Consider the following 72,089-nt stretch of genomic DNA (forward strand, 5'->3'; position numbering starts at 1 on the left):
TCTCATCATTCCATTGAGCTAACCTAATGCAAGAAATCGTGTGAGCAATGCATAAGTCCAAAGCTAGGTGATTAGGGTTTGGAGGGTTTCTTATGCATTTCCTTGATGAGAAGAAGGTTTGGATATTATGCTAATTCATGTTTTCTTGTTCCTAATGATGTTGAAGGAAAAGATTCATGTTGAAAAGTAATCCCTCATGAAAATGTTCCTACAAATCTCTAAGAAACTCTAATTCTGTGATCAAGTGTTCCATTAAAGACATAGCGCAGGTAAAATGGAGAAATCATGAACATATACAACACAAATATAGTAAAGGAACATTGAAGAACAAGTTGAAGACAATATATGGATCATGAGAATGAACTACAAGAAGATCAATTGAATTTGATGTATAATGAATACTTAAAAATGTAGAAATGGTGAAGAACACAGTCAAAGGTGGTAAAGACCTGAGTTGAAATTGAATCGACGAATCAGAACATGTTTAATCATCCACATCACCAAGCTAAAAAGCCAATTGAATGAGAGAACGTATGCTATTGGCCAGTTGAAAAGTTAGATGTCATATTGAGACCCGTTCAAATGAAAGTTAAATGCATCTCGTTGGTTGTCAAATCAGAGAAGATCTATGGAAGTCATAATGTCGCTATATAAAGATGCCCGTTTGTTAATTCATGCAACATAGCAACGTGAAGGCACATATCCAATGGGCCATCACATTTCATGAAATAAAGTCAAAGTCTAGTCACAAGGTGCCAACGAGGAAAAACAAGTCCATGTCAGATCCTTCACGCAATGAAATGACATCACCTATTTGCCACAGTGTGCCTAGTTGGAAAGCACTACAAAGTAAGGAAACATAACCTCATTTTGTTATCATTATTAGATTAGGAAGAGATCCACAGATGTCGCTATCTCACTATACAAAGTTGCTTGTTTGTTAATTCATGCAATATAGCGATGATTTGACATGTGTCCGATGAGGCCAAATTTAGTTTGTCAGCCACAAAACATAAATGGTTCCTAGATTGGCACACTGCAATTGGATATATTCTCTAACAATGATAGAGGTGTGTTAGTTTTGCAAGCATTGTCAAATCTTAAAAAATCAACGCTTCTTGTTGTGTTGCTATGGAAAGATGCGTAGAAGTTAGTCTTGGCGACAAAGAAACAAGAGGGACCCATGGTAGAAAATATAAAGGAATCCATAATGATTAAATCATGATCGTTAATTTGAGATTGACGGCCAAGATTTGAAAACATAATAACTGTTGTAATATGAAATATATGTATTTGGCGCGAAACAATAGAAGATGAAGAAAACAATGTTATCACAGGGTTTTCTAAAGATTGAAAGAAGTTGAACAGTCATGGAGTGTTTTCAAGAATATCTCTAATTCAAAATCGTCAATAGAAGAGATATCACATGCTTGTATCATGATATAAATTAGATATTTTCATATTTTATTCTTTATTATATGATTGTTGCTTTGCCAAAATTTAGAAATGATAACAACTGACTATAAATGTAACCTCATTTAATAGTACAAAGGTCAACAAACTTGATGGTGAATGAGTTTGTAATTCCATTTACTTTCTGTTTATTGATCATGTTTTGTTGCCCATTCTTAGATTAGTTCTACATACAGAGTTGAAGGAAAATTGTATGTGAACCTGTCATAATCAAGTGAATTCCACTTCATTTTGATATTTAGAGTGAAAGTGATTTTATTTACTTTCCTCATATATGATTTTGCTTCCTCTCTTGTTCATTTCATATCATGTTAGATAGTTTCATTGAGAAATGAAAGATAAATGTATATAAATCTATTAGTTATTGGTTGGATTCCAATTCATTCAAGGCTAATAGTGAAAGCAATTCCATTTGCTCTCATGTGCTTATCTCTTCATTCCTCTTTTACATTTAGATGGTAAATCTGCACTTAGAAATAGGAATAGATATTAGAAGAACTTCAAGGTAGCTTGTGATATCCATTCCACTGGGTGTTATAAGTTGCCCAAATCATTTTCTGTCTGGGTTGTTTGTAGTTATGAACATCCTGGTTTATCCTTTTCTACTCTCAGGTTAGGAGCATACTCCACATCCCAATGATCTATTAAAAACACAACTCATTGCACCTATTGCATATAAGGGAGTTGTACCTTACAATTTAGAGGGTAGTGATATAACACATAAACTGACCCATTTGTTGGTGAACATCCTTTTGTTCCTCACATTTTGGGCATCTAAAGTCAAGGTAAAGCCAAGTTAAAAGGAGGGACAAACTATTAATTAATACACATTAGGTGCTGAGCAAAATTAGTGTAAGCCGAGTAGAAAATCAATTGGAGACAAGTAAAGCCAATTTCAATGTAAGTCGAGTAAAGTTTAGTTGATGTTGAGCACTAGTAAACTTTAATTTGTGCTGAGTGTTTTGATAGTGGATGCCGAGCAACACAGTATGTGTGGAGCATTAGAAGCAAGTTAATGTTGAGTGTCAACATTATGAGAAAGATCAAGAATTTGGTGAATTTAAGTTGACAACTTTGATTTCTTGGATTGTGTGAACTACGTGGAAGATAAGCTTGATGAGCAGGTGGTACAAAATTCATGGTGAACCATTTTGAGGTGAATTCAAAGTGGATTGAAGGAGAAGTTTCTAGAAAGTAATGAAATGAAATGATGGGTAGATTTATTGAATCCTACCTAATTTAACCTAACCCTAAAATGGACGAAGGAGGATGAACGACAAAAGATCTTAATTTTCTATTTATAGAGATGGCTAGTTAGAAGAAAAAGTTGTCATGTGTGAGAACCTAACGAAGACAAGGAGTCTAGGGTATTGCTTCATTCAGTGACCCAAGAGAAGAGACTGCATTTGCAAGCAAAGAAAGAAGGCTTAAGGGTATGGATGCTTGAAGGGTGAACAAGCTATCAGAGTTGAAGTATGTGAAAGCCAAGCAGAATGGAGGACTGAAACAAAGATTTGTAATATGCAAGTGTGTTGTAAGTTGTTATCAGATCAAGCCTTATTTTTACTTTCTAATCATTGTACCAGTCTAGGGTAAATCCTTTGGATTAAGGTTGACTTAACAGTCATTTGTAAATCTTTTAACTAGGTGACATTCCAAGTGAATGATCTAAAGTCCTCTAACAAGGCTCACTCCTAACAAGGTGATTGAAATCCTTTAACAAAGTCACATTTAACAATGTGCATTGTAACCTTTAATAGGGTTGACCTTTCACAAGGCATCACGTCAGAAGAGTGAGAATGAGTAGCATGTTACTAGTGGTTTTTCCCAAATTGGGTTTTCACATTAAATCATTGTGTCAAATGTGTTATTGAATATATTATGTTTCATGTTTACATTTCTGCAAAGTTGATTTGACAGTAACTTACAAGTTTAAGTGATTGTATGACTTAATGGATGTATGCATTATGAAAATGTTTTATGGATATGAGTTCACTAAGTTGTGGAAAGTTTTAATTGTACCTTGGATAACTGATTCACCCCCACCCTCTCAATTATTCTAAAGAATTCCAACAAGTGTCATCCCTAATCATTTCTCATTCATTAACCATTACAATCTAGGGATTTCATTTGGGAGTTAGCATTTCTTTTCAATAATGCATAAATAGAGAGTCAATATTTTTTTGTTTGTAAATTGTGCTTACCCCTTCATAGCTATGGTATTTGTCACCTGATTTTGGTAGTTTTTATTTATTTTTAAATAATTGGTTCTCTTCCAGTCGTTGTGTTTTTAATTTCCACCTGAAATTATCTTTTACATTCTTGAATTCAAATCACATGATTAGGTAGGATGTTATTTACATATTTGTGGATTTTTATGGCCATTCTATTACTTCCTATCTAAATTGGAATTCCAAGCTCGAATTTAACTTAAATCTATAAATTTCAAATGGGCACACTTTTGGTCACCATACTTATTTGTTTCCTATTTAGCTTTATGCTAATTGAATTGGCCAATGTATTGGCTAGAGAATATCGAAAGGTCAAATGAGAGAGTGTGCTTTGAAGTTTAAATATCCTCATCTCTTATGATTTCTCTATTTTCTTAACTATTAGATTATCATTTAAAATAATGCATACGTGTATATATTTATAGTAGCAAGGGAATTATAAATTCTATCTAATTCTAAGAATACAAGACAATGTTGATGATGACATGAACCTCTAACCAATCTTTTCTTAACCATGTTGACTAGGCATATGAGGGTGCAATATTCTAAGAATGTGAGTATGGTTTTCACATTGTCAATACTCATTTAAATACCCTATAAAAGTATAATTTAAATGAACATTACTAATAGAAGTTAAAAACTTTAAAATTAGACCTAGACTAACCTTGCACTAATAGTTATAATCAAGTACCAAAAGATATGGACACTAGCTCCACCATTAGTCACCATTTAACAATACCTTCTATCCATCTATTTCTAGTTCTACTTGACATGAAATGAAAGCCACTCTATGTGAGGAATTGAAGAATCCATGCAATGCTCCAAAGGAAAAGAAAAAAAACTAATCTATCATGAAGACCAATAGTGAATCAACAAGTACTTTGAAATAATTATGGAAACAATCTCAACAAGTCTCTTCTCCTATTCTACTCTCTAATCTTATTCTTCTTCTAATATCAATGTGTTACAAACAAGAAGGCTTGGCCTTTTCTTTCTTAATTACAATGAAGGTCCAAGATCAATTTAAGATCAAGGGCCAAGATTTACCCATTACAAATCCTAATTAGGATTGTCACCATTATTTTCCAATTACAAGAAGGCATTGCCTTATGGGCCAATAAGAAAACTACATAGCTTTTGATAACAAATGAGAAAATAAGCCGCCACTTGTAGCTGAGTTGGTCTGTGCCTTGAGGTTTACTTCCTTAAGGTCATAGAATTGACTATCCTTCATAGTGGAGAAAGGTTGTAGGCCAGTTTCCCTTACAATTTTTTCATGCCAAGTACCTGCTCCTCTAGCCTGGGGTATAGGACTGGAATTTTCCCCCAAAGTTTTAAAAATCTTTTGATAATTCAGTTGTTAAAAATCAATATTCTTGGAAATTGCTCCTGCTCACAGCTCCCTCCATTACCTAGTTTGTGAATGGTTGTTGGGGCCGTGTCTTCTCGGCCTATCTTCGACGATCGATTGGCAATTAGGTTTCTTGCCTTGGCTACTAGCGGCAATGCTACTTCCTTTGCAGTTGTGGCCACTTTCAATGTTGAGGTCCATGGATTGGGGGTTCTGACTGTGAATCATTTTGTTTTCTCCTCAATTGTGACTCTTGTCATGGTCTGCAATCCAATTTGGTTAGAGTTAGAGGATGATGTTGTAGAATAAATTGCTCATAAAAGCGAGGACTTATTTGAGAGGGTAGCTATTTTTAGATTTCGAGGCTTTTGGCTTTCCCTTCAAGCTCTTCATGCTTGGATTTCTAAGCACTAGGACCTGTTGATTTTTTAATCTATCTAGATTTACCCTATGGCTAGGGATTTTTTCATAGTAGAATTTGATGCTGCTAAAGATAGGAGGGCTATTTTGTGTAGTCACTTCAGCTAGGAGGATCGTTACCCTTTGTTGGCCAAACCCTGGCATGAGGGTTTTGACCATACATTTGAATCTTTTTCTCATATGCCTCTTTGGGTTAGGCTCTTGAATCTTCACCTTCACCTATGGTTGGATTCAGTTCTTGAAGCTATGGGAGATGCCATTGGAGACTTCCAAATGGTGGATTCTAAATCTTTGGATATTCTTCATACTACTTATGCTCACATTCTCATGGTGGTTCATATTTTGAATGGCTTCCCTAAGAAGATCAAACTAGAGTTCCCTAATGGTTCTTGGATTCAGACTCTAGACTATGAAGGAATTCCTTTTTGTTGTAGGGTCTACTCTAGAACTAGACATGTTGCAGCGTATTGTCTTGCTAAGTTGAGGAAATCAAAGAAAAGACATTCTTGGTGGGTTGGGGCTTTGGTTCAACATTACTCTGTCCTTAAAGACTCTACTCCTTTGGTTTCCCCTGTGTCTATGGTTGCTTCGGGTCCTTATAGCTCTTCCCCGTCTGACTAGGCTTTTGGTCCATTGTTGAATGTGGATGTCGTGGTCACCCCTCCCTTTGAGGGTTGGGATCTTGTGGGCAATTTTTCTGGTATGGTTTTGCCTGTTTCTCCGATTAGGTCTGATGTTGATGGTTTGGTATGGGAGAATGAGGCTTCTTTGGTGGAGGAAGGTTGAACAAAGGTTAAAATTAAAAAAGCAAATGTTCCCAATAGTCCTCTTATTGACTTCTTAGATCTCTATTTTAGGACTAAAGGGTCCTAAATGGTTTTATTGAGTTGTAATTTGGTGGCAGAAGTGTACTATGTTATCTATGAGGCCACCTTGGTCACATTATTTTGGTTGGTGACCTGTTTCACCTCTAGTCTTTTCTATCTTTTGTTTGGGCTCCATTGAAAATATTTTGATATGTAAAGGGTTTCATGCACCCTTCAAAATATGTTTTCCTTAATAAAAAAGAAAAAGAAAAAATAGATTAGGTAGAGGCACTAGATGTCTTCCACATGTGCACTCACCATAATATGATTGAATGTGTTTGAACATGTGTAACTAGAGGTTTTTGATTGGTTGAAGAAAAGAGGGCACCACCTAAAATCTTTATCTCATAGATTTGATTAATTCTTTGTGTGAAAAGAAAATTTCTCTTGATATCCAATATTATTAACCCTTCAAGTGTGATATAATATTTCCAAATTTCTTTTTCTTCTCTATTTTTTTCATCTTTTCTAGTTTGGAAATCTTCTCAATGCACTTGTTGATTTCTACAGGAAATTCAAGTTTTGACTATTTTCTTTGATTTTTCTTGTAGGCTTACAAATTTGTTCTTTTGTTTTGAACTTTCAAATTTGAGCATCATTTGTCTTGTCCTTGAGCATCTTTGCATTATTCATAATCTCAAACAACCTCCTTTTTTTATTTTTTGAGTTTGACCTTGTTGCCATCTTTCACTCTCCAAGTGTCTCCTTCTTCATACGTACATTGCAAAAACAAAAGAGAAGTTTTATTATGCTCACAAAATGATAAGTAAAAGGAAATCTGAAATCTTACATTATATGACATTTCCTTTCGAAATTTCAATGAAAATTTTCCACTACTTGATCAAGAATTCTCAATTTTATTAGGCCTAACTTTAACTTGTCTCTACCTAGATTTATTCTCCTAACACATTTCAATTCTAACATGGTTTGGGTGGAGGTTTTGAGAAGATGGCATTAAAATCCCAACTTTGAGTAAATTCTACCCTCCAAATGTACTTAGAATTTTAAAACCTCAATGAAATTTTATGGTGAGCTAGTAAAGGCTCATTCCAACTTGATTTCACTCCATTTTGCTCACAAACACCTTATTTTTTCTATGTTTCATCAAAATTACCCCTTGGACATTGATCTTCATCTTTTGAATTGATAACTTTAACTGAAATACCATTATAATTGAGCAAAGTTTTTGGATTTTTGGTTTTTTTTGCACAGGCGAAAATCCCAAGATTTGGAAATTTATGACCCTCTACTTTGCATGTTTCATTCATCAATCCAAGTTCAAATTCATGTTTTTAAAATGTCATTCAAGGTTTATTCTCCATAATCTTCAATCTGATCTACAATTTTGGGTGGTTGAAACTGCATTGTAATGAGGATTCAATTCATTTTCATCTTTACACATCTTTTTTCTCCAAGGATTTAGTTGATTTCATCAATTTTGTACTTCCTTATCATCTTTGCCTTTGAATTTTACCTTGGGATGTCTTCAATCTTGGGCAGAGATTTTGAGAACTTGGGGTTGGAAATCTCATACATGAGAAAAGTTTGTGCAAGGAACCTCATGGCATAGATTTTGGAAAGTTGGGATTGGAATTCCCATATTTTGAAAAATTCACCCTTATATTGTTTTGAATGAGATCAAATTCCATTTCATTGTTCTTGATCTCGTGCGTAGAGATTCCTAATTGTTGGGAATGGAAATCCAAGTTTGGAAAGTTTTTTTCCCAAAGACCTTCGAGGTAGAGATTTTGAACAGTTGGGATTGGAAACCCCCATGTTTAAGTAAATTTTGCCTTGAATCTCACTTTAATTTCCATGGTACATTGGCTTCATTTGAATGGACATCTTGTATCCAAACTTGTAACCTGGCCTATTAGACCATGGAAAAAAATTGAAACCTTGAAAATTTTCTTTGGTGAAAATCCCATTATTTTGGGATTTCCAACCTAGTTGTGTATGCTTGAACTCCCAACTTGCTCACTTCAATCTCTTCATTTTGGAGCAAAAATGATTTATATAAGATACAAGATTTGAGAATAAGATTCTTATACTTTAAGTTACATTTTATATAAATATTGTCAAGATGTTTGAGAGTGGTTTTAGGCTCATAGGAGTTACAATAAAGATTTTAGATTTTGAAAGTTTCTAAAAAGTTCAATTAGCCAAATTTCAACACGCCTCCATCATTGTTATCTCCCATAACTATTCTTGACTTCCTAAAACATGTTTTCTATTAGAACTAAGAGTTTCTAGGGATTTTAACTCATATCATCACAAATCCATTGATTTCAACTCCACGTCCTTAACTAGCTTGGCCCAACTCTCACTCATATCCTTGGTTGACTTGACTACCCAACAAGAAAACTTGCTCAAATTCATCCATTAGAGAGTAGAAAATTTTCACCAAGACCTCTACTCCTTCTGCCAAAGAAAAAAGAAGGGGCCCCTGTTTGCAATGGGGCGATGGTGTGAAAAACTCACAACAAGACCTTTACTGAGTGTACTTGGTCTTTATGTTATTATAAAAGCAATATACCTAATACTCTTGTAAGCTTTTGGTGATTGATATCTAATAGAAAAAAGTGGGTACCCCTTTTCTTTAAAAATGAATAATTATTTCTTAGAACAATTTATATCTTAAAAAACATGTACTAATTGTAGAAACAAGTACTTGTTATGTAAATTTGGAATTTGAGCCATGCTTTTCTTTACATTTTAGATAGGTAAAGGTATGCAAAACCAAACCTTAGCATTGGGCTTGTAATGACAAGGTTATATGTCAGTGACAATAGAAAAGAATGTATTTGGTTTGTATGTTTGAATAACCTCTTCTTGTAGAACCTACAATTGACAATATTTGGATTTTACCATGTAATTTTGTTGGATTGTAGATTTTTTTTTCTTTTCCTTTAGCTTTCAATGAAACTAGAACATAAAATTCAAATAACAAGTTTCATTTTCTTTTTTGATAACTTTTACTTTTTTGTGTCTTCTAAAAACAATTATGACATCATTCTACACAAAAGGGGGGAAAAAAGAAAAAAAGAAAAAAAATGATAAGTTTAGGTCTACTTGTAGTAGTTATACATAAAGGGTTTTTAAAACAACAATCAAGACCAATAAAAAATAAACTAAAATATTCATAGAAAAGTTATTAAAAAATAACATTTTCAAACTTCAACATTTTAACATCTTTTTGCAAGAGGATTTACAAAATTCTTAGTATTTGTCCTCAATGTATCAATTAGTTAAACTATCTCTTAACTCTATCCATATATTTCTTTTGAACCTAGAAGCACAATATGAGGGCAATTCCTTCCCTCCCTTGTGCCTCACTCCTAAGTGTCCATACCAAATTTATAATTTAGACCAAGACTAATGAGGTTGGTCATCACCCTACTCCTTTTGAAGTTGTCAGTTCTCTCTTTGAGGGTCCAAGCGTGTCTACATATTGTTCTCGATAATGTTGTGGACTCCTCCCTTAGTGGTAGGTACCCCTCTAATTGTATTTCACAGACTTAACATACGAAGAAACACTATACAATCTCTTCTTCTCCATCTAATGATGTAGGTGTGTTGCCCACCCACACCCAATGTGATTAGTAGTTGTGTACCTAGTCCATTGTCAATGGTCCTTTCATAACCTTGCATCTTGTTTCTACCAATGCCTCTACTTTTGTGTTGTGGATTTTTTAAGGTTTAACACCCTTGTTCGACTGCTTTAATAATCAAGAGTAATGTAAAAATTCATGATACATAAATTCTCTAAAATAATAGGGTAACTATTGGTTCCTCATTATGATTTTCAAATTTCAAAATTTCTTTTAAAATAGTTAAAAATCATAGGTCTCCAAATCCACCATTAATGAATTTGGACGAATTGATCAATTTCTAACCTCCACGATACATTAAATCTTAAAAGTTGAGCAAATTGCCTAAAATGCATAACTAAAACATTCTAACATTCAATTATTCTAAGAATTTGTTTCTTATAATCTTAACTCTTTTCTTTCATTTTCTAGAATTAAAATAATACAAATATGAACATGAAAATTCATTCATATCAATCCTATATGAAACTAGCTATAGAGCAACACCTTGATTATCGCAAACATCAATAGAAAAGAGAAATACAAGTTTAAAATTTGATAATGTTGAAGATAGATCCAAGTTCTTGTGTGATTATTTATTTAGCTAGGAGGATAAATTTATGCTGATGATTAAACCATGGCACCCTAATTTTAATCCCTCTTCAAATTTGTTAAGCAAGATTCTCATTTGAGTTAGACTCCCCAAACTTCTCCTTCATCTTTGGAATAATTCTCTATTGGAGGAAGTAGGTGAGGCTCTATGGGATTTTTCAATGTTGGATGATGATTCTTTTGATATCTTGCATTCTACTTATGCTCATACTTTGGTTGATCTAGATCTTTCTAAGGGTCTCCCTACTGAGATCAAGATTGAACCTTCCATTGAGTCATGTATTCAATTGCTTTAGTATGAGGGCATCCCCTTTAGATGTTGAAGATGCTTCAAGACTAGTCATGTATGTACCTAATGCAAACTAAAGAAGAAGAAAAATTATTATTGGTGGAAAAGTGTTTCTTCAAAGCATTATATTGTTCGAAAGAAGAGCATTTCGCAAGTGCTCATGCAAGATTCCCCAACTACTGATTCTAGTCCTCAAAACTTTGATGTGGTTCAATGTTTTATTGTTATAGCTAGCTTTGCTGGTTGTTAGGCTAGTAGTAGTTGTGTTGGTGTCACTACTACTTGTCCTCTTGAGTATGTTGTCTCTGATCATGTTACAGTTGTCTCTAGTATCAAACCTCATGCTTATACTAGATCTACATTGTTATCTCAAATTTCTACTACCCCTACTTCTTTTGTCAAACTTAATAGATCTGTGGATCCTATCTCACCTTCTCCTAATTATTTTAACCCTACTACTTTTGTTAGCCCTTTCTTGGGATCTTCTCCATCCTCCTCCCATAGCGGGGGTACTTCAGTGTTAGATTTGATTTCATGACAGAAAGCTACTGCTAAGGTGGAAGAAGGTTATCAAAAGAAAGAAATCTAAACGTCCTCAACGCTCATTTGATATGACCCTTCATTTCAATAAAGGTAAAAGATGAAAGGAAAATCTTAGTTCTATATGGTAGGTTTGAGCTGCATGCTGGTACTTTTGAGTATTATTCCTTCTCATGCAATATCTTGTTTTGATGGGGAAACTTATTGGTTTGCCCATTTTTTGTAGTTGTGTCTCTTCTCATCTTATGAGTAGTCTTGAATATCTCTAGTTGTGGGGTTTCAAGTCCCTCTCTGACCTATTTCATACAAGGTTTTGGGGCCCCTTCAAAACATGTTTTCCCCTTGATAAAAAACAATCATGCATCTCCCACTTAAAAGCATTTTCACTAGTAATATTCTTTGAAAATTTAACAAATTATCTTTGCACCAAATATAAGCTAAGGAAATACATTGCAATTAATTTGTAATAATCATAATAATTCAACATAATCCATTTAAATTTTACTAATGATGCATGGGATTCAAACATATTAAATTATATTATATTTCCAATTATAACAATTATCTTTCCTATAAATAAATATTTTATTTGTAAAGAATGTCTAAATACATTGAAGTTTCTTATTCTCCAAAAAAAAATTATAACAAGAATATTTCCGCTAGAGTACAACTAATCATATTTCTTCTCAAAGAACGTACATAAATTTGACAAAAATATATTTGATATAACTTAAGTAGGATAAGAAAAAAACACCACATAAAGGACTCACTCATTTTACAACTTTAAACAAAACATATAGATTATGGAATCACTATCGATTCAAATATGATTTATTGAATTCGACCACCTCTAAGTCAACCATTATTGTGGAAATATGGTGTACATGCATACTCAAGTGAAATATCAAATTATACACCATTAATGAGTAGCTAATCAAGTGCAACCATCATCCAATAAGGCATATATCCAAATGAGATCATAAATCATGACTTGGACATAAAGATTAGATATCAAAAGTAATCTAGATTGTTGCATCAATAAATAGTTAACACAACAAGAGCTCTTTGCGAGCTAAAGTCCTTATCTTTTAGCTACAAGTTTGGAGTGTTTCATATTTTTAGGTGGAGAACAGGTCTAACTTTCAACTATATCTATGTATCATTGTGAGTTGATGGAGTTGGGTTATATCCCTAGACAATTTTAATTAATAATTGTCTTGTAATTTAAGATTTAGAGTTTTACCTAATGAAATATATGTCACAGTCATCTAAGGTCGAGTATTTATCTATAAATGGGTGGCTTTCACTAAATCCTCCAAATACTTATGTTAAAAAAGAAAATTTGAAAAAGTGAGTTTTCTTTAAAAATTTATCTAAGATAGAAAGAAATAATTATAAAATAACTAAGAAAAGACTTTGTGAAGATGGAAAGAAATATTAAAACAAGTAAAAAGTAAAAAGGAATTGGGTGTATATAGAAAACTTTACTCTATTTTTATTGAAATTTTAATTAAAACTCTCTTAAAAAATAAGACTAACCATTTAAGGAACACGAATAATTTCATTATAAACTTCTTAATATTTTTTTAAAGTTCTCATTGTTCAAGTCATTTTTACTAACTTGTAAACATGAATTTAATTATTATTGGATAAAAATTCTATATATGTAATAGTTAGCTAACATTAAATTTTCTAAAAACTGATTAAAATTGAAAAAGCATATATTGTTGATTTTTTTTCTCTATATATACACATGTAGAAGTTAAATATTATCATTATAAATTTAAAAATAATTATTGCATATTATAACATCATAATTATTAAAAAAATAAAATGATAAAATTGAAAAACAATTACATATAAATAATTATTAGAAAATTAGATACCATAAATATATTATTACTTATTACATATCTAATATGTGTATGGAATGATGAAAATAAAATAAATTCTTTTAAAATTTAATCAAAAGATTCTTAAATTATTATTCCTTTAATGAAATCTAACCATACAAAATTTTAAATTTTAAATTATTTATAATAAAAAAAATTCTTATAAATTATTTTTAAATACTCTTATCTATTTTGTTTGCCACATATCTTAAATCATAGTATGCTTGCACTTCTCACAAAGCCTAACATCACTTCTTAAGAATCCTAATAAAAACAGGTTAAAAATCAGCTACCTATCTTTTAACTCACTGTGACTAAAATAACAAGTGCCATATACTTGCCATAATGGTAAATTGTAAAATAAATAGTAAGATAAGATTGATAATAGAAGCATATTATGTAATACAAATAGAAAAATAAGACTAATAATAGAAGCAAATTATTTACTATTAATAGCACATTAACGAAGACATAACTAAGGTTAAATTAATTGTATAAATAGAATTATATTGTAACCTAATTTTTTGGATTTGAAGAATTTTAATTTTTTTTTAAATAAATAAATTTATGCTCCACTTTGACCTGTAATAATAATATTGAGATTGAATATACTTCTAATTTTGATAACATTAGCTTACAACACTATCTAAATAAATATATTTTAAAGTCTTAATGTTGAAAGTTATAATTAATTATGTATATTTATATTTATATTATAAATTCTAATACTTTTAATATTAACGAATGTTAAAAATTAAAGATATAATTATGTTAGTATTTAAATACATTATAATATCTGTCATTAAAAAGGACTATCATAACACAAAATATTCTACAATAATTTTCTATTGAAATAGTACATACTAAGCTTTTACTAAGTACACATTGATTATAAATGGTTCATAAACTCAAAAATTATTAAGTAAACCCTATTTCCACACAAAAAAATGAATAACATTGGTATGTGTAAATGTTTTGAAAAATTAAGTTGTCCATTTTAGCCGAAAATGGTGCAATGTGGAGAGAGTAACTAGTGTTTCGAAAAAAATCACCCCTATAACACCAATTTATTTGAGCCAATCATGTTTTAAATAAGTTTAAAAATGTATATACATATAAATTCAAACTTTATAAGAACTATAATAAATTTAATAATAAAAATAATAAAGTGTTTTGATTGATCCAAACTAATATTCTAATTGCATAGTATTGCCTATGGCAAGTACAATAATAGTTTAAAACCTATCAAATTTTTTAAACCCCCCATTTAAAAGCAGCCACAATAAGTGATGGATCCATTATGCATATACAATGATATATGCTAATTAAAAACCTCATCAAGAAGCACAACACTAGTAATACAAAATGCCATCCCTAAAAAATAGTTGAGTAAATTCGAAATTCAACCCAGTACAAGCAAAAACACCCGAGACGTTACAAAATTTGTTTCTCAAGGAATAATGATGCATTACACATTAGAGAATACTTACATCATAGCTTGAATTAAGAAGCATCGATTAAATAGTGGCCTTGCCATAGCATCGGGAGCCATTTTAGAGCTCAAGGCAGCCATGAATGAACTTTGAGTGCTCAAGAGCTTGAAAAATGGTTACAAGACTTGTAAGCATCAGCATCAAGGTCGATAATTTTTATCGTCCTGCTTAATGACAAACATCAATGAAAATAAGTGAAGGATATTCCTAGTATTGCTTTTGCATAGAATTTTGCTTTAGATGCTTTTCCCCATGTCTTTTATCTCATACAATTTTTCATTCTTAATTCAATAGGAATTTCCCCAGAATCAGCTTTCTCATAAAAGCAGAATAAAAAGTTCATACCTTTATCATATCATCAGTAAGTATGGGTAATGCTGATGCATATACTCTCTCTCTTGCATTTTTTGCCTACCCACAAGACAACCAATGTTTATGTCAATAAACAGTATACTAAATGTATTACTACATCCACGGGTAATACTCAGCTAGATTCAAATGAAGCATTCATTTTCATGACCAATTCAATGCACTGTAGAGAGGAACATTGTAGATATATCTGAGAGCAGACAAATTTGTGTGGAAAGAAACCTTCCATTAATGTACGTTATGTGCATTGTACATCAAATATAAGTGGTTAAATACTATAGATAAACTCCAGCCTCAAATGAAATTTCAATGTCTCATATAAATAAGATTCATTATAAGCTGCTATGTGTCATCAATATTCCTTTGTTCTGCCTCGTATATAATTTACAATAAGGTAATACCATATCAACCCTACACACCAGCACCGCAGGAAAAATGAATGGATACAATTCACGTCTTCTTTTCTCATGTGAACCAATAATTGCAGCAATTTTAAGTAAACTCTTTAGAATAGTAAACTAGGAGCTACTTACTTGTTGTTCCCAGCCTGTACATGTTGTTACTATGAATAGTAGAATTGATTGTACAACCAGCCCACAGATAATTCCGAGCCAGAGTCCCTGAATCCTCCATGAAATTTTGGAAATTTGGCATAAGATACAAATTTAAAATGTTAAAAAGCAATATTCTATTCCTTCAAGTTTATTTGTGAACACTAGCATTTTCCCTGCAGCCTAAATAGAACCATGTGCTTTCTATACTATTGCTAATAGGAAAGGAACAGTCTCATTCCCGTTAATTACTTTGGCAACTGCTTTATGGTTTTATATGTTAAATAGAAGTCAAGCTTGTCAAGGAAAATAGTTGCATACAAGTAGCTGTTAGATTCAGATAAAGAATAGTCTACAACTCTGTAGAAAAGAGATCTGGACAATGAGATATAATATGAAGTTAGCTTTATGTATCATTCCCTAACTCATTCCCTAGAAATGTATCATTAAAAATTTATAGTTTCTGGCGTCATATCCAAATCAACAACTTTGAAATAATCAGATTACTTGTCTTGCCTTTACATATGGATGCTTCACAGCATGCCTTATGACAGTGAATAATACTTATATTATCCGACTGCTGCTGGGAATCGTCTAGCCAGTAGTAAATAAGAAATATAATTTCAATAAAAATTCTATTTTCAGTTTTATAATTTATCTGTCAAAACTCTAACAGGTAAGATATACATTTTTTAGCCAATGTTCTCACCAGTTTCTTAAGCATTGAAAACATAACTTTCAGAGCTTTGAAAATCAAATCAGTGGGGAAAGGTTAACTGACCCTGCCACCCATATGCAGTACAAAGGCCAAAAAGTATGCTATAGGAATGCCAACAATGTAATATGCCCCAAGATTAACATAAGCACCAACTTTTTGCCACCCACATCCTCTAGCAATTCCTGAAATGTTAGTTGATCAACCATTACAAAAATGTAGTTATGATATCATGACTTCAAGATAATTATGTTTGTAGTTCAAAATATGACTATACAGGATGATCTAAACCTGAAAGAATGCACTGAAGTCCATCCAAAAATGATGAGGCTGCTAGCAATGGGATCATGCTTGCAGTATAATCAATGACTTCTTTTTCATTGCTGTAAGCATAGCCCCAAACATTTTGTATAGAGAATAAAAGACATACTACCATGAATGCCTCCATGATTGCTATAAATAACACTACATACACTGCTAAGCGGGCAGCATGTGAGTGTCCAGCTCCCAGTTCATTTGAAGCTCGTGTACTGCGATGTGAACATTGTGAATATTTTTGATTGAAAACCATTTTGATTAAATCTTGATACGCTAAATAGTTCATAGTGGACTAAGCTAAATAGCAAACAGAAATAATAGACATTTGCTAGTTAGCTGTAAAATCTACTTACCTCACAGCACAACTAAAACCAAAGGGAATCATATATAATAATGAAGAAGTGTTAAGGCTGCAAAATATTAAAACTAGGTCAGATAAAAATGAAGCAGATGCAATAAAATACCCTAATTAAGATTCATTTTTAATTAAAATTCTTATGGAACACTTAATAATTATAATTCTCAAATTATACATACATACCAAATTGAAAGAACTGATGTCTCAAGTTTTGGGTTGGGCAACAGACCTGACAAGAGAATGAGTATTTCAAAGGACCACCACTGCAAGCTGTTGATACCAATGGAACAATGAAGGAATAAAATAAGTTAAAAAAAAAAAAACTTCTAAGATACTCTACCATACATCATTAATAACTTGTGGTAGGGTATTATGAATATAAATGTATCTGGTTTTTTTGACAAAATGTTGATCGTGAGCTATGGAATTTAAATATTGAGGGGAGATAAAAGGAAGTATACTAAACACATAAATGCTATGAAATAGTACGTAGATAACTTGGACCAAATTTTACAGCTAAGAGATTAAAGTAGTATACCAGATCATGAATGCAGATGGAATGGCAAGTTTGAGAAAATGTTTAATATCATGCAAGGCCTCCCACGAAAAGGATGTCCATGTTCTCTTGCATGCAGGTGAAATTTTAATATATAGTAAAAGAAGTATCGCGTTGAACCAGTAGGAAATGCTGTTTGCCAAGGCAGCTCCTTTATTTCCTAATCCACTTTTAAATACCAGAACCCAGCACATGGGAACATGGAAACACAAAGTAATTGCAGAACATAGCATCATGGGAAAGACAATGCTTTGTGACTGGAGAAATCTCACAAGGGGTTGAAGAGCTGCATAACCAAACAGACTGGGAATCATCCATCTGGCATATTGTCCTGCTTCAGAGGATATCAAAGGGTCCTGCCCAAATGCAATTAGAATTTTGTCCATGTATGCCCACACCACAGCAAGCGGTAGGCTCACACAAGAAAGAGCAACAAATGCTCTCTGCACATGAATCCCAAGCTGATGGTATTGTTTTGCCCCATAGGCCTGTCCACATAATGTTTCCAATGTACTTCCCATTCCCATCTGTACAGAGAGGAGAAAATAGTTGGTATTCCATGCAACATTTCACTCATGGATTTTAAACAAACAAAAATCTTCACATCTGTGAATATACTTACTATCTTTGGGGTCAATTCAGTGCGGCACATATACATAATACAGACCGAATCTAGTTACATTTTCATTAGGTTTCCACAAAAATCTTTTACAAAATCATTAAATAAGGAAAAGATTGACTATTGTTCACTTCGCAGGATAATAAATAAAATACTGGTTTGGATGTATTCATTATGCTTTATAGCATTATTGCATTCATGAAAGCAGACAACCAACCCCAAATTTTTTTTTGTTCTGATGCCAGGTGAGAATTTAAGAGATCAAGTTTGAATCTTGTTTTGTAAAATTTAGAGTTCAGGTTCAAAAATCCAATACAGAGTCAAAATTAGAAATGATACTTGTATCTGCTGATCGACAACTCTGGTTGAAATGAAGGTTAATTTACTAGAAAATTTAATAGATACAATTAATTTCTCATAACATTCAGCAGAAACTATTAAAAACAGAAATAGGAAGTATATTTAACACCTGGGTGCAACCTATCCACAACAACATCAAAAGATTACCATATGATTCCACTCTGTACTTAGAATATTTTTTTAAATTAAGCACATAGTGTTTCAACAGTGCATCATTATTAAAGTATTTGAAATGCCAAATGCAAGTATTATTATCTCATTAGCAGTAATTAACTGGAATTTAAATGAACTACTTGCAATCATTAACTCTATTACAACCATCAGTTAATGTTGGGCTCATTACCCGGCAGTCTTTCCTTTTCCTTTCTGTCTCATTCCTTTTTTCTTTGTCTGTAATTTTCCATTTTGGACAAATTCGATTTGTTTTTGGTAGAAGATCTCTGATATAAAGTTTAGGTTTTGTAAACAATTTCTTGCTCGAATATGAATCAACAGCATGAACCAGTTTTCTGATGTTCTCTTGTTTCCAATTTATGGCATATTCTAATTCTGCAAATCTAAGTAATATTCTTAGTTAGATTTTACTTGTCTTGTGAGAGACAAAGTACTTTTGACTGTTTTAAGAGATATTGTTACTCTCTATATCAGTTTTGATAGCAGATCAGTCAACAATGGCCCAGAGAAGAGTGCATCTGAATTGGGAAAGGAGGAGCAGGAGGAAATCTGGTCTTTGTAGGAATACTACTAATACCTTAGATCTAACGGAGAGGCTTATTTTAGTCTCAAAAAGTTAAGAGTTCTAAGATAAAAGTTGATATTTCTGAATTTAAAGGTGAGCTCAACTGATGCAGGAGCAGCTTTGGTTCTTGGCAATCTTGCATCAACCAAAAATATGTTTGTTCTTTGGTTTCTTGTTTGTTCCTGTTTAGTGATTCTGGAGTCGATTCTTCGTGCTTTGGATTGTGCAGCAAGGATTTTGTTTTGGACCAAGTCTTGGATCTTTTTCCACATTTGCACATCCTTTGGTTGCGATTTGCTTGAGTTATTTCGGATTCTTTTCAGGTTGTTGTTATTCTTGACAGTTTCACAACTTGTGCATGATTTATGGTCTTGCAATCCTATTTCGTGATCAGTGATGCCGGTTGGCCCAAACCTCAATGTTCTTGACTCATATGTGGACTTATATCTTGGACCACAATGGTTTCCACAGCTAATGGGAAGATTTCTATGTAATTTGGGTCCTGTCCTATATTTTGTAATATGGTTTCCCCTATTCTTGGAGAATGTAATCCTTTTTTGGCCAACCTACGGGTCATGAAATCTTTTTAAGGCATTGTGATTGATCTCTCTAGGTAGTTAGAAGTGAGTTAGTTGATCTCAGAACTTGTATAGCCTGTAGTAGGTCTTCAACCAAAGGTTTCTTAATGTAATCAGGCCTGTTTGTCTGGCACATATGACTGCAAGTTTGCAAACTGATTGTAATTGATTTCCAGATAACTGAAGGATGATCTTGCTTGGTTCTGTCATTTCCCTTGTTGCTTTTGTTGTGTGACTCTTGCTACATGCTTGAACAGATCACTTCGAGGTATCTCTAACCATAACTGCTTCATCAACCCAAATGTATTTATAGATTGGGTACAAGAATTGGAAAAGTAGTTTGAAATGGAGAATATTGATGAAGATGATCTAAAAAGAGTGAAACTTTCTCATCCAAGTTATAGTTGCATGCAACCTTGAGGTGGGAGAACATGCAGATTTTGAGAAGGTGAGGAAAAGATAAAATTAGGGTTTGGCTTAAAATGCTAAATGATTTGAGAGGTTGAATTTTGTGCACTGATTGTCAACAAAAATTGTTTAATTTTTTTTTTTAAAAATAGGATCAATTGGTACAAGCTTATAGTGAGCAGTTCACAAGGCTTCAAATTCAAACAAATATATGAGCGATGGACACATTGCTTGGTACGTGAATGGGCTGAAAAATCAACTTCAGGATGAGCTTGCATTGTTGAAAATATCTATGATGGATGAATTAAGCTTATGAAATGCATCAAGAACAGTGGAGAAGCTTAAACCAAATTTATGAGTAAGAAGGGTGAAAACTACCAAAACAGAGAAAGAGGAAGTTCCTTCAAGCCTTTTAAAAAGGAAGACCAGACAAAAAAGTGAAGCCAGATTTCTGAAGAAGGGGAAGCTTTAGAGGTAGAGGATGTCAACAACTGCCTTTGAGGGAGCGAAATCCATTGAAATGTTTTCTGTGTGACAAAGTGCACAAAGCTATAGATTGACTCAAAACACAAAAGGTGATGGCAGCCCAAGAAGAAGAACTTTGGTCAGAAGAAGATGAAGCTGAGTCTGGAGAGAACCTTAATATCTGGAAGCAAGGAAACTCTCGAAGCTGATTGGAATAGGAAAAGTGTCTTTTGAATGTAATCCAAACGTAAGGATGAGGTATGTGAGGTGATCATTGATGGTGGATCTACTGATAATTTTGTGAGTAAAATGGTTACAAATTAAAACTTGCTTGGGTTCCAAAATCTAACCCCTACAAGATTTATTGGATGAAAAATCAAAATGTGCTTGTAAATGAGTCTTGTCTTGAGCATTCAAAATTGGTCCTTATGTGGATGACAAGCTCCACAATGTAATGTCAGTGGATGCATGTCATTTGTTCTCAGGCTGAATTTGGCAGTGTGGCTGAAATGTTATCCATTGACGTCAGGAGAATAGTTATGAAGTTCAGTACAAAACAAAGAAGAAGATGCATTTGAGATGTCAGCCTCATCTCTTATTTCAACCATCTATAAGAAAATTTGCAATGAGATCAAGGGCTCAACTTGTTATTTCTTATGCCCAATGGAAGCAAGTGAGTCTTGTAAGATCCAACTTCCTCTAGAGATGCAAAAGTTGTTGGAAGAATATTCTAATATAACTCTAGCAGAGGTACCAACTAGTTTACCTCCTTCACAAGGTCTTACACACCATACTGATCTAGCACCAAGGTCCAAGCATCCTAATTAAGCTACTTATGATTATCTTTGAAAGAAGATCAAGAAATGAGAAGGAAAATTTGTGATATTTAGAAAAGGGATTCATGAGGGAGAGTAAGATCCCTTGTGTCACCCTGCATTGCTGTCGCCTAATGGGTGGTGACACGTTTGAAAAATCCAATGCCCCTGCCACTTTTATGTACAGCATGAACCAAGTATCTAGATCCTAAATGGGACAGTTGTTGTAATCTATTTTTATGATATTCAGATTTTCAGCAAGAGCATGGAATAACGTCCAAAACACCTTCAAAATGTTTTGAATACTCTTAGAAGGGGGAGGTTATTTATAAATCTTGAAAGTGATTTTTGTTTTTCCTTCTAAGTGTAATTTTAGCAGGATTAAGCATGGATCCTGAAAATGGTTGAGGTTGTAATGTCCCCAAATTACAGCTATCCAACTTTCGCCCTAAATCACAATTTTTCTCAAACAATTAGGGTTTAAGAGATACTTTTTCACTTTGATTGAAGTACTGCAACACAATTAAGGTTTATTATTTATAATCATAATTCACGGAGATAATTCTTCAACAACAAATATGATCAAATCATTAGTTTGCTAAAATTAATGTTAAAGGTGACCCAAACATGCAAGTGTTAAGTTAGGGTGATTTGATGAGGTTCCCTAGAAACCTCCTACCCTAGGCCCAAGAACAGATATATCATTCACCTTGGCCTCATGTGACATGTGCCATATATATGAGGCTGACTACCTACTGTGCGATCCTATGGCCATTCTCCTTCAATTCACCACTCCTTGCTTGATTTTAGATTATCAAACACCCATTTACCATGGTAAGGTTTGTGGGGGTCATTCACAGCAGGATGCCCCAAAAGTCTACCTTTTCTAATTCCAAAGGCACTCCACTTGTCCCCATTTGGCCCCATGGAAACACTCCGGTCAAAACCATGAGGTCAGGTACTTAGAAGGCGACCTCAATGGCATTCCCAACTCTCCTTACCATAATTGGTCTCATAAGTTAGGAACAATAACATCTTTTACAAAAGCATATTCAAAAAAAAAATTTATGTATCAAATGATACTCGTACTAAGAACTTGATATATCTGAAATTATTTTGCGTCTTTACTACTTGTTTTTGTCGTTGATTGACTAAATGAATATGGGCAAGATAGAGTGACATTTGAATGATTGATGTATGAATGAAAAATTCATTGACTTGATAGAGATTTGTTGATTGATTCCTGACTCCAAGATGTGTATTGATTGATGATCATTTGATTACTCATTTATTCACTTTGTTGAATTGATCTTTGCTAATTGATAGATTGTTTGATTCAACTTGTGTCGATTCATAGATTGCTTAATTTCATGATGGGTTGATGAGTGAAGATGTATTTATGTTTGCGTGGAATGATCTCTACTTTATAATTTCCAAGTAAAAAGGTCACTAACTTTCATAAGATTTGAGTCACCACTTTTCATTGTTGCTTTTGAGAATAATATATTATTTTCTTGGTTCATCTCCCTTTTTAATTTCATGCCCTTCTTCAATCAAGTTCTTCTCTTTTATATTTCCTTTCAGTCTAGGGTGTCGCATCCTTTCATTTGTTAATGTCCTTATGAAAGGGGCACACCCTTTGGTTATGAAAAGATACATCTATTTGACAGCAACGGCTACCCCTTTCACTTTCTATTTCTCACTTCTCTAATCTGTCTTTACTACTTTTCAAATCTGCAAATATTCCATTCAAAATCTGCATATCTTCTCCTAGATCAATATATCTTATTTTCTTCTTTCCTTCTAATTTCTTATTTCAGATCTCTTCTTATACTTATGCTTTGAATCTTCTCTAGATCTCCTCCACTTCATTTTTTCTACATTCCATTTGATCCTTCTGTTGGTTCCCAAAAACCGCAAATTGAAAATCCAAGAGCCTGTCACTTCTCCGATTGGACTTCTCAAACAGTCCTGGCCAACGAATGAGAATACTTCTCGGTTCCCCTGCACTTTAGGCTCTACTACACCTAGGCGGGTAGACCTTCTCCTCGAACTTGATCACTTGGTTCAGAGCTTTTCTAAAGAAAATTTACGCTTTGGAGTTCTTCAGTTGGCAAGGTTTAGAACTCAATTAAAATGAAACTAAATACTTAATAATGGATAATGTTTGTTAATAATGAATTTGATGCTTGTAGGAAGGAATATATAGATTTTCTGACTTCACTAATAGGAAGACCAGTGCCTCTGCTCGTCCCGACAATAGAGTTAATGAATTTTCACGTGCAACTTTATAAAGTTCTTATCACTTATATTGCCAACAACTAAATAATCAAGATGCGACAGATCAAATATTTATGCAATCTTAAATTAATCCAGATTGAACAACTCCTCTGGTATATAGAGACAAACTCGACACAAATATGGAAATAATTTCGATATTCCACAATATCCATGATGATCGAATTTAAAATGCCAAATGACCATGTCCATTTATCCCACATTTAAATAGACATTTTATTTTGTTATAAAAATAAAGTATTTAGATTTATATTACAAAGCCATATTGAGCCCTTATTCATCCATACAAATAATAAATATAAAATACTTTCTCTTGAGAATGATTGTTTTCGAATGTCTGAATATGTCTTGTTCTTGCTATTCTCCTCCCCTTTCATATCCCTTTACATCAAGACATGACCTTTAAAATGAAGTCATAAATTAATTACACTCTTTCATCTCTAATAATTATAATTTAATTTATGGTTATTAGCTTTATGTCTATGGTTATTAGCTTTATATTTAGGCTCCTGCGATGAGAATTCCTAGTGCACAAACTTGCCTTCGAATCATTCAACTGTTAATGGATTTCTCTGACTTTTCTGTGATTTTTGAATTGGCCATGACGTGAGACGGTATATGAGTTGGAAATCTCGAGTCACTGTTTGCAGAGGGGATTATAATATAATCGTCCTGTCGTAAAACCTTGTCTTTTTGTCCTCCGCGCATATTAAATTTTCGATGGCTGCTGGTTTCATTTCCCAACGCACAAAGACTTTAAGCTTTGGCGCATGTACATCTCCAGCACTATGTTTGGCATATTGCGTGTGTTAATATCGATAGTGGGTAGTGGAGATGTAGCAGATCACAGAACTATGCTCAAGATCAAACTATGGGTTCGCAAGCTTAATAGTCCCGTCCAACACTCTTATCTATCTGCAATTCCTCCAGACCGTATTAGATGACTCGATGCTGCTACAAAGGATGTATTTTTGAAGGCACACAGATACACTTTCTTCCTCTCAGGGTGTAGCTGATGATATGGCTTCATCTCTGGTCAATTTCAATTTCACAGAGCCTGATTGGTTCTAATCATTTTCAATTTGACTTCTGGTCAACAACGTAATTCTCCTACTCCCGTGATTCGGTTTTATATATGATGATATCCATGGTAAGCTTCGTTGTTGGATTCTATCCGTGTGTACCAGGCCTGTGATTGTGACTTGACGTTTATTGCATCAATTGGTATCAATTGTCATTGTAACGGCACACTCTTGTCAGTCTATCTCTGATACAAATGTCTTGGCTCCTCTGACTGAGAAGGTAATAGAGCCAAACTTCTTTGTTGAGTCATGTAGATATGTGAGTCTGAATAAGGAGCAACAGGAGTACGCGTCTTAGTCAGGTAGAAAGAATGAGATTCTTCATTTACTGAATCTGTATGGTCCTGTTGCATGCACAATAGATTAGCATGATACTGTTGTTGGAATGCGTAATTTCCCCTCAAATGAAATTGTAAAATCATACTAGAGAATTCTAGAAACTCCAGCTGGATTACCGAATAGGGTTAGGTAAAATTAATATTTAGGTTTGTAAAGTTTTAGAAGTCATCTATGTGTAGATAGTTCTAGAAAAGTCTTTTTGTCTTATATCGGTTAATTTAGATGTTTCAAGAAACAATCAAATACCTTTATAAAAGAGAGGCACAATGTTATGTTTTTTATCAATCAAGCAATGAAATGATTTTATAATCTCTATAAGTGCCTATAGTGTGTATTCTATGTTTAATTATCATTGTGGGTCCAATCCATCCACCCCCATCAACCATGGAGATTCGTGACACCATATTCAGTACTGGATTCAACTTATCTAACTTTGACTTCCCCTTTTACTTTCCACTGTGCTTGTGCTTTTTTATAGCTTCCATATAGTTCAATTTGTATTGCTATATTGAAGATTGGATGGCTGGATAAGAAGACCCATAAGTCAATACTATAGATCATAGTAACGAGAATCGCGGTGATTCACGCGATTCGGCTATTCGATTCAAGGCAATCGATTTTTTGTGAATCGGTGAATCGAATCAGTGATAAAGGGTTTATGAAATAAGTCACTCACTAAATTTCAAGGGTTTATTAAATTTGCCGATTCCAATTCATGGTCGATTCGCGATTCGATTCAGCCTTGCCGATTCCGATCCGATTACGATTCTCGTTACTTTGCTATAGATCACTCAGCTAAAGTGTGTAGTTCCTCATCCATCATTTCCAACGTGTCACTGTATTGACATGTCTTTCTCAAAGACAACATTGATTTGAAACAAATAATGAAGCACAACTTTCTAAAGGGACTGTTTATATAACTTCCAAACCTCATGTTTCAATTACCATGATCAATAATGGAGATTAAATTTTAGGCTCTATCACCTTCTTCTCATGTGAGGGAGAGGTCACACCTCTTCATCATGTCTACCTTTTGACAAAAGTCACGACCCTTCATAATTTTCCTTCTTTTAAAGAATCGCAACCCTTCATAATTCAACCCATTCAAAGAGACAACCTTTTTTGAAGGATCATGACCCTTCATAACTACAGGGCTTTTGAAAAGTCACGACCCTTTCAAAGTCACAACCTTCATAATTACAACCCTTTCAAAAATTCAAAACCCTTCCTAATTACAACACTCCCCAAGAGTCACAACCCTTCACAATCACAACCTTTCAAAGAGACACAACTCTTCACTTTTCAAAGTCACTTCCTTATTTGCTTCCTTTTCATTTCTCTTAGTACTTCCTTAATTCTTGTGCTCCACTCCTCCTCCTTCCTGTTTTACTCAAATGAAGTTCTCTTCTCTCCCTTTTATACCTCTCAATTGAGGGAGACACAACTTTTCCATTCGTGCCTTCTAACCAATTGTTTAACTTAACTAATTTTAAGTATTATTTTTATTCTATTTCGGTGTTTTATTTTATTATTATTTAATCCTATTTCAAGAAGGGGACATGACAAAGGCTATACTTGAATCACCTACCGATCCCATTATTATAGGAGAAAAAAATTGTTCATGGGTTAGTAAACTTCTATAAGAGGTTTATTAGAAATTTTAGTGGAATAAGTATTCCCTTGATTGATTATGCTAAAGGAAAGTCTTTTTCCTGGACTCAAGCAGCTGATAGAAGTTTTGATCAGCTTAAAAAGAATGTGATCAAAGCCCCTATACTTACTAAACCAGCAATGAGAAATTTTCTTACCATCGAGTGTGATGCTTCTGCGATAGCCATTGGGGGTGTGTTGAGTGATGAAGGCAATCCAATCGCCTACTTCAGTGAGAAAGCGGTATGTTACTTATGGTAAAAAATTATGTGCTATTGTTCAAGCTTTGAAACAATAAAGGCACTACTTGTTACACAAAGAACTCATCTTGTTGACAGACACTCAAGCTTTTAAAAGATAAGCTATGGGTTCAAGTTTGATTTGAAGTTCACATTCAAAGAACCAGTTGCTAGTATGGAAAATTTTTGTAAAGGGGTTTGGGTTAGTTTGGTTTGGTTCATACAAAAACATGAAAAATTATAGATATACATATTTATGAAGCCTACAAGCATGAGTTAAGATTAGAATGTCACATAGTATCATAAAATCATACGATTTAAACAACAATACAAACATAAATTTTAAAACTTGTAATCATAGCATCATGAATTGTGATCATACCATCATATACTTTAAGTTCAACATCGAAGATTAAAATCATTAAAATTAAATCATAACATCAAGTTCAAATATCATTGTTTCAAGTTCAACTAATTGTTTAAAGATTTATTTATCAAGACAAAATAACCTACTTGCACACCACAAATGAGAATTAGAAGCCAATATAAGCTCCTCATTTCCATCTTTTAGGGTTAAGGATGTCAAAACTTTATAAAATTTGCGAAAAAAAGTCACTTAAATGACGTCCGCAGGTCCTAGTTCATCAAAGTCTGTGCTTGGTTCGCCATGTTTGGACATGGTTCACCCAGGTTTGATCTGACAGCCTGCAAGTTTGAACTGGGTCCTTGATTTTTGAACCCTGCTGAACTAGCTAGTGAACTGGACCAGGTACCAGTTCGTACCCAAGCATGGTACAGAGGGGCTAGGGGCGTACCTGGGCAACTAAGTTTTAAAATATTAATCCTCAAGCCAAACTGTCGCACAAACATGCCAATATGTCTCTGTGCAGAATTATACATTTGTTGTTCAACATTTGACTATAATAAAAAATGTAGTGGCTGATAATTTTAAGTAGAAGATGCCACCTGCTCGTCTCAATGACCAATGAGACAGTTGGATTTGAGGAAATAAAAGGGGAATATGCAAATGATCCTTATTTCAGAAGAGTTATTACTGTCCTAAATGGTAAATAGTCCCGTTTCTGCAATGAGTAAAGTGTTTGAAGATCACTTCTTGGTAAGTGGATTTTTATGCAAAAGGACTCCAACTTTGTTTCCCTATAGGATCCAAGCAGAAAAAAATAGCTTTGAGAAATGCATTTGAATGGATTAGGGGACCACTTTGGAGGAGACAGCTTAGAATGCTTTGGCCTCAATTAAAGAAGGATATGAATAGGCTTGTTTCTAGATGTGGAGTTTGTCAAGTTTCTAAAAGAGCACAATGAAACACAAGTTTAACAAACCTTGACATGTTTTTGATGGATTGCATTTGGACATCTTTGAGGATTTCATGTTGGGTTTAACTTGTACTTAACAAGGAAGTGATTCTATTGTTGTTGTGGGTCGGTTCTCAAAGATAGCCCACTGTATTCCATGCAAAAAGAAAATAGATGCAAGTGAAGTTGCTGATTTTCTCTTCAAAGAAATTTTCCACTTATATGGATTGCCCAAAACCATTAATAGTTATCAGAATACAAAAGTTTTTGAGTGACTTTTGGAGGACTTTGTTAACAAAGCTCAATAGAAAACTGTAGTATAGTTCACCCTATTACCCTCAAACAAATGGACGGATTGAGGTGATAAACAAGACTTTGGGTGAATTACTTCAACTCTTAGTCAGTGAGTATCCAAGGCAGTGGGCTTTGATTTTGGCACAGGCTGAGTTTGTTTTTAACTCAAACATCATTAGGTCCACTGGTCAGTTTCCTGTACAAGTTGTTTTAGGGAACAATCCCAAGGGAGTTGTTGATCAACTTGATCTTATTTATCTTTCAAACGGGAAATTGACTAGTCAAGATGTTGAGGACTTTGTATGGCATATACAAGAAGTAAAACAAAAAGCAAAGCACAAGCTACAATTAACCAATGAACAATATAAAAGAAATATCGATTGGTATCTTGAGGAGAAAATATGTGAGGAGGGTGAGCAAGTCATGGTGTATTTATGTAAAGGAAGATTTCTTGGGGGCACATATACAAATAGTAAAGCCTAGACAAGTGGGACCATGCAAAATACAAAAGAAAACTAGTTAGCTTATTTATTAGATTTGCCTGAAGTTTGGATATTAGTCATGTTTTAAACGTTGTAGATCTTTAACCCTACCATGTTGGTCCTGAACAAGTTCTTGATGAACATGGTTTGAGAGACTTGACCAGCCCTTTAAATAAAAGAGAGCACATTGAAATGATAGTGGATACTAAAATTGCTGCCTCAAAAGCCAAAAACTACAGGATGCACATGGTCAAATGGCTGGGTTTACCTGAGTCATCACCACATGGATCACTAAAGAAGATCTAATTAAATTTTATAAGATTAGGCTTTTCTGGATCTGGAAATTTGAGAACCTTTCAAAGGCAGGAAGATATTGTAACTGTCGGTTGTTTCTTGGGCCTACCATAAGACTGTTTTGCCTTTTCCTTGCTGTCTCATGCCTTTTTTCGGTTTTTACTGTTCATTTTTAACAGATTCTATTTTTGTTTTTGCTGGATGTCTCTTTGTTTTAGTGGAAGATCTTTGATACGGAGTTTTGGTTTTGCAAACAATCTCTTGCTCGAATATGAATGAAAAACATGATCCAGTTTTCTGATGTTCCCTTGCTTCCAACTTATGTGATATTCTGATTTTGCAGATCCAAGTTATACTCCACTTAAGATCTTACTTGTCTTGTGATGAGCAAAGAACTTTTCATTTTGACTGTTTTCGTTTAGAGAAACAGGGTTTTCCCTAGATTTCTGACTATGACACAAGGGCATAGGAGACCTGAGGTACTCTCTGCATCAGACTCAAACCCAATAACCAATATTTCCAGGCAGGTTGGTCACCCATTTGCCAAAGTTCACTTAACTTGCAAGCACCCAAGTCCACTTAACTTGCAACCCTGTTTCAAAACCTTTAAGCAAGTGAATTGTTGATTATTAAAGCATGCTGCTTCAGCAGTGCATCAATATGAAATGTTTACTCAGTTGCAGGACCAAAACAAATATCAAATAAGTTTGCAGAGAATGGTATATCCATAAAACAGAGCAGTTTGATCTCTTATGACTCTACACTTGACAAAGGCAAGTTTCTAGTTCCAGATCTGTAGAACAATGTTCACTAGGACTCCGTGTATTACTAAACATTAAAGGACATCAGTCATCCTAGAAGGGAATGAGATAATGGGTCAATTTTTCTAAAACGTTTTCCTTCTTGAGAATTTAGGAAGGAAAAAGTATATTTGTAAAATAATCAAACTAAAAACTACTACAACAAAAGCAAAGCAAGGTTTTCAAATTATACCATCACACTGAAGCCAGAAAAATTTGCGAAGGAAGTAGCAATGGATGCGCTGGAGAGAGCAAGCTCCCCTAAATGCCCCACCAGCATAACAGATATCACATCCAAGCAAAATTGTAACAAACTCATAGACGCCATAGGCCCTGCCATCCAGCATTGTTTCTTCACCTCTTCCCATACTAGAGCTCCAGTGCACCCCACTTCATCCTGCTCATATTCAACTACGGTTGTTTCATCCTTGGAAAGAAGTGGGTCTAACATATCATTCTCATGCCCATGGCTATGAATTGAATCACCTCTCTCCATGGTTGATCGAATGGAAGAACTGCATTCAATCAACTTATGAGCTAAATTGTCTGCTTATAACATTAGAATAAGAAATTGCCTCTGTACAAGAGAGTAGAAGAGACAAAAATACCGGAAAAACAATCCGCTATTTTATCGTAAGAATAAGGAAATAAAGAATTGACGGCCAACCACAGCCACTTGTCCGCTTCCGTGCCACATATCTCATGAAATTTTCTACGGACCGCCACCCGTATCCAATAAACTATACTAGTTCGATGTATCTATTTTTGTCTCCACTAGCACTACCTTTTGATTTTGACGACATACTCTCTGACCAAAAATCGGATCATGTTTTTCTTGAATAAATTATGTGTGATTTTATTTTTATAATAGACATACTAATTAAATATATTAATTATATAGATTTTATAATTATTACAATACTGATTGAAATAATATGTTATCTATATATTAATATCATTTATTTTACATAAATAGTAATTTTATCTAGATTGATGTTTTTTTTGGTCTATGAAAAAGCTTTGATAAATTATAATTTTGATACATTAAAATTATTTAGTTAAGCTTAAAATGAATTAGACATTTTTAAGCATATAAATTAATAAATGATTTAAAATCATTTTAAAATTAATTTTGTGTTTTATTAAAATTAGAAATTTGACATATTTTTCTCCTAATACGATAAATATATTTGATAATTCAATATCTAAAATGAATAACACCACAAAACCTAATATAATTGTCTTGATATGATCTCTACCCCTCGTTAATCTATAGAAAATATCATCTTCGTACATATATCTAGATAATGTAATACTTTAGTCACTCCTCCAATTCTTTTTCATTTCCTAAAATAAATAACCAACCTAATTGTCCAATTTATATCTAGCTTAGAAGTGTTGATTTAAAAACTTCTTCATTCACCATGGTGGTAATGACACATCATCACCTTGTATATGTTTACACTGAATAGCATTAAGTCATTATTACAATAGCCATAAACCCATATGGAAGCCGAGTATTCATTCACAATGACCTTACCTATGTATCTTCTCATAGTTAATTAGACATCTTATAGCTCATACACAAATTTTAGAGGGAGCTTGTGATCTCCTCTTGAATGAGATCTTAGATCTTTCATGTACCCTAACCATTAACTAAGTGAATATATTAACTTGGCCTCGTTATAATAAAAAGATAATCACTGTCATCAAATGTTGGTTTAATACTCAATACTTTCGATCATTAGTATTCAAACATAGACATATACAAAGGGGTCATATCATAAATCATACACCCAACAGTTGTCCCAAGCATATGTTGCATAATACAAGGCATACAAGTTGACTAGCTCAAACACATCATAGGTAGATAAATTGACTAACTTTTACATACATCACAAACATAATGAATAGCTCCAACATATATGACAAGTATATAGTGATTTTTCCATATAAGTGTCACAAAGACAAAAGTGAATAGCTCATACAAACATCCCAAAGACAATACTAACTAGCTCATGTAGACATCCAAAATAAAATAACAACTAATTCATATAAGAATGATAGAGACTATAGAGAATAGCTCATCTACAATGATTAACTATCTTCTGCCCATAGTGCATCCAGGAGAGGAAAGGAATTTTGTTGCATTGTGCAATATATTATTTTCCTCTTTCTTGTACACCAACAAAAACTAAGAAGAGGATTAAGTGTATCTCATACCACATTAATGATTCATTCTCAACTTCACATAATAAAGTATACCATGTAACAAATAGGAAGAGAATTGAGTGTATCACATACCATGGTGTAGATATGTCCTCAATCCTAATGATTTTCACAAGTGGTGAACCAACCAACCCTATGGATTTTAACTTTAATCGCCTATAAGTCACTAACAACAAATCTATCCACCTAGGTAGTAGTAGCTTATGACAGATACCACCTAGCTACCTTAGTGATATTGTTAACTATCTTCTCTAGAATCACAAGTAACACTTAGCATCAACCATCCTCATGTTATAGATGTGTTCCAATGAACACCCCCCCACCGCCCCCCTAATACAATAATTAGCTCTAGTTAACATTCCTAATGTGATAAATAAGTAACCATCTAGCCATTATCGTATCAAATCTTGGATCTCGTGATCATGACAACTTCTTTGAAGTCCAATATGCAAGCAATCTCTTGACAACTTTTGAAAAAATATAAGTAATGATACTCAATGCACACTAGAGTTTCCTAAGAAGATGATGCTACGGTTTATGGTTTCTTGGGAAAGCTAGTAAAGATGATGCTAGGGTTATTGGTTTCTTGAGAAGACGATGTTGGATGACGCTAGGGTTCCTATGAATGTGACCATCAAGGTTCTTACAAATGATAACATTCTTTTTCTCTTTGTGAGGAGAAAGAGGCAGGATTTTCTCAAGATTTTTCTTAGAGATCAAGTCAGCTTGGGGTTTTCATAGAGGCAGAGATACAATTTCTTTCAAGGGCTCCTTTTGCATCAATGGGTATTTTGAGGGACTTCAAAGGCAGAGAACAGTTTTTGGTGGGCCCTAATAAACATAGAAAGTATGTCATCTATTGCATTTCTCTTTTGGTTCTTATCATAGGTTTTCTTTCTCTTTTTTCATATCCTCAAACGAGTCTTAACATGTTTTTATTATGCAACAAACAAAACTATCAAACCCTTTCACCACATACACACTAAATTTATAAAAAAGAATGCCACCTTTTCATAGGAATAACCTAGGTGATAGTTAATAAAACTTGTCCACTAAATTTTGGATCAGTTATAACTGATTCTTGCATGCAAACCATTGAGTCTTGGATCAGGTGGTTTTGTCAGGAAGGGATAGTGAAGTCTTGGTGTCACACACTCTAGATCACAAATGGACTCCCAAAAGCATATCCTAATGTGCAAACATAGAGAACAAACAAGCATTGAGTCTTGGGCTTGAAGTGGATAGAGTTTAATAGGGATAATGGGGTGGTGATAAAATAGAGGCTAATTTTCCTAAATGCAAAGTAGTATAAGGGGATCCTAAGATGTAGGTAGATTCATAGGTTGGAAAAACAAAAACAAAAAAAATTATGATCCTTCAAAAAACATTATAAATAGCAATAATGCAACCTCAAAAGCATCTCATGCTTTAGATGGTCAATCAAAATAGCTTGGGAACAAAAAAGTGGAAGAAAGAGGCATATTCAATCTTGGAAGAGCATAAGATGGAGAAATTAAAGCCAACATAACTAATGTAGACAAGAAAGAAATGGAGGATAGATGTCGTGATAAAAAATTGGGTATATAGTCCTACTACCTCTCCACTTTAATGGTCCTTTGAGTTATATGTAAATGAATTAATGTTATTGAAAAAGTGAAATGTCCCTTTTCTGATTTTATATGATATGTCAAGCCTCTAATCAGATTTTTAAGATCAAACAACCAATATTTCAAAGATCCACCAATTTCTCAATAAACCCCAAATCGGGTATGTCGGAAATAGTGCCAAAAACTTCACAGCTTCACATATTATTAATAAATCTGAAAGTGGACATTTTTTATAGAAATTTCAGCAGCATAACAGCCTACAAAATGACGTTTCCAGATCTGTATAACATGTACACAATAGCTCCCAAATGGAGGACAAAAACAATGCTCATCGAGCTCCCGAAAACAACACAAAATAGCCAGAAACACTACAAAAGCACTGATAATCTATCATAGAAGTATAATCATAACCAAATACATATATTCAGCTCTATTTTAACATCTAAATGTCTGATATACAGCAGCAACCCAAACTGATATGAAATACTCATTCGAAAACACCAAACTCTTACAAAAAACACACCCGAAAACCCACAAATCTGCACTATTCAGCACAAAGGAAAACTCTGCATGAGCATGCACATGGAATGGCTTCAAACTCCCATCCTTAGCCTTCCTGGAAACCTGCAAACTCCCGTTCTTGGGTCTCCTTCTCCACAGGTTTGGCAGCCTCTGAAGAACAACAAAGAAATGAGCAAAAATCAAGTTCTAGAATGAACCCAAAATGCCTCCAAACTCCTTAAAAGAGGGCATAACCCTAACTCACGTCCAAGAGGGGTTAATAAAACATATTTTAATAATAATTTTCATTTATTAGTCCATTAGTTTCCAAAGATTATCCCCTTTTTCTGAAACTTCACCTTTTCAGACTTGCCTGCCTTAGCAAAGATTATTATTTTTAATTATTTGAAAAGGGGACATGACAAGTCCTCCCCTCCCAAATATTTCTTGTCCTCAAGCAATGGCTGAACAATAAACCAATCAATCCACCTGGATCCCAAATGTAGTCATGAACTATACTACTGCCAATTAACACAGGCTCCTGCAATATCCTCTGCACTATGACCAAGAGGAATCCATAATCAAACTGACAATTATAGCTCAACCAAAATCCAAAATCACCACTGCTACAGTCAGAAACCCACGAGACACAAACTCTTAGAACATTAGAACCCAAGTAAAGTGGACAAATCAAACTGCCAACACAGTAAATACCATCAACGCATCTCACTGACCTATATGGAATGTACAATCCAACTTTGCAACAATGGTGAACGCTCTCGAATGAAACTATACCAAGTATGGAGAATCCACACACTGTACAACTCCTACAGTCAACACAACTTTGCAAATCACTGGCCACTGTCTCATAACCATAACTCCCATGCACTGTTGATGGTGAAAAGACATTACAAGATAAAGAGCAAGAAATGGAACCCAAACCAAATTTTCCATGAACAAGTGATATAGCCCACTGTGACTGACCACCAGCTAAGTCAGGAGATGTCATAGCCAAAGGAGTAGAAACAGTCATAACAACTGCTGAAGCATCACTCCCAAACTCCTACTCTAAGTCATGTATTATCAAGCTGTCAACTGCATAACCTATTGCCATGTCATGCCCATCACAACTCTCATCCCAAGGCATCAAACCATCCCATAACTGATGACAAGCACTATGAACCAAAGTACATCTCTGTATCATCATCTCATCAACATGGTCATCAAAGGTAAATTGATGAGCATACCTCACAGTGTAATGCCGATAGAATGCACCAATCTCAGTCAGTGGCTCAGACTGCAATCCAGATGTAACTAACTACAATGGATCACTAACCAAGTTGGAACTGACTACTACCTCTGAAGACATCACCAAGGGAGTAGTATTACTAGCAAGAACCATGCCAACTGTTGGCTCACCAACATCACACATGGTCTTTGATACATCATCTCTAGTCTTCGTGCCATTAGTACTAGAGGTCACCACCATGTCAGGCATACCACAACAATCTGTTGCAGCACCCAACTCAACTGAACCTGACTCTAGTGGGGACAAACCCGATATGCCAATGTTAGTATCAAGGATGGATGCATCCCCATCTCCACTATCTTTGACAATCTCGACCATGGACATCCTCGGATCACCAGACACCATAGCTTGTGACTGTATAGAATCTGGTAAAGACTATAGTTGCTCTAACTCCATGGTCACCTTAGCCAAATGAGACTGTGACTCCTTGAAAGCCAACTGTGTACTCTCAAGAATCTCAGAAGTCACCTCGAACTGCTGAGTAAGCTCACTCACCTCATCTTCCTTGGCCAATAATGCATCGTATGTTGTACTCCCCCACTCCATAAGATAATCCACGTCGGCTACCAACTGCATATAATCCTGTCTCAAAATCCGGATAGCCTCCCATTAAGAGTGGAATTCTGTCAAGGAAAGATAATTGCCTCCCTTCTCATCACTAGTAGGAGAACCCCATCCATAAACTGCTAACAACTGACGAGCAGCATCGAAATACTGGCAAGCGATAGCAATGTCTCGCTCACTAACTCTCAACTGATGGGACACATGATGGCACTGGCTAGACTGTATCCTACAAACCTCCTCTGATGCATTGTCTAAAGGAGTATCCTCAAAGTTACTAGTCTCTAGAGTATTACCATCCATATCCTGTGAATCAACTCCAAAGCTCATATCAACATACGGAGTATCAAAAATTGTAGCACTGCTGTCCAACTCCTCTGTACCAAAAGAAACTGCCAAGGAAACTAAGTCTTCAAAACTGCCCACTGCGTCCTCCTGAATGTCATCAATGCCAATATGATCTTGGGACTCATCTGTACACACTGCCAAATATGAAAGATCATCAACACATTCCAGCAAGCATGGTCGACTAGATATATGAACAAAGCCCAACACCGGTGTATAAAAACTAATACCAACATCGAACAAGCTGCTGGCACAAAAAAAGACAACACCGTGCAATCTGCTAATCAAATCCATGATAGCACCCAAACAAACACTGCTACCAAAAAGTGTTAAAGATCTCCAATCAACTGAATCCCAAACACCAATATAACAATCTCGAGTCCATATCCATAAACTAGAATCAGCTGGTAACTCAAGCAAACTCCTCACCTGAGTGATATGACCAATACCAACTAACTCCACATACCTGTCATGATGAGATAATGAAGTCACAATACTATCTTTGTTCACTTTCAGCTGGCTAGAAAAATCATATGAAGTACTACCAGCCTCAACCTCATGTGATGAAGCATCTAACTGTGCCTGGTACTCTTTCTCAGCAAATTCATGAATGCTCAATGTCTGCTCATCTCTACCATGTATCTCACCATCATGCACAACAACATCCTCATTATCATCGTTTGAACCTACTACGCTGTAGTCACTGCCTGTTGTAACTATACCATCCTGAATACCTGTGGCATCACCCTTTGATGACCTGTATACAATTGTCTCAATTTGAGTATCAAGTTGACCATTGCTATCAATCTGCATAATATCCTTTCTCACTACCTCCTTAGGTGGAGTAGAATCTGAGACCTCTGCCTGGCTATAAGCTAGTTTTTCAAACTCCTCATGCAAGTTCTTGGTAATTGTGTCATCTGCCCTATGAGAAAAACTGCCAAATATAAATCTAGTCAACTTATCCACCTTAGCTGGGTCAGACAGCATGTCATTCATCATACGGTGGTGCTTAACCAACTATTCAGACATGTCATGGCTTATTTTCCTAAGTTTATCTTGAATGTCTAAATAACCATCCTTTCTACTGTTCTGACTCTGGATATCAATCGTCCAAGATCGTGTCCTCTAAGATTCTGTACTATACCTATCCATTCTAGATAAAGTAGAGTGTAACCCCAATATGTTATAACTTCTTCAAACACCAAGAATCTTTATACTTCAATTGTTTGACATTTCGTCAAACACTTTGCAAGCAAGGGGTCGTATGACTGATATAATTTTTTAGATTGTTGCAAGGACTCTTGTTTCGATTTGCATCAAAAAGAATGCTTACAAAAAGACTCCAGATTGTCTTAACATGAATGTGCAACTAATTTGGCAATATTCAATACAAATATGAGACTTAAACTACTTGCAATATGCAGCTACAACAACTAGTAATTATGACAAATACCTTGGATGTCTTAGAAGAATTTCTTTGCCATCTGATCTGGATCAGCCATACTTTTTCCTTCCTTGGATTTTGTACTTTTACTCTCAACTGGAGGTTTGATCAAAATTTCTTTATTCTTTTCTCGCTGCAAATATCCCTTTTCTCTTTCACTTAGTTACATGCAACCATAATTTTTGACATGCAGCTGATTAGAAGCAACATGCAACCACCAAATTCACCCAGAACTAACATGCAAATGATTTGAAGTAGCATGCAACCATAAATTTTGACATGCAAGATTTGGATAGTTGTCAAAACTGACATGCAAACTTCTACAAACCCTCAAGCTGGCAAGATCATAGCTCTGATACCACTGAAATGTCCCTTTTCTGATTTTATATGATATGTCAAGTCTCTAATCAGATTTTTAAGATCAAACAACCAATATTTCAAAGATCCACCAATTTCTCAATAAACCCCAAATCGGGTATGTCGGAAATAGTGCCAAAAACTTCACAGCTTCACATATTATTAATAAATCTGAAAGTGGACATTTTTTATAGAAATTTCAGCAGCATAATAGCTTACAAAATGACGTTTCTAGATCTGTATAATATGTACACAACAGCTTCCAAATGGAGGACAAAAATAATGCTCATCGAGCTCTCGGAAACAACACAAAATAGCCGAAAACACTACAAAAGCACTGATAATCTATCATAGAAGTATAATCATGACCAAATACATATATTAAGCTCTATTTTAACATCTAAATGTCTGATATACAACAACAAATCAAACTGATATGAAATACTCAATCGAAAACACCAAACTCTTACAAAAAACACACCCGAAAACACACAAATCTGCACTGTTCAGCACAAAGGAAAACTCTGCATGAGCATGCACATGGAATGGCCTCAAACTCCCGTCCTTAGCCTTCCTGGAAACCTGCAAACTCTCGTTCTTGGGTCTCCTTCTCCACAGGTTTGGCAACCTCTGAAGAACAACAAAGAAATGAGCAAAAATCAAGTTCTGGAATGAGCCCAAAATGCCTCCAAACTCCTTAAAAGAGGGCATAACCCTAACTCACGTCCAAGAGGGGTTAATAAAACATATTTTACTAATAATTTTCATTTATTAGTCCATTAGCTTCCAAATATTATCCCCTTTTTCTGAAACTTCACCTTTTCGAGCTTGCCTGCCTTAGCAAAGATTATTATTTTTAATTATTTGAAAAGGGGACATGACGAAAAGAAGGTAAACTTCGTATAAACAAATGAAAAACTTAGGGTACCCAACTGAAATAAATCACATAAGTCAATAAGAATCTATAAGAAGAAAACAATACACCCAAAAAGGAAGTTATACAACTACATAATACTATAGAGAGAGGACAACATGAGCTTCTTGCACTATAAAATGAGAGTTACACAAAACTAGATCAGCAAAGGAGAGCTCATAATCACTAGAGATTAGCAACACAAAACAGATGGAAGAAATGCAATTAGTAATGAGGAACATTGGGATAAAAGGAAAAAGTTGAAGGGAATAATAGATGATGCCAAGTCCCATGCACAAATCGTGAACTGTCCTGCTTTAAATGAGAAAATAAAATTATAGGAAAACAAATCAAGAAACAATTAAGACGAAAGAAAGATAAACAAGAGAAGGCTACAAATTTCATAATCAAAGGATTGAAGGATTTGGTGGACAAATAAAATATTGATATCTTAGTAAGAGACTTTCTTAGGGATTAGTTGAAGTGGACAATCAATATTCAACACGAAAACAAGATTGAAAGGAAGTTGAATGACAACAAATTTAAACATGTAAGGGTTGCACTAAAGTGTATGGAAGACACAAATGCAATTTTTAAGAATGAAATGCTAAGAGGCATACAATTTTATTTTGAAGATAATCTAATATTCATACAATAGGAAGACTGGAGGAGTGAGAGGAAATAAAAGTTTAAATGAGAAGAAGTAAAATTGCCTTGGCTAAAGGATAGCTTAAATTAGTGATAGATGTTCACTCAATAAATAGGGATGTAGAGCCCCATGTGAGTGTTAGAGTGTCTTATTAATTAAATCATTTTGATTTAATTATTAAGTCACTTATTATCTCTAGTTTACTTAAGCTAAATTTTAGGAATATAATATTATTTTATTAATTAATTATTATCATGCAACCTAGGTTTTACTTGTTAGGCTTTTGATCTCTTTTATAAGAATAATATCTCTTTATAATTTATTCATTCACTTCTGATAATAGCATTCTCTTTTTTTGGCTCATCAAGAATGTTTCATCTATGGATCTAGGATTTCCAACCTCCCTAGCTTTTTGCTTCTCTCTTGTATGACAGGTGTTTCCATGTAGTTGATTTTTGGGAGCTATGGGGTTGATCTTTCATCAACTTCAACATGGTATCAGAGCTCTAGATCTTCATGCCCCTATTCTGTTTATGAGAAGTTTGGCTTGGCTTTCAGATCTGTGCTTTTTGTTCAAAGAGTTTCATTTTTCAGAGTTTTTTTTTTTTTTGGGTTTGTATTGAATCTAGGAGGTCACCATTTTTCGGTGTGCTTTGAGCCCAAACGAACATCACCATTGAGCTTAGAGAGCCCAAAAACCTCTATTTTCATAAAAAAATTGTCCAATTTGGACATAGTTGGAATTTGAGGCTAAAATATTGCTCCCAAAGGCGACAATTTTCAGATTTTTGCACACAAATTAAGATTTTTGGGTTCGAAAATTAAGATTTTGGCATGCTTCCTGAGGTGACGATTTTCAAATATTTTCAAGCAAATTGAGATTTTTGTTCGAAAATTGAGATTTTTTGGCATGTTTTCTAAGGCAATGATTTTTGTCACACTTTCTGAGGCAATGATTTTTGTCACATTTTCTGAGGTAGTGATTTTTAGATTTTTGCACACAAATTTAGATTTTTTAGTTCAAAAATCTAGATTTTTGGCACATTTCCTGAGGTAGTGATTTTGTGAATTTTGGCTCAAAATCAATATTTTTTGGCATGCAAATTGAGATTTTTGGTCATGCAAATCAAGCTAGTTTTGTATATAATTAACACATTTCCCAATACAAGTTTTAGTACTATTGGACACACTTTTTGAGACATTTTGGTACGGATCCCAAGGTGGTAACAATTTTTTTGCTCTTCTAATGCTTTTTTGACTTGCATGTGGTTTTTTGGCCATAACTTGCTCATCTGGACTCCATTTTTCAATTAGAAAGAAGCATCGAAAAGTTGATTCTAAGCCCATCATGATGGTGTAGTTTATTTGGATTTTTGATGTTGTTTGGTGGCTTGTTTTGGCTGTCAAAGTTAGAAGTTCTATTTTGCATTCTGAGAGACTATTTTGAGACATTCTATTTTCCAAATTCTACTTCAAGCACATCCCATTCAGTTTTTTTTTTTTTTTTTGCATTTTGATGGATATCTTGGTTGTTTTAAGTCCAGGGATCGATTTTGTTGTTTCAGATGATTTTTCATGGGTTATACTATCTATTGTATCAGCCTTATGTCTTTTTTGACCTTTATTGACATTCTTTTGTAGTATTTTTGCAAACACATTGAGATAAAGAGCCCCTCTATTACACTTCGGGATCTTAGACATCTTTGTGTTTTATTGTACTCACACTACATTATAAATTGCCTTGGGGGGTTTTATGTTGGTCATATTCACAATCTTCCTTTTTTAAGTGAGTGTTCCTTCTATGACATTAGCCTCATGATGTGTCGATGACACGTGCCATTATAGGTGTTTGTACTTCTTTGGCACTCTCAATATTCTTGATTCTTCTTTCTACAAGAGATATTGCATTCAGTTTCAGTGTTCATGTCTTACCTCTCAACATTATAGGGGGTTATGTTGGTTCTATTGCTTTCTTGGTTCGATGAAGTGAGCGATGTATTCAGTATTTGATCCTATGTATTAGGTGATTATAGTGGTTGGATACCTATGCATTTCAGTGAGATGGATCATTTACTATATAGACATTCTTTCATTCTTGTTTTTTGTAAGCCATGAATATACCTTCCATCTTCAATTGATCATCTCTTCAAACTTAGTCTTCTCTACCTAGTCATGTTCTATATAGTAGAGGTTCTTTAGATCAATAGTTTGACAGTGTTTGTAGCTTCATGCTTTAGTGGTGTTCTTCATGATCATCTTTTGTTCCTATCTTCTAGAACATTCCTTCTATCTCTTTTTGGAGTAGGGTTTTTCCCATGTGGTTTTCTCTATTTCTCCTCTTTACAAAGATTTGATTATGCTTGGGTACCTCATCAGGCTTTGTTGTCGGGAGCCAATTTGCTTTCAGCAGTAGTTTCTAGGTTTTTAGCTATTCCCTAAGTTTATCTTAAGGGAGGGTGTTAGAGTAATAAGATATTGTCTTATTAATTAAATCATTTTGATTTAATTATTAAGTCACTTATTATCTCTAGTTTACTTAAGCTAAACTTTAGGCATATAATAATTAATTATTTTATTAATTATTATCATGCAACCTAGGTTTTACTTGTTAGAGTTTTGATCTCCTTTATAAGGACGATCTCTCTTTGTAATTTATTCATTCACTTTTGATAATAACAATCTCTTTTTTTTCTCATCAAGAATGTCTCATCTATGGATTTGGGATTTCTAGCCTCCATACCTTTTTGCTTCTCTCTTTTGTGACAAGTGTTTGCATGCAGGTGATTCTTGGGAGTTGTGGGATTGATATTTCATCAAATTCAACAGTGAATACTTATATATAGTAAATTGAAACTCTAGAGGTTTCCCATGGAGAATACAATTGGGTTGGGACCCATAGAAGAAGAAAAAAACATCATTATTCTTATGGAAACACATCAACAAGAAGGGTGCAAAGTACCAAAATTTGAAGGTTACAATAAAATTTAGGTATAGAATGAAGAATTAGAAACAAGTAAAGGACATGGGGGGATTTTAGTTTTAATTGAGGAAGAGTGGGGAGGTATTATAGAAGTTGAGAGAGAGGATCCAAATAAGTAGTTTATATGGCTGAAAATATCAAAGAATGGTGTTACAAATTGGCTAGATATGTGTTACTTTTCCCTAAGAACCTCTAAGTTCTACAAAAAGAAGAATCTTGATAATGAAGATCCTTATGAAACATTAAAAAGGGACATATCTAACTTTAGTGCTTTGGGAGAGAGAGTTTTGGAGGGTAACTTCAAAGCAAGGACAAAAAATAAGCAGGTCATTTAGGTGGGCAACAAGGAAGGAGGAGATTATCTATCAAAAAAAACAAGGAGGAGATAGTTAAAGTGGGGTTGCCATTACACCAAAATATCAATCTTTCAATGCCCGATACAACCACTCAACTTATAGTACACATGAGGCAATTAAGCCCTTGTCACAAATCCTGAGTGGAGTGTGGAACAAGTTTCTAACAATCTCCCCCTCATCATTACCTAGGGGTCTAAGGAATTGAACTTGTGACCAAGCTCTGATACCACTTGTTAGAGTGGGGTTGTAGTTGCACCAAAAGACCGATCTTTTAGTTCCCTATACAATCACTCAACTTATAGTACACAAGAGGCAGTTAAGCCCTTGTCACAAGTCCCAATGGGAGCATTAAACAATTCTCTAACAGAGATGATAATCCACTTTGGTTAGAAAAAAATAATCATATTTTGGAAATGACTTCACAATATAGGAAAGAGAATGCATCTTGCTTCAAAGTTGAGCTTCTAGGTGTTTGGAGCTTGTATGATTTAGTTATATGTAATGTTATGCAAAGTTGGCCAAGTTCTACAAGTATTACCTATAAAACACAGAATGGATAAAGCATCGTGGACTACATTCTGCATTCTCAAGATTCTACTTTTGGATTGTTATATTTTAACATCAGGACCTCTCCTTTTGAACTAAAATTTGATCATATGCCACTTCTTTTGAAATTTGGAATCTATACAACTATAATTCTCAAAAAGTAGAAGGTGGTCTCTTGCATAAGAAAATTCATTCTCAAGAAAAAATCATTGTGAGTTTAGAAAATTAAGAGTCATTTGTGGTTGTTTTAGATTATCATCCTTAACTAGCAAAATATGGTTCTCCACATAAAGAAGTACATGAAAACTGACTACATTTGCAATAACCTACTTGTTCTACTAATGAATAAAGCTTTAGAAATGTGTGAAACCTAAGAAAGGAGTAAACAACACTTTCCCATCTAACCCTTTATATGATGAAGAATGCAAGGCAACAAAAAGAATAGTCAAAGAGAATGGATATAGAAAAACAAAGAAAAACAATATATGATAATCTAAAGAGGAAAGCTATGTCATTTCAAGGAGTGAAGATCCAATTTCCTTGGGTAATCACAATCCTAAGGGATTATGGAGAGAACTTCAACAAAATAAAAAGTAAAAACAAAACAATTTTATGGATAACCAATGACTTGATTATGTGAAACACCTATACGATTGACACAGACAAAAGTAATCTTCGTAGAATTAACACTATTATTGAACTCTACTATTGAACTCTTGGTTATGCATATCTACAAGAGTTGTGATCTCAATAATCCTTCTAAATACCACATGATTATGGTCAATCCACTTCTTAGTAAATTATTTGGTGGCATGATAGAGTGCAAAAGCAATTCTTGGGTAGAAAAGAAAGATAAGAGAGTGAAAAGGGAAGCTAGATTTAGATCGAACCACTCTACCATCAATCACTACATCACTCTTAGGTACCTTATTGAGAAAGTTTGGGATCTTCAAGGCAAACATGTCTTCTACTATTTCATAGATTTCAAAAAAGTATTTGATGCGATTCCTAGAGATAATCTTTGAAAAAGAATGAACTCAAGATTTTGAATGAGCTTAGAGTGACGATACATAGACTTTGTGAGCAAGTTAGAGCTAGGGTCAAGACAAAAGAAGGTGTGCCAAAATGTTTTGGCAATGATATTGGGGTAAAATAGGGTTGTCCTCTCTCACCCACTCTATTTGGCTTGTATATTGGTAAACTTGAAGAATGGCTAAACAAAATTATGGGGAATAACCTCCAATTTGCTAGGTGTGTATGAAGTTATCTCTTTATGTAGATGATTTCATTTTAATCACACAAAAAACTAAGGATACACAAGAACACTTGAGGGCATTGGAGAGTTTTTGTCAGTAAGTTGAGATGCAGGTGAACACTAGCAAGACTAAGATCATGATTTTCTCTTTAAAGAGGAAGAAGCAACAAGTTAGTTTCCTCTTTGAAAGAAATATGCTTGAGGTTGTGGAGGAGTATAAATACTTAAGAGTTGAATTTCACAATATGCGCAATTGAGAGACTTGTAGAGATAAATTGATGAAAAGGGAATGGAGAACTTATTTCTTGCTTCAGAACAAGTGTAGACAAGCATAACTATGAGATTGGAAAACCCAGAAGACTCTTTTTGGCCTATTGGTCACTTTAGTTGTGTCATATGGCTGTGAGGTTTGGGAAGTAACCTTTCTAACCATAAGTAGAAATACATTGAAAGAATATAAAAACATCTTATCACTACTAGCCTTAAAGTCAAATCAATAATTTTGTATGAGATTTTCTTGGTTGAAGTAGGTATGTTCTCGATAAAAGCTTCACTAGTTATCCATTTGGTAAGCCATTTAAACAAAGCTGAAAATATGGATAAACACTATCAACCCAAGTTAGTGGTCAATGAGAGATTAGTTTATAAAAAGAAGATTTGGATGAGGTAGAACAAGGCATGGTTGAATAAATGTAACATTGGCATACAAAAATGCCCCAATACCAATGAAGAGATAAAAAGACTTGTGCTAGAAAAATTTAGATTGCCATGTGGACAAAGAAAATGGGGAGGACAAAATACCATTATTTGAAAGAATTCAATCCCACTTTGGGTCATGAAAATATAGACTATGTATGGGTGGCACTCAAAGATGAAGCCATATTGTCGGTGGCACAATAGAGAACTAGATCACATCATGTGTGGTGTGAGACGGGTAGATGGATGGTTCCCAAAGAGGTTTGAAATGAAAAATTGTGTATCTTCTATAGTAAAGGATGTGTTGAAACAAAACGACACTTTAGTTTTGCATGTTATACATACCAAGATACCTATGAACAATATGAGAACAACTTGAAGGAGGGTTGTCTACATCAATTGTTTGACAAGATAAGGCTACATAAAACCACTAACTTTTGATAAAACTTTGTAACAAGAGGGTTGACATAGAAAATAATATGAAACTTTAGGTTTATGAAGTGTGGTCCCTTAGATTGTTTGGTCCCGTACATGTCAATTAAATAATGGTTAGATGGAAAAGGCAGAAAAAAGGATTTGTAGGTTCTGCATTCACTATTCAACTATCTTCTTTCTTCTCCTCCTCATATTGTGGCTTCTTCTCTTTGTTCTTTTTTTTTTTTAATGAGATCATAAAGGTTGAAGACTATCTAGGAACCTTTTTTCACGCAACCTACTGATCAAATAGCCCTAGGGCAAGATTCCATGCTTTACTAGCTACACAATGCAATTTTCTCCTATCATCTGAGATTTTAATGTTTCTTCATTTGCTTTAGATCTAGAGTTTTCAAATTTCACTCTAGAGCAGTTGTAGGTGAGAGACAAATCAGAAGAGGGTAAATATGGGAGGATATTGTTAGAATAAAATATGGACAATTCTGCAAAAGACTAGTCATACTCCATATGGGAGGAGATTGTAACAAGATTGAATGAAATATGAAGATTTCTTCAAATGAGTAGCTATACTTCCTATATGGAGAATTTCAATGGCTTCCATAACACTTTAGTGGGGAAATTTGTTTTAAATTTTTTTGGAACTCTAGGGTTGTTATCCTGCGGGGTTTTGAAGCATGTGCTTTTTACCAAGGCAACCCTTTTCTCCCTAATCCACTCTTAAATACCAAAAACCAGCACAAGGGAACATGGAAACACAAAGTAATTGTAGAGCATGGCATCATGGAAAAGACAATGTTGTGAGACTAGAGAAATCTCACAAGAAGTTGAAGAGCAACATAGCCTAACATACCAACAACTATTGTAAATTAATTAAGAATGCAAATAAAAGTACAAAACAACAAGACACATAAACACATATGTTTATCATGGTTGACCACAAATTGTGGCTACGTCCACACTAAGAGTAGAGGATTATATTGATGAAAAATAGAATAAGTTTACAATACATGCCAGCAGCATTTATAGATCACAAATGATCAGTTGAAGAGACATAATAAAAGTGGAGGGAAAACATCCATGTGACTGTTGGTCTTCAATATTCAACAATCTCCCACCTGAAGACAATAGATGCATTAGCTAATCATCCATTTCCTTGCTCTACATGCTGACCTACTTTTTAACAAGGCCAAGAGAAGTCCTAGCAAATTCGAACTTCTCCTTTGTAACAACCTTCGTCAACATGTCCGTTGGATTGATCTTTGTATCAATTTTAGAAACCTTTAGTTTCCCTTCTTCTATCACATACCAAACATAGTGAGTGTGCTTGTCAATATATTTGGAGAATCGCCGAGAGGAATGATTGTGAGCCATAAAAATTGTGAGCCATAAAAATTGCACTCTGACTATTAGAAAATAAAACATAATCATCTTGTTGCCAATGTAGATCGCTAAACAAGGGTTGCAACCAAATCATCTCTCTAGCTCCTTCGGAAAGAGCCAAGTATTCGGCTTCAGCAAAAGAAAGTGCAACACAATGTTGCAGCTTTGAGTCCCAACTAATGGTAGCTCGACAAATATGAAATCATAACTAATAGTAGACTTGCATTTTTCTCGATCTATGGCAAGATCTAAATTGCTAAATCCTTGCAACTGAGCATGATTTCTACCAAAACACAATGCATAATCAGACATACCCTTTAGATACCGCAATATCCACTTCACTGCTTTCCAATGAGGTTTCCCAGGATTTGCTCATGAATCTACTAACTACTCCCACCGCATGAGCAATGTCAGGACATGTAGACACCATAGCATACATTATGCTACCAATCGATGATTTATAAGGAACATCATGTATAAAATCCTTCTCTCCTTGTGTTTTGGGACACAAATAAGAAGTTAGACAGAAGTAAGGAGCAAGAGGAATAGGAACAGAAGTGAGGAGCAAGAGGAATAGGAATATGTTTAGCTTCAGCCATACAAAACCACTCTATAACTTTGTCAATGTATGATTGTTGTGACAAAGTAAGCACCTTTTTCTATCTATCCCTAGTGATAGTCATTCCAAGAATCTTTTTGGCTATCCCTAAATCTTTCACGACAAACCAAGAAGCTAGCTCTTTCTTTAGCTTGTTGACTATTTGAGAAGAAGTACCGACAACTAACATGTCATCAACATAGAGTAGAATAATGACAAACTCACCACAAGGAAGTCTTTTATAGTAGACACACGGATTCGATTCGCACTGGGTGAAGTTGTGTTCAGCGATGAACTGATCAAACTTAATGTACCATTGTCTTGGAGCTTACTTAAGCCCATACAAACTTCACTTCAACTAACAATAGATATGTTCTTTCCCCTTTTGAACAAAGCCTTTAGGCTGTTCCATATACAATTCCTCATTGATGTTGCCATGTAAAAAAGTCGTCTTGACATCAAGTTGTTCGAGCTCAAGATCCCAAAGGGCTATCGATCCCAAAACTACTTGGATTGTAGTCATCCGCACAACTGGTGAGAAAATATCTGCAAAGTCTAGCCCCTTTTTCTGAGCATACCCTTTGACAACCATCTGAGCACAATATCTCTTTTTTCCACCATCTTCCTCTTTCACCTTATATACAATTTTTTTTTTCAAAGCTTTACAGTTGGGTGGAAGTGAAACTAAATCCCAAGTTTTATTGGTTTTAAGAGAGTTCATCTCTTCTTCCATCGCAATCATCCACTGATTTTTATCTGTACTTCTACAAGCACCTCTGAAATTAACTGGCTCCAATTGATCAGAGATTAAAATCTCAAGCTTTGCCTCCTTAGAGTAAAGTAACTCATAATCTGAATATTTGGCAGGTATCCTCCTCTACCTTGTAGATCACTGTAAGTCTGGAATGTGTTCTTCATTATGAGGATTGCTTCTTAGTAATTCATAGTTATTGCCCCGTAAAGATGTTCGAATTGGTTGAGAAACATCCAAGTCTTGTTCCCTGTGACCATGAACACCCAAATCCATGGGGTTCTTGGAACAATTTTCATCTACAGACAACCAAGGCATGGCAAGGGTAGTGTTGTCCACGTAGGGTCCACTGTGGACATTGTTTCCGTTAGGCAAGGATGAACAGAGTTGTTGAGAAACTCCTACCCCGTGTTTTAACGATTTTGTCACTATCTAGTGGTGTAGACTAGAATCCCCATCCCTTTGAGTCACACATGCACCTTGCATAATATGATGAGCAAGTTCTGTAGAAGCATGATCATCGTGAGTTGAAACTGCAGGGGCTTGTGGAAACATATCAAACTCACTTCCAATGCCGTGATATGCCACTGGTCTATCATAAATAAACATGCAGGTGGGAGAAGTAATGTTTCCACCATCGCTGAACATCTGGCTATTGAGTGTGGTCTAGTTATGATAAAAAACGAAGCCCGGCATATCATTGTCATAATGTTTGGGATGCACCAGGCTGCGATCTGTAGTTGCTTCTTTAGCCATGAGATTCTTAATACCTTCGCGTGACCTCCAACAGTCACATGTCCCATGTGAATCCTGACTATAATGTGAATGAATATTGTGACTGGTCTCTAGTGGGGCACCACAATCAATAGGCCGATTATCCTGAAATAGATGTTCTTCCCTATTGTCATGAACATGCTCTGTTTGTGATGATGACATATGTCTTGTATGAAATAGAGGAACTTCATCTCTGGTTGTATTGGCTTGTGAGGGAAGATGTGAGGTATCTTCAAATAATTATTCAGGCTGCCAATGATTACAGTCCATGCTAGTAGAAACAGGGGATGAAGATAGAGCAAGATTTGGAGCTAAAACAGAGGTAGGAGTAGAAACAATAGGCTGAGACTGTGGGTTTAATGAAGAATTATTCTCATTAAACAAAGATATAGGATAAAATCTTCAATAACTCTTTCCTGTGGTGTTGATTAAAGAGCCAGAAACTTCGTCTCATTAAAGACCACATCTCTACTTCGTACAATCCTTTTTGCAACAGGATCCCATAACCGAAATCCAAATTGATCTTCACCATAGCCCATGAAGATAGACTACTATGATTTTGAATCCAGCTTGCTCCTTTTTTCTTTAGGAACACAAACAAATGCTTGACACCCAAACACTTGAAGATGTAAGTAATCCTTCTACCCAGCCATTCCTCTTCCAGAATTCCAAAGTCTAAATGATATGAAGGACTTCGATTAATTAAGTACATTGTTGTATTGCAGGCCTCCGCCTAGAATTCTTTGCCTAAACTGGCATTAGATTGCATGCATCGAATTTTCTCAAGTATAGTTCGATTTAGTCTTTCTGTTGCCCCGTTTTCTTGAGAGGTGAAAGGCACAACTTTCACCTATCGAATACCTTGATCTGCACAAAAGTTATCAAACTCCAACAAACAGAATTCACCTCCATTATCTAATTTTAAACATTTGATTTTGTGCTTGTTCTGATTTTCAACAAGACCTTTAAAAAAATTTATTTTGAGAAAACTTCAAACTTTCTAGACATCATATAGACCCAAACCTTTCTAGTACAATCATCAAGAAAGGAAACAAAGAAATTTGCACCTCCATGAGAGGTTACCTTTGTTGGACCGAAGACATCCGAGTGCACTAACTCCAATGGTGTTGTCTTCTTGTCATGACCGTGCTTCAAAAAGCTGACATGTTTTTGTTTCTCATGAAGATAATGCTCACAAAATTCTAAATCTGCTAATTAGAGACTCAGAAATTGATCTCGACTAAGCATAACCTCTAGCCCCTTTTTGCTCATGTGGCCTAATCTTTGATGCCAAAGTGCGGCATCGCTGTCCGCAACAGTCATCGCAACTCCCACCTTATCATTAGTTCCTACAACATATAGGTTGCCAACTTTATCCCCTTTGGTGATAATCATGGAACCCTTGGTAATTTTCCATATGTCTGTGAGGAGTGTAAGAAAACCTTGAGCATATAACTAACTAACAAAAAACAAATTTCTTTTCAATTTGGTACATCCTGAAGCAATAATTGAGTGTCTCTTTCTATTGATAACAAAATATCACTCTTTCTTACAATTTCTCAAGGTTTGTTATCACCCAAATAAACATTCCCAATTTTACCTTCCTTGTAGTTTGTGAAGGCTTCACTGCAAGAAGATGCATGAAATGAAGCCCCAGAGTCAATCACCCATGAATTTGAAGTTGTGTCACTTGTCACAAGAACCAAAACACCATTACCATGATCATTAATGATGTTTGCTCCACTGTCCAAAACCTTTTCTTGAGCTCTTTTATATTTTCTGTAGTTCTTTTTAACGTGACCAGCCTTTCCACAAAACCAACAACCGCTTTGTCTACCCCGGGACTGCGATCTTCTAGCTGATGGTGACCTTTGGTTGTTGTTATTTCTGCCTCTATGTTGAGTTTTTCCTCTATTTTTTATACTAACCATCATTAGCGCATCGCCGGATGAAGACTCTTTATTAGTTCTCCTCATGTCTTCTCTAAGCAATGTAGAGACCACCTCATCGTAAACCAGCTTGTTTTTGCCGGTACCAGAAGTGCTGACTAATGTTAGCACACCATCCCAGCGGTCCAGTAAAGAACATAATAGGATGACCGCCTTGTTTGCGTCATCTTGAGGCATACCAATAGAGTGCGCCTGACATTAAAGAGTATTCAACTCATTTATGTGATTCGACATCGCTGTTCCATCCTTCATCTTCAACTCATAAATTAATTAAGAATGCAAATAAGTGTACAGAATGCATATTTCCCTGCTTCAAAAGATATAAAAGGTCTTGTCAAAATGCAATTACGTTGTTGACCATGTATTCGCACACAACAGCAGACGGTTACTAAGCTCACACAAAAAAGGGTAAAAGATCATAACCTGATGGTATTTCTTTGCACATAATGTGTCCAATGTAATTTCCACTCGCATCTGTGGAGATGAAGAGAAAAATAGTTGGACTTCCATACAACATTGCATTCATGATCTCTAAGCAAACTTAAATATCCACTTTTCTGAATATACTCGCTGTAGACATCAACACTCCAAAAATAATTACTAATGAAATAATCTTTAGGGTTAATTCAGTGTGGCAGGCACATAGACCGGATTGCGTTACATCTTTTATAAGGTTTCTGCAAAAAGTTTATCTAAATCTCACGAAATAAGGAAAGGGTTGACTACTGTTCATTTCACAGGATACTGGATAAAATATCAGTATGGAATCTGGCCCCGTTCATTTTTCTTTGTAGCATTATGGTGCATTCAAGAAAATAGATTACCAACCTCCAAATAATTTATGTTCCGGTACCAAGTGAGCATCCAAGAGATCAAATTTGAATTTTGTTCTCTGAAACTTGGAGCTGGGGTTAAAAGGTCCGATACAGGGTCAAAATTTGTAATGATATTTGAACCTGCTGAGCAACTCTAGTAACAGAAGGTGAATTTAAAGAATCATTTAGGGGTATTGATAAAATTCTTAGTAACTGCAGCAAAAGCTATTGAAAACATCAGAGGAGTGGCATATGACATGAGACTGTATTTGGGATCTTAACAAAATATGTAGGCACATAATGTTTGGAGGGTGCATCATTATCACCCTATGCTCTACCGGGGCTTCTTCCCATCACTGAAACGTTTTATGGACTTGGGGTTCTATTGTCTAACACAACCTTTTATACTATCAATGGTTCAAATTCGAGCTCTAGACCTACCAATTGTATCTGTTGATTAGGGACAGCTATAAATATATATAATATTTTCCATGTTTTGTCAATTTATAATTGAAATTTAGAGCTTTTGTACATTTTGACTTTCGTATAATATGTATGTATATTCACAATGATAACATTTGAGTTGTCTTAATTTGTTGATCAATATTCTTGTAATATTTCAATTTCATTGAGATTGTTGACTTGGGGTCAGCACATTCTTGGAAAACTAACAGTTTGAGCTTTTGATGCAACAACAAATAATTCCAGCAAGTAGTATCAGAAGTCTTGGATCATGGGTTCAAGTCTCCCTTCACTGGGTGCTTGAAGGCTCAATCGGTGCTGAGGGGTCATATTATAGATCGGATTAAATCTGGCTTTTGTATCCGACACTAAGAGTTCCAAACTTGTTGTACAACAGCAAATGATTCCAACAAATTCAAGTTTATATATTAAGCTTCTACAATGTCGATCATGAATTCTCTAATGATATTTGAATTTTTTATTTATTTTTAAACATTTCAGTATTTTTTAAATAAGTTTCCCTTACCATCTAGCCCAAGAGTTACTATGTAAAACTTGGCAGAACATAATTAACGATATAATAATTGGGGATCAGGTGTAATAAATCCCGACTCATTTTCATTTTTTACCCATCTAGCTGGGATTCTAAGCTGGTTGGTCACCAATTTCTCTAAAGCCAGTTAACTTGAAACCCCATTTCAAAAACTTGAAGCAAGCATCGTCGTGCCTGATTAATCGCTAGAGAAATCTGCTTCAGCGGTGCATACGAAACATTTACTCAGTTCAAGACCCCAAAAAGCATCAAATATGGGTTGCAGGGGACGGCTTATCTATAAAACAGAGCAAAATAATGTCTTAGAATTCTAACCTTTACAATAGCCATTTGCTAGTTCAAAATCAATGGAATTGTATTCAACAGGAACAAGTGCAATTAAGGATTGAAGGACACCAGACATCCTGGAATTGAAGAGTCCAGATTCCGAGAAAATGATTTAATTTTTCAACAGTTTTCAAAAGCTTTTTCAGAAGGAAGAGAATACCAGGAAAGCAATCAAACTATAAACTCTCACAACAAAAGCAAACCAAAGCAAAGCAAGGCGTTTTAAATCATACCAACACACTGATGCCTGAGAAATTAGCGAAGGAAGTAGCAATGGATGCACTAGAGAGAGCAAGCTCACCCAAATGCCCCACCAACATAACAGATATCATCCGCAAGCCGAACTGTAACAAGTTCACTAACATCATAGGCCCTGCTATCCAGCATTGTTTCTTTACTTCTTCCCACACTAGATCTTTACTGCACTTCCATTCATCTTCCTCATCCCCGAATACAACTCTGTTCTCTTTTGCAAGAAGTGGGTCTAACGTATCATTCTCATGTCCATCGCTATGAATTGAATCACCTCTCTCCATTGTAGGTCAAATGGAAAACCCACATTCAATCAACTTATAGGCCTGATTGTATGCTCAGAAGATTATTGAATCGCCTCTGTAGAAGAGTGAGCTGAAGAAAACTACCAAAACAGAATCTTGAGATGGGAAAAGGCAGAACAAATAGCAATCTACCACTTCAGATTTCATATTCTGTGAAGTTAAGGGAATAAAAATCCAAGTTCGATGGCCAGTGCCACCACAGAAATTTGTCTGCTTTTGCGTCACTCAGTGCAATTCCCAATTGGCCGCCATGTAAATTGTTTTGTCCATCATGTAGTGTCCTTTTATTTGAGTACACTTTCTATGACATTTCAAAATATGACAAGGAATTGGACCCATATGTTCGAAACAGTGTGCCGTCGGTTTTTAATCTTCAATTTATTCTGAGGATACGATTTCGGTCGTCACACGGAATGTGTGAAATGATAATCAGTCCGAAGGAAATGACAAGCAGCAGACAGCAGATGTGACTTGCTGAAGTGATTTGTTTGAGAAGTAAAACTAGGGACAGTTGAAGTGATCAATTATTTCTAGTGAGCTTTATGTTGTATTACTGTTCTGCAAGTTATAATTTATCCTCTGATGGTGGCTTTGTTGCTGTTATGTATTGTTCGGTAATGTTCTGTAGTTTACAACAGTAATTTAAACTTTGTATTTTTATTTATTTTTAAATTAAAAAAATATTATTATTAATAATAAATACATTTTTTTAAATAAAACAAGAGTTCTGAGATTTAATTGTTTTTAAGAAGGGGGTATTTAAGATGGACAAAAATTTATGTATCTATTATTTGAAGTCTTTAATATACCTTGTATTAGGTCACTTTCTATTATAGATTAACATTTCACCTCTTTGTGCTTTGACAAGCTTGGTTGTGCTTTCTTTGTTTATTCTTTTACAACTATGATAGAAATATCATCATCTATATGATATTTAGATTGTCTAATATATATAATGTGGATTATTTAAATAATAATAATATATACAACTTGACAATGGTTTTTATTAAAGATAAAATAGGTTTTGAAGGTACCCAAAATACTTTACAACCAGATTTTGAAAGGATATGGAGCCCATAACGAAAATATAGTAAAAAGATAGGAAATTGAGATCTTCATACCACCTTAGGATTAAAAGGCTACCAAAACCCAAAAACATGGGTCAAACCAACAAAATCCCACAACCAAACATAAAATCTACAAGAAAACAACCATCAAGCAACTATAAACTAGCAACAAGACTAGAAGAAACTCCAACTCGAGCACCTCCACCCAAGAGTAATCAAGATTTGTCTTTAGTAATGCCCTTGTAGAAACATAGAGTCATGTTAAAAGAGGGCATAAACTTCCTAGCCTTCTTACCCTTGATAGTTATCTAACCCTCTTCCACATTCGTCACCTCATTATGCTAAGTCATCAACCAATCAATGGACCACCATCATCCTAAGAAAGAATAATTGTAGAGTGGACAACCCACCATCTCAAAGGAAACATCAATAATCCTCCCTATCGGAAAAGCATAACAACATAAGCCACCATAATTGATAGCCATGATACTATAACTGGAAATAGCCACTCGAGCCATATTCACACCCATAGTTGGGTAGACAAAAAGGGGATCATGAATTTGTATTCTAGCATAAACACCCCTACCACCATCAACCAAATCAACTTGAGAAGAAGTTGTATGACACATAGAATCTTATGCAACCACCTAGGAGAAACTCCTTTGAATTTTAGATTTCTTCTCAATTGTATAATGTTGATCTAAGGCATCTTTGTACCATGAAGTTGTTCTTCATAGTCCAGAACTTGAACCCAACTACCCTCAAAGAATTTCTCAAGATCTCAACATGCCACCCTTTATAAACTTCCATTTTGACCAGGACACAAGCAAATATAAAATGAAGAAAATTAAATAAGTCAACATCCACCATCAAGAAGCCCCCAAATGCATCTCTCACTTTCTCTAAAAGAGAATCAACCCATAGATGAAGGGAGAGATGAGGAATTCGAACCCAAATCAGAACCTTATTAAATATTTGAGAAAATGGACTAAAATTAGAATGTCATGGTTTAAACATTAAAACAAATCTATCCTTCTTACAAAAAAAGATCATGTGCAAGATAATACTTTTGTCTTGAGAATTCTTAAACTTAGCAATAAAAAACCCTTTGCCAGAGGATAAAAATGAATTTTACCTAAAAGGAGGGGCAACCACTATTGAGAGATCGAAGCATGCAACTTAGGGAGGTTGGGCCAAAAAACCCTAAATCATTAGAGCACAACATAAATTGATAAAATGAAAACATTATGATCTATTTCATCCTCTGTCCCTACGTTTAGCTTAATATAAATGATACTTGATAGTAGAATAGACCCACTATCAACATGTCATCACTTTAATCCTTTTTATTTCCCTACCCATAGATCTTCACTTCTATGCACACACAAACCATGAAAGTATCACCAATTTTTTTCCATTAACCAAATCTCTCTTGCTAGGTTGTAACAAAATAATTGTTCCACTACCACCAACAAAAACCCTAGCAATCGAGGTAAACCAAAGGTTGCGAAAGACGAAAGGTTAGTCAACAAAATATCGATCGACTAAGAGATCCTAGGAACAAAACCTTCTACAATAGAACTAGTATGTGGAGAAGCACCTTGCCCAACCACAGATATAGGGAGCCCATGATTGGGAATATTAGAAATCAAAGAGAAATAGCCATTTAGGATAGCAACAGATGAGGATGAAATCATGTAATAGGGGATTTTCAAGGAACAACTTGTTGATCCCCTAGGACATTAGGAAATTTCCTACTCCAAATATGATGAGCCTCATTATTATTAGGCATGGTGAAAACCAAATATATTTTATGAGGCAAAAGTGTACTAGAACTAAGGATTTTTTATTTTTTCATTTTTGTTTGGTCAAGAGTTATCAAGTATCACTATAAACTAAAGACTAGTTACAAATGATAGACAAATTAGAAAAAGATAAACTATGGCAAGATTTTTTTAGTATTATATAAGATCCAAGATTAGTAAGACGGGGGTGAATTCGTAATCTACCAAATCCAAACTTTTTATGAACCACTCGACAACATTCATCAACATATAACTTGTGTGACAATAACAATAAAACAAATGAAACCATACAAACATGCAACACAAAACACCAATAGTTTTATCATGGAAACCCTTGGTTAGAGGGAAAAAATATGGTTGGAATTTATACCTACAATTATTTGTACTTTTTAAAAGTATTCCCAATTAAAGGCTTAGCCCAGTAAGGAGCTTTACAAATGTGTAGTTAGGAGTGAAACTCTGTTAGGAGTCACCTAACCTCAAGCCCTGTTAAGAGCTTTACCTAGTTATGAGTATCCTAGTTGAGGGATTTAAAACCCTAAGTAAAGAGCCACCTAGCTAGAAGATTTCAACTTAAGACCTATTAGGATCTACTTGGTTAAGGGATTTTCTTGGAGAAATTGTTAGGATTCAATAAGTATAATGGTATGAGAATAATACTACTTCTTTGCCAATATAGATCTAACTAAGCTCAATATATGATTTTCTTGCATATTATCCACACCCTTTTCTCAACCAATCTTTGACATTCGTGATCTACAACCTCATAATCCATCTATTTGGATATAAATACATTTCTCACTCTCTAGGGTGACCATCGTCTTTAAAAAAATGTATTACATTCTAATTTCACCATTTAAATTTATGCACTTCATCTTGGTCCATATTACCAAACTTTTATATATCATTTTCAAATCCATGTCGACCTCCATGTCATGCCCAAAATTTACAAGGCAAAAACAAAACTACAATTTTTTAATTTTTTGATTTTTTTTGAAATATAACTTAGGAAAACATGTAAGGAACTACACATAGTCAATTAGGTTATTGCATGGTTAGGAATTTGGAATACCTAACAGTTAAGTTACGAGTCATAACATACTTCCATCCAATAATTGAAGTGATCTCTAAATAGGTTGGTTGAATGTTCAAATTCTAGTTGACATCATGAATCAAAAGAGAAAGTTTTGATGATACAACATCCATGAGTCTGTGGGAGAAATCCTAATCCTTCAATACTAGCATCATTAGGGTTTATAAGTTATCGATTGTGGAATATAGGAAAATTAATGGTCCTTTCAGGCATAGATCCCTTGAACAATAATTAGCTAGCTTGCAAAATGTGTATGATGCATTATGATCCCCAAATACGATATGAGCACCACTAAACATCTTTATGCAAATCAATACCTACTAAGCCATAACCTCATATTTCGTTGATGATTATCAACATTGTGTTTTAAAGAACTAATAATCTACTCTAATTCACTTATTTGTTTCATGCTTAAGGACATACTATGCAATCACAATTATTTCTTGATTCCTAAGTATTGATAGTCTCTTTTAAATGAATTCCTACTACTAACATACTAACATATATATATTTATATTCCTTAAATATCCACATCCTTTTCAACATCCTAATCATATCTGAAAATCTAATTGAAACAACACACCTAGCTAACTTTCCACTAACTAATTCTAACTATCTTCTTGTTACTACAACTAAGAGTTTTACTAACTTACTAGCATTCAACCACACTAGTTTTCCTTTAGCTTACTTTTAAATATACTAACCAAGTTACAAATTTATTTTATTTCGAACAAATTTTCTACTTAACTTACTAATTGATATACTCTCATATTACATATTAAGGCTATATTCATATACTCTCATATTACGAATCATTTGTTAGATGTATGTAACAAGTAACATTAATTAGGTACATATATTATTTAGTATATTTATATATGTACTAAATAATATTTACTACCAATATTACTTAATACATATACTAACTAACTAAATAAATATATTATACATATACATATGTTATATCCTTTAGTCTTGAATTACATATTAAGGCTATATTCATATACTCTCATATTACAAATCATTTGTTACATGTATGTAATAAGTAACATTAATTAGGTATATATATTATTTAGTATATTTATATATGTACTAAATAATATATACTACCAATATTACTTAATACATATACTAACTAACTAAATAAATATATTATTCTTTTACATACATATTGAAGAACAAAATATATTTATAACTAGTTCCCAATCTATGTAACTACACAAATTCCTAACTTCTAAAAAGCCACTATACATATAACATCCTAACTAATGCTAACTACATTTCTAAACTCTTGCTTTTTTCTAACACACTTGATATTTTGCACTAATCCCTAACTTACTAATTATCTTATTACTAATATCAAACCATTTCTAACTATCCCTAATCCCAACCTGATTCCATATATAAAAACCAAGCATTTATAAATCCTACCACATTCCCCAATACTACTAACTAACTTCCCATTCCCCACATCACCCTACCCTAAACAAGGGCTTGTATTTTACCTTACACCATTCAAAAATACCAAAAGGATGAGACCTAGCTTGGCCGACCACTATATGGCCTTCGTTCACGCTATGTTAAAAACTATTTAGCTGAGAGGATGCTAGGGTATATTCCAATTGATTATTATATTGGACCATAATAGGTGGATGAGTGCATTTTCACTTCTCCATACAAAATCAAGAGAGAGTAATGTACTCATTTAGCCTATTGTTTGAGTTATTCTTTTGGTTCCCCTTTGAATTTCTTGATTTGATATTTAGTTTTGTTTTCATGCTAATGCTAACTTAGTGAACACATCAAATTGTTAGTTCCATTGATACACTTAAACACATGTAATGTAACTTGTTCATGCTATTCATTTGCAAGAATACATTGAACTCATATATCACATCTGAAGAAAAATCACTGATAAGTCTATTTATTCAATCATTTCCCCTACGATGAGGCTTTATATGTTATTTCTCATCAAACTCAAACATTTGGAAATTTCCTTGCGTAAACATATTTAACTTCCTTACAACATATTTTCTCTCCAAAATGGACATTATGCAATACATGTTTAATCATTTCTATGAGCACTAAATATAATGGAATGACCTTAAAGTATTTCATGATGGATTGCAACTACACATATCCATGGACATACAAATGCAATACAATGCCATAATGAGACATTTCAAATGAGCCTTTCACAAGGTATTTTTCTCTACTTGACTTCCATGCAATTCCTACATCACAACATGGATATTAAGATGGACAAATCTTAATTCAAGTGCATCACATAATGATGAGATCCTTTCTCATGCTACGTCCACATATTGAGCAAACTAGGTTTTTCCCATTGAGTATAAAATATGCAACTACATAAAACTAAAACAACAAGAACCATGGAAACTCTCCTCCCAACTATAGGCCTCCAAAGAGACCACCCCCAAGCTAGGGGAAACAAGTCTCAAATGGGATACAACATGCAATCTTGGAAATACATAAACATCACAATGCAACACTTGAATAATCCCAACCCAAGGTTTTCATAGTGGTTCACAAATGGAACCATGAACATAGGGTGAAGGTGGAATTTTCAAAGAGGAGACTTCCCATATCAAACGATATCTACAATAAGCAATTTCCATGCCCTTTTTGGGCTTTCACAATCATCCTCCTCTTCACAATAAATTCCCAAACACACTACCATCAACTATAGCTTTCTTGGAGCCCTTACTCCATAAAATTCGTCTCTCCACCATACTTCCCTTATCACCCCCACTACAACATTTTGGGTCAAATTGCAACGATAATTTGTGACAGTGGTATAATTTGAGGTGATTTTCATGTTTTTTTTGTAATTTCCCCCAACATTGTCACAATACCAATGTTGGCATCGTAATTGTGATGCCTATGTAGGTATAAACAAAAAAAAGAAAACATGACATAAAACCATTCCCCATTTGTTTTGCTTGTGAGAGCTATGTGTGAAAGAGGGTGGAGAGCTTTGACCATTTTTGTTCCCTTGTGATTGGTGCATTTCATTGCCCTATCCTTGTGATCTCTGCATTTCATTGTCGTGCCCTTTCTTTATGATTTAATTTTCATGTCATGCCTTTGTGATCTCCCTGCCCTTGCTCTGCAATTTTCTTCAAGGGGCTATGTAAATGTTCTTTTCTTTTTCTTCTAAACATGTATCTCTTTATATTTCCTTCTAAACATGTATATCTTTATATATAGAGAGAGATATTCTTTAAGGTGCTTATTATATCTTAGCACAACAACAAAAATGATCTAGTTGCATACATATTCCTAAATCCAAATAATAAAATAATAAAACTCTATATGCTGGCCCAACAATGGTAGCCAAGGATGTAACCATGCATGTATTGGCACACTCTCCTTGCGAGGATCTCAAGTATCTACTATTGCTATTAATTTGGGCATCATTATATGATCCAAAATATTATGAAGTACTGAAGCTAGTAGTAATTTATCCCATGTTGCTAGAAAATGTAGCATAGGTTTAGGGTCCCTTGGCTTCTAGGAATTTGTAGCATCTATTCTCATTGCTGGAAGAATAACTTCAGTGAAGAGTTGAGTGTAAGGAGTTGACGAAAGAAGTTCTGCTTCTATGTTAATGCCATTATCATAAGGTTCATTCCCTTGCAGAAGTCTCTACCATAATCAATTTATCTCTAAACCATGCAAATGATGTTGAAGTGATTCCCAACCTTGAAACACTCTTATAAGCAATGGATACTTGGGATCATCATAGTGAGACTATTCCAATACTTGAAACACTCTTATAAGAAAATGCAAATGCAATACATGAAAAATTGCACAACTTGTAGTCCTCCCAATATTTGGACTATAAATTCTTAAAGACACTTGCAAGTGATTCCAATCTCATAGTACCTACCGCAACACTTTCTTGGATTCTATCCAATGCCATAATATCCTCTATGTTGTCTAGCTATTGTTTCTGCCATGTAGTCTCTTTCTAAAGTCACCCCTTTTCCTTCTCTTTGGTGCCTTCAATTTCGATTAACAAACTTCTGAATATCTACCTCTAGCATATCTAAAATCAACTTCACATTGTGTTTTAAGTCTGGCATAGGTGTTTGATCATCAATAGCTTTCATTTCAGCATTCAATTTTTCCAAGTGTGGTCAACATCCTCACTTGTGGACCTCTCATGGCCAACACTTTCTGTATTGTTTCAACACCATGTTCTTGCTTTTGAGCTAACAGTTTTTCAGAGGAATTTTCTTGTAAAACATTAATTTCATTGAACAATTACAAACTCTTAGAAAGTACATTGTTGTTTTCACGTATGTATATATTTATATATGTATGTTTGTATATATATGTATGTATGTATATATATGTATGTATGTATATATGTACATGTATGTATGTATGTATATGTATATATATGTGTATATATACATACACACACATATTTGTATGTCTATGTATGTATGTATATATACATACACACATATATCTGTGTTTATGTATGTATATATGGAGAGAGATCTTGTGGATTGTGGATTATAAAAAAATAAAAAAAGAAAACACGACATTAATCATTTCCCATTTTTTTTCATCAATTGTATAGATCTGTGTGCAAAAGAGAGTGGAGAGCTCTGAACGAGGGTGGTGATTAGTGGAAATCTAAGATTCTATTGTCGTTCTCTTGTGATCATTGCATTTCATTGTTGTGTCATGCCCTTGTGATTTTCTTCAAGGGGAGAAGAGGTACCTAAGTAAATGCTCTTTTTTCCCCCTTCTAAACATGTATCTCTTTATATTTCCTTCAGCAAGTGAATAGAGAATCTTCTCTTTATGTATATGTATGTGTATATATACATACATATACACACATATGTGAGTGTCTATGTATGAATGTATGTATATATAGAGAAGATTCTCTTTATGTTTATTTATATGAATACATACATTTGTACACACACATGTGTGTGTGTCTATGCATGTATATATATATATATATATATATATATAGAGAGAGAGAGAGAGAGAGAGAGAGAGAGAGATCTTTTTAAAGGTGCTTATTACATCTTACCACAATAGAAAAATTGATCCAAATGCATACATAATCCATAATCCAAATAATAAAACAATAAAAGTCACTCAACCCATCCTAAGTGACTTACCTCAAAATCCTATACATAAATAATGTAGACCAAGAAAAATGGGTAGAGTTCGTAAGAAATTTTACAAAAACATATCATAGCATATATTTCTAGAAAGAAACAAGCCATAACCCAAGTAAATGGGTCTAGTTGTTGATTAGTTGGGATGATTACAATTTCCTGTAGAATTATCATCATATTAGGTACAATAAAATGAACAATCAACAGTTCCCAGCTAGCAGGATCAAATATAGTTTTTGAAGGTGATAAAATTGCATATGCAAATCCATCACTTGCATGCTAGGCATGAAGCACATTCCCCAACTTATAAAAAATGGTTGGATATAAAGGCTCCATACTGATAGAGAGATAAGGGTGGTGGAAGTAAAAACCAAGTTAATCCCACTTAAACCTATAAGGGAAGTACAAGCTTTCCCAAACCCTTTATAAAGCAAAAAGTACACAAACAACTCCAACACCTCCCCAATTATTAGTATGGGTGTTTTAGGCCAAATCAAGGTGGATTCAAAAGGTTTCAATTGATTTTTGGTCCTCAAGTAACATCCAAAACCCAAATCCCTCAAACTATCCTAGAGGCTAAATTGATTTCCTAATAGCCCTGCAATGACACAAAAATGAACTCTCCTCTCAAACTTTCCAAATCACTCCACAAAAAAATGGTGGATTAAGATACCCATTAATCCATACTATGACATATTAGAAGGGTTCCATGTGTTCCTTTAGACCATATCCCATTGTTACCATAGTGTGGCTCAAAAATGCATGAAAAGAGGGCAATTTAACAAAGCAACTACATGTTTCTTGTATTCCAAGAACCCAAAATTTTGATAGTCTCTCCTTATGTTGTAAATGTTCCAAGTCCAAAAGGAATTAGTCTGAAAACTTGTGTAACCCCAGAAGACCCAAATCAGTCTGCTAGAAACCGTCAAAGGTAGGGATTTCTAAATCTCTACCTTCCAAACACCTTCATACTCAATTGAAGGTTGTTTGACCTTGTCTCCAACATACCAAAGCACTTCCAATCACTAAACATTGACCTATAATGGCTAGAACTCCTTCTGTTGCTCCATAGCCATGAATTTATTAACCTTTACTTCACAAACTCCAATGGTGATCACCAATCCTTAAAAATCCCTATCAAAACATTGTTAGATATTATTTGTACATACTATTACAAGATCATCCCATGAGAATCAAACTCCTACATTCATGGAATGATCAACATTTCAAGTAGAAACTCAAACTTGTTAATGAAAATAATGAAACCCTTAAAGCAACGACAACAAACTTGAAAGGAATGAACTTCACAAATCTAAGTGCATAAGGAATTGATCAAACAATATGAAAAAGGCTTATGAGATCATAATACTACAAGAAATCAATGATGCAACAAGTGCTTGAAAAATGAAGTTTTTATTGGCTCTCTTTATATAGTCTGTACAATTAATCAATCCCAATACTGCTTTATGTGTACAATGCCTCAAACTTGACTTAATAACATCCCTTACAACTTTTGCAAAAGATTTGGATTGGTTTTAATTCCTAGTTATGCTTAAAACTCGTTAAATCTATTTCCCTCCCAAAATGGAACTAACTATTAGGATTCAAATTTTTTAATTTCCCAACTTGCAATTTATTGAATAAAATAACTAAGTAACCCACTAAAATTTCCTATTAAGTCCTCAAGACCAATTTAACCAATCCTAAACCTTTCTAAGTCTCCTAAGGACTGAATTAACTCCAATATGCCACTATGCCCATATTTCACTCTCAAATATCCTAAGGCCCTTAATAGGCCCTTTAGGATTCATTACATTTTTATTATCTTTAAAGCCTTTTAAGGCCATGATTGGCTTTAACACATGCCAATTGATTGGTTTAAAATCCTCCTTGCCTCCAATCCATCTTTTTTCTTCTAAAGGGATCCTTGCATGTCCCGATGCTCTCATGTTACATACATTGGCCCAACAATGGAAGCCAAGGATGTAACCATGCATCTATTGACATACTCTCCCTACGAGGATCCCAAGTATCTACTGTTTCTGTTAATTTGGACATCACTATATGATCCAGAATGTTATGAAGTATTGAAGCTGGTAGTAACTTCTTCCATGTCTCCAAAAAATGTAGCAGAGGTTCATGGTCCCTTGGCTCCCATGAATTTGTAGCAGCTATTCTCACTACTAGAAGAATAGATTCAACAAAGAGTTGAGTATAAGGAGTTGAAGAAGCAAGTTTTGCTTTCATGTAAATGCCATAATCACAAGGGCTCATTCCCTTGTAGAATCTTCTGCCATAATGATATTACATCTAAACCATGCAAAGGATGTTGAAGGGGTTTCAAACCTTGAAACACTCTTATAAGCAATGAAAAAGCAAATACATATGCAATATATATTACTATTATTTATGTATATGTATGTATGTATGTAATACATATGTATATGTACATATATGTGCATATATACATATATAAACACACACATGTGTGTGTCTATGTATGTAGGTATATATACAAAGAGATCTTGGCACAAAAGAAAAATTGATCCAGCTACATACATATTCCAGAATCTAAATAATAAAACAATAAAACTCACTTAACTCGTGCTAAGTGACTTACCTCAAGATCCTCAACAAAAATAATGTGGACTAGGGAAAATTGGCAGAGTTCGCAAGAAGTTTTACAAAAAAATATCATAGTAGATATTTTTAGAAAGAAACAAGCTATAACCTATTTAAATTGGTCTAGTTGTTGATTAGTTGGTTACAAATTTCTATAGAATTGTCATCAAATTAGGTACAATAAAATGAACAATCAATTGTTCCTAGCTAGCAGGATCAAATACAATTTTCCAAGGTGATAAAATTGCATATGCAGATGTGTGTATGTATGTATGTATGTGTATATGTATGCATGTTTATATTTATGTATGTATGTATGTATGTATGTATATATGTATGTGTAAATGTATGTATGTATATGTATGTATGTATATACATATGTATATGTATATATGATTATATATATGTACATACACACATATGTGTGTGTGTCTATGTATGTATGTATATATACAGAGAGATCTTGTGAATTTTGGAGATTAGTGGAGATCTAGGATTTCATTATCATGCCATTGTGATCTTTGTATATGTATGTATGTATGTATGTGTATATATATGTGTATATATACATACACACATATGTGTGTGTGTCTCTATATGTATGCATGTATATAAATAGAGAGATCTTTGTATATATGCATACATACATACATAGAGAGACACATATATGTGTGTATGTGTGTATATATACACATACATATACATAAAGAGAAGCTTCTCTATATATACATGCTTAAATACATAGAAACACACATATATGTGCATATGTATATATACATACACATACATATACATAAAGAAAAGCTTTTCTAATCACCTGTTGGGGGAAATATAAAGAGATACATGTTTAGAAGGAAAATAAAAGAACATTTCCATAGGTACCTCTTCTCCCCTTCAAGAAAATTATAGATCAAGGGCACGACACGAAAATGAAATCATAGAGAAAGGGCATAGGGATCACAAGGGAATGACAAAGAAATGCAAAGATTACAAGGGCACAACAATGAAATGCAACAATCACAAGGGCACCACAACGAAATCCTAGATCTCCACTAATCTTCACCAAGGGCATGACAAAAAAATGCAGAGATCATAAGAGAATAATAATGAAATGCAGTGATCACAAGGCCATAATAATGAAATCTCCACCACCATTCAGAGCTCAGAGCTCTCCATCAATGTTCAGAGCTCTCCACCCTCTTTTGCGCCTAGTTCTCCACAATCAATCAAAACAAATGGAGAATGATTTATGTCATTTTTTTTTATATACTCATGTGGGCATCACAATTGTGATGCAAACATCAGTATTGTGATGACACCAAGGATAATTTCAAAAAAAAGAAAGAAAAAATCCATAAATTACTTGTCGTCACAAATTGCCATCCTAAGTTGACCCCAAATTTTGTAGTGAGAACTTAAGCATTTTTAAGACTTTTAGTTTGAAGATAGAAAAATCTATGGTTGAGGTTCCAAATGTTAAAGATAGTTATATGGTCTTGTGATTAAGGGTAGAGGAAGAAGAAAGAAAATTCCTAATCAGATGAAGGCTTGCAATAAGTATGATTCATTTGATCCTGATAGTTGTAGTAGCAAGAGAAGATCTGATATTTATGATGATATAATTAGTTGTAGCAATAATTTTGGACAAACTTCTATGATGATTGATGAAGAGGATTTGTGGATTAAGAATGCGCATGGTATTTATGTTTTAAATTTCTTTAGATGTTAATAAGTCCTTATAGAACATCTTGTTTTTGAAACCTTGGGTGTCTAATGTAGGTGCATCCTTGGGCTATTGACAATCTTGCATCCTTGGGCTATATTATGTTAAGCCCTACTTATAGTATCCCCTTAGGAGAAGTCATAGACTCATGGCTCACTTTGATCAAGATTCCTCTTCTCCTCTCTTTAGGAACCTTAGTGATCCTATGGTTTCTCATGATCCTAATCCTTTATGGAGTATGACTCTTCTCATTCATCTCATGATGAGGATAAGGCTTTAGGGGTTCCTCCTGAATAAGTTCATAAGGTTGCTACTGAGATTGATAAAATGAATGATTGACTTCTTCAAGAGAACCACGATATTGATACTATGGTTGCTTTTGATGCTCTTAAGAAAGTGATCTGTAATGATGGGCATGGATCTTTTGCATGGTCTTACTCACCTTGTCCATACTCATGTTAAACCTTCAACTCAAGCCACATCTGAAATAGGAATGGCTTCACATATCACTAGTGTTGGATCTACCTTGTCTCTTTCCAAACCTATCTCTAGCATTCCTTCTTATGTTGCTCCTATTGTGATTACTTATATTCAACCATTTAGTCCTCCCATTAGTAGTCTTACTATTTCTTCTCTACCTATGAGTGTTCCACCTACTTCATTTCCTATCTCACAAGCTTCATACAATAGTGTTCCTTAAACTCTAATCCTCCTACTATGGTTCCTAATGTCCCACCTATAACACCTTCTATTCTAGCTAATTTTTACACTCTTCCTAGTGTGTCAAATGTGTCATTTCCACCTATTTCTTCTATTGATTCTACTATCATTAGTATTGCTCAAATTGTTTCTTCCTTAAAACAATAACTTGCTTCCCTTACTCAATTAGACTTTAATGTGCCTACATGTGACATGGGTAGTCATGCACAAAAATAATGCAAACTAGGAAAAATTGGTAGAGTTCGATGAAATTTTTATAAAAACATATCATAGCAGATATTTTTTGGAAAAAACAAGCCATAACCGACTTAAATTGGTCTAGTTGCTGATTAGTTGGGTTGATTACAAATTCTTATAGAATTGTCATTAGATTAGGTACAATAAAATGAACAAGCAGTTGTTCCCAGCTAGTAGGATCAAATACAATTTTCCAAGGTGATAAAATTGCATATGCAAATGTATGTATGTATGTATGTATATATGTATATATATATGTGTGTGTGTATATGTATGTATGTATGTATATATGTATGCATATACATATATATATGTGTATATGTATATGTATATATGTATGTATATATACATAAATACACATTCACATATGTGTTTGTGTGTTTATGTATGTATATATATATATAGATAGATCTTGTGGATTGTGAAGATCAGTGGAGATCTATGATTTTGTTACCATGACCTTGTAATCGCCACATTTCATTATTGTTCCCTTGTGATCTCTGCATCTCATTGTTGTGTCCTTTGTATCTTTATATATGTATGTATGTATGTATTTATGTATGTATATAAATAGAGAGATCTTGGAACAACATAAAAATAATAAAACTCACTCAACACATAGCATGGCCACAAATGTGATGGAAATGCCTATTGGTAAGTAGATTCCTCTTTTTCTCTCTCATTTTCATGTGTTTATTTCACTTGAACTATTATTTCTTAGGGGGCATTTGGAATATTGGATTCATTTTATGCAGGAGGCGATGAGGACATTCCTAGTGGATGTACTTGTGTTAGATGTACGAGAATCACTAAAGAATTGTGATGAATTGCTCATGAGCAATGAATATGGACTTCTCTTGAGAGTAGTAAGAGGTGATGAGGACATTCAAGGTACTTTAAAGATTGATTATTTCTTAAATATTTTAAATGTTAATGGAGAATTTAGATTTTGGAGAGAGAGGGGGGGTGGAGCCAAATGAGCTTCCACCTTCACGTGGTTGGCCTTGATTAGTAGAGAATATTAAACTATTCTCAAAACCAAGTGAAGCTCAACATTAACCTATGATTTCATGACAACTAACTGTGTGAATCTCTTCGTTTTAGGCAATGCAAAAGGAGGCCATAGTTCAATATGCTATATCAATTCATATGCATATGACATTAGGTGGAGCTGAAAAATGCAATAGGTATTTATTTTTGTTAGGGTATTTTAAGTTATAGACCATCATGAACATTATAACTTTGACTCTTATAGGCAAGGATAATATCCTTAGCATGCAAGCAAATCAAGACTTTCTATGTGTTGGCTTGCTGAGGACATTCGCTTGGCCATAGCAACTAGAGTTCTACTGTTCATGATGGTCTATAATTTTAAAAACTTAATAGACCTATTGAATTAATGTAATTGCACTATATTTTTCCAGCTCAACCTATTTTCCATGCATATAGAATGCAGTTGCATGTGAATTCTTAATTTAGAGTGGTAGAATCTTATTTTGGATGAGACAGAAAAATGATATGCACTAGAAGATGGGAAATTGAGCTTCCACCTTCAAGTGGTTGGCCCTAATTAGTATAGAATATTAAACTAATTTTGAAACCAAGTGAAGCTCAAAATTAGCCTATGATTGCATGACAACTAACTATGTGAATCTCTTGGTTTCAAGCAATGCAAAAGGAGGCCATAATTCAATATGCAATCTCAATTCATATGCATACGACATAAGGTGGAGCCGAGAAAACCCAATAGGTTTGAATTTTTGTTAGAGGTCTTTAATTATGTATTTTAAGTTATAGAACATCATGGACATTGTAACTTTGACTCTTATAGGCAAGGGTAATATCCTCAGCATGCAAGCAAATCAAGGCTTTCTATGTGTTGTCTTGCTAAGGACATTCTCCATTCCATAGCAGCTAGAGTTCTAGCATTCATGGTGGTCTATATTTTTAAAAACTTAATAGACCTATTAAATAAATGTAAATGTGGTGGGATTTTTCATCTCCTCCTATTGTCCATGCATATAGAACATAGTTGCACGTGCATTCTCAATTTAGAGTGATAGAATCTTATTTTGGATGTGACAAAAAAATGACATGCACTAGAAGATGGAAAAATGATGTCACTTTTTTAGGTCTAGAACCTTTTTTTATACTTTAAAGATCAACCCTTTCTTAAATATTTTAGATGTTAATAGGGAATTCAAATGTTTGGGGGGTGGATGAGCTTCCATCTTCACATGGTTGGCCTTGATTAATAGAGAGTATTAACTATTCTCAAAATCAAGTGAAGCTCAACATTAACCTATAATTGCATGACAACTAATTGTGTGAATCTCTTGGTTTCAAGAAATGTAGGAGGCCATAGTTCAATATGAAATCTTAGTTCATATGCATACGACATCAAGTGAAGCTAAAAAAACCCAACAGGTTTGCATTTTTGTTAGAGGTATTTAATTGATGGGATATTTGGCTATTCTTTTTGAATAATCATAGTCACGCTTGTGTGGAGAAAATAGATGCCAGGGCATAGACATAATCACTATCTTATAAGCTATCTCTATGCTCCAATTATGTTCTTTCTATAACTATATGTACTCCTACAACCAAAATTTGAAAGGACAATACAATATTAATTCAGAAAATGAAATCTTTGTGTCTTATAATTGAATTTTGAGTTGTGCTTCTCTTTTTACTTTATTTGACATCTTTTCATTTTAAACCATCCAATTGAATTCCATTTACACTTCACATTTATTGCATCATTGTCATGTAAATGCTACTATAATTCAAATAGCTTTAAAGTTTTGAGAATAGAACCCTATACATAATTATATGTGAATGATAACCAAAATAGATTGATTTGATAAAAAAATGTGCATCCATAGATGCCACAACTA

The 72,089-nt window shown here is 34.3% G+C and overlaps 1 protein-coding gene across 2 annotated transcripts; it reads right to left on the bottom strand.

The window, feature by feature from the left end:
• Window positions 1–14,411: 14,411 nt before the first annotated feature.
• Window positions 14,412–55,013, bottom strand: LOC149572777 (protein DETOXIFICATION 16-like). Of its 2 annotated transcripts, none has more exons than XM_089813850.1 (9): window positions 54,431–55,013; window positions 17,607–18,151; window positions 17,252–17,338; window positions 17,064–17,120; window positions 16,684–16,922; window positions 16,459–16,577; window positions 15,660–15,746; window positions 15,103–15,168; window positions 14,412–14,921 (listed from the first exon to the last, which is right to left on the bottom strand). In XM_089813850.1, the coding sequence occupies exons 1-9, from the start codon at window positions 54,731–54,733 to the stop codon at window positions 14,898–14,900; spliced, it is 1,527 nt and encodes a 508-aa protein (XP_089669976.1). In that variant the 5' UTR covers window positions 54,734–55,013; the 3' UTR covers window positions 14,412–14,897. The 2 variants fall into 2 exon arrangements, with proteins under 2 accessions (XP_089669976.1, XP_089669975.1); XM_089813849.1 differs by lacking the exon at window positions 54,431–55,013 and adding an exon at window positions 30,596–31,070.
• Window positions 55,014–72,089: the final 17,076 nt, after the last annotated feature.

Source organism: Cupressus sempervirens, chromosome 2, assembly GCF_028749045.1.
Source record: "Cupressus sempervirens isolate cs-2001-9-10 chromosome 2, ASM2874904v1, whole genome shotgun sequence".
Lineage (NCBI taxonomy): Eukaryota > Viridiplantae > Streptophyta > Pinopsida > Cupressales > Cupressaceae > Cupressus > Cupressus sempervirens.

Bases quoted from the DNA above. Each gene is read 5' to 3' on its own strand.
- LOC149572777 (XM_089813850.1), bottom strand. From the start codon at position 54,733: ATGGAGAGAGGTGATTCAATTCATAGCGATGGACATGAGAATGATACG. The intron at 16,923-17,063 runs GTAAGTAGATTT...TTCACATCGCAG, and splicing joins GGTTTTAGTTGTGCTGTGAG to TACACGAGCTTCAAATGAAC. The intron at 14,922-15,102 runs GTATGAACTTTT...GTCATTAAGCAG, and splicing joins TTACTGATGATATGATAAAG to GACGATAAAAATTATCGACC.